The following is a 72,089-nucleotide window of genomic DNA, read 5'->3' as shown; positions in this document are numbered from 1 at the left end:
GCTTGATCCAAATCTTTTATGGCTGCACAAATGTTTCAATAATGGGCATACAATCTCCACTATTTTCTGTTGTGTGGCCCACTTGAGCTTTGGATCTACAACATTTTTGGGGTCATGTTATGAAATGAGTGGGCAAAACATATGGACCAGGTAGATTTCTTACAAACACCATGGTGGGCCCCATCTAGCTTCGGAACACCAGACACAAAAGCCATTCTCTTGTTAAGTTTGAAATGATGGGTATTTTTCCTTTTAAAAAATAATGTTGTAAAATCATATATAATCTGTATGGCATACGACAACAAATGGTTATACAATAATGATACACAAAAGGTAGGTGGCTCCCTTAAAATACACCAAAAGCGGGCGGGTTTTCGTAAATAACTCTTTAAAGAATGGTGTCAGGTAGGAATGTATACGCCGTAGAAAGCTTTAGATAATCAATCGTGTATTTGTAGCCATTAGAATTGAGCTTTAATGATTTAAAATACTCATTAGTATATTAGGGCCATGGATGATCGGATGTAAACGACTTGGATAGAAGCTTTATCTATTTCATGATGATGTAATGGTGTAAATTAAAAGTAGATGATTAGATATCTTATTCTGGTGATGAGTAGTTATTTGTACAGTTGGTTAGATGAATGGTCTAACATTTGAAGATATTTAAGGGTTGAAAGACGATCATGATGTATATGCGTTTATATGTGTGTTCATCTATACATCTTTACTAAAAAAATCTCATTGTTGAAATACACACGTAAAATGGCACTCGTGTCTCCGCTCATGCACAAAAAATTCAAGGCTATTATAACTCATTCTATCTTGATAATATTACAGGATGCAGAGTTTAGTTAGGGAGTGAAGTGGAACAGAGATCTAGTCGTTGTCTAACTATAGTTTTTTATCTTGTATCCGAGAAAAAAATATTATAATGGAAGCGTAGAGGAGAGTCTAAGTTATTATAATTAAACATTATTTTATGAACGTTTGTTTAGGTGTTATGTGATTTTTATGAAATCGTGATTGTGAATGATTAAGTTACAAGTCATGATGTAAGATATGGAGTTAGATTTAATTAAATTGGGTACTAGATTTGTCACACTGCGGCTCTGGAAAATTGAGTTCACTTGACTCAGTCGCCAAGTCGAGGGAGTGACTCAATGGGGAGGGGGTTATATTATACACATAACTATAATAATCATTATTAATAGTAAACTTAATTAATCATCATGCATCCAGTCAAGAGTATCAAGTATTTACTAGTCGATATCCCAATCGAGTTCATACATAATTATTTAAAAAGATAAATATAAAATGAAAAATTCTTTATTCTTGCATCAAATTTTCAAGAGCACGTCGCTCAAAGTCATCACTCCACACACGAAGACTTCAGTTCATTTTCTTGTCCTAGATGGTTTTCTAATCAATAGAATAAGCTAAAAGCCCAGCAAGTAGTTGTACGCATGATTCACAATATAAGTATAATATATGTACTTATACAGAAATATTAATATGACATATTACCATATAAACAGTTTTTTTAGTGAACAACCAGGGTCATAACTACGTACAATGTCTGGCCTACCAACACCTATCTGACTAAGATCCATATAAGCCCAACATGTGTATAAATTTACTCATATATTGTGTGAATGTTGGCTCGAGATATCTCATTTATCATGTGTAATTGTATAATCTGATAATTAATAGCCCACTCTAGAGATGACCAAACTCCTTTCCCAGCCTCAACCGTAATATAAGGATAAGGCCCTATTGGTACCAACTCAGGTTTCATTAAAAACTCTGCTCGAGAATTTAAGTGATAACTCGTTCCCCGAGTTGTTTGGTATTCTCATAATGACACATCAAATACAAAGACAATTGCGTACTTAATCATATATTAACAAATTATAAAAATTAAGCAGAAGTAAGCATGTAATGTTATGCAACGCATGTGAGAAAATCTATTCATGATAGTGACTACTTACCCTTAACGTCCATTCTTTATTCGACCATTTTTACCTCTTGATTATATATAATAGTAAATCAAATGTATTAATTAATATTTGTTAAGTCTGACTTAGGATCAAGATCTACCTTAAAAGATAATTGGATGTTTAGATAAATTTGATCTAATCATTTATTTCTTTATTTTTCATAATTTGGTCCAATGGTCCTGATTGATCTTTGATTAAATGATCCGATCTAACATTATATCAAGTAATTTTTTCATTTTCTTAAATCTAATCCCTCAATTGGTTTATTAAACTTTTGATCAACGGTTGGATTGGACCCCAGTCATCAATTTAACAGTCCAAATTATTATTATAATATTGTCTCTAATTTCTATAGTCTAAATTTAGATTCACAAGGTATTCAATCCATATTTACACTTAATGAATAAGATCTCTAAAGGTACGATTAATATTATGTGGGGCTCACCTTCGCACTAAGTGCCTAAGATGGATTTACCACTTATATGATTATAACATAATATAAGATATGAGAAATATAAATGATTAGATTTAATATACCTGATCTTGTGGTGGGGTTAATTTTTTTTTTGTTATTAATATTTTGGGTCTACCAATTAAATTATGATGTTTGGGGTTAAATTATATATCTAACTATTTTAAACAATCTAATCGACTACACAAATATCAAAGTAGATATTAATTTACCATAATAGTGTGGCAGGGTCCATTTCCTAAGCATTCTTAACATATGTGACCCAACACATGATCAGATGATGATCTTATCACGATTAGCTAATACTATATTAAAATTTACCATAAAACGATTCACCATATATATCAAGGTTGGTAGAGGGGCCCATCTATATAATGTGTTCAATCTACGTGAGGTCCATCGCCACATCTTAAGGTAAATATTTTACATCACAATAATATTCTAAAATTATACTTTATATTTAAGCTTAGTTACACATAAGTTTGCTACTAATCATTATGATCTTATGGCGAGGTTATTTTAGAGAGGTGTCAATTTTCTTTTATGTTGACCCACCATAATTCTAATGATGAGATCTCGCAACTAACTATTTTATTTATAATTTCAAAAATGACAAAAATAAATAAATGACTAAAAACCACGTGTACAAATTTTTTTAGAGGCCCACTCTTACCATTCATTATGTCCACACATGGGGCCCATGCATTTGCCCACGTGAGGCAATGTGAGGGGTACCACGCTGTTGCTTACATGACAACGTGTGGGTCCCACACATGCCGGCATTATTGTTAGTCAATGGTTCATTCAGTTTTACACTCCGTGGAGTCCACTTGGATTTGATTTAAAACATCTAAGACATATAGTATTAGAGCACTTACTTGATAAATGATTTGGATTGAAAGGTAAGCTTATAAAACTTCTCTTTTCATCTATTTTTTTTCCTCTATCTCTGTTTAATGTATGAGTGCTTAAGATGACTGATTTGACATGCTTTATATAAAGGAGTTAAAGCCCTCTTACATTAATATACATACACGGTAAACACATGGTAAACACGTGATAAACACATGGTAAACACATGTAACTCTCGTCTTAAGGGTGTAAAGTAATGAGGAGAGGTTTTAGGGTAGATGATGGTACAAACAATAAGTGCATACGTGCCATGAAGATGTGGATCCTACAAGTACAATCTTATTGATCTAAGCATATGATTAGATTATTTATACCTTTTGCCCTCTTGTAAAAATGATTTCATGATCAAAATGACCATGGTTAATTGTAAGGAAATCACAAGTGTTCGTAAAGGTGGTAGTACACTAATTATTGTACACATGCGTTTATGAAGTTTTTATATCCAATTGTTATATTAGATTGAAATTTTTATTATAAAGATTATGGGAAAAATAATTTCAAAGTTTTTTAAAAAAAAACATATAATGCGATGGGGCATGCTCAAATGTATGGTTATAATATATATGAATAATTTATATAATTTTACATAGGCTAAAATAATTTAAAATTATAGTATTGAAATCTACTAGAATCATGAAATAAGATGCTAGTATAATCTGCTATTGTCCACAAAACATGTTAAAATTGACGTTCCAAGAATTTATAGCCTTAGATTTCAACTCTTTTTTTAAATTTTTTTTATTTATATCATTGTTGGAATCAAGATTTTTATATGGCGTTATTGACATTGTGTCAAAGAACATATTAAATGGTGGTTTATGAAAAGATCGAGTGATCCAATAGACAATTCTTAAGATCTTGATGATACATCCGTCATATGATAATTTTAACGGTAGATTTGAAAATCAATTAGTTACTAATTAATTTAGATGTTTGAATTGATGATTCATGGTTTGAATTGGTGACTCAACAGATGGATTGTCACAGATCTTGGTTTAAATAATTAAAATAACTCACCTAATAATTAGTTATGATAAAATAATCGAAAAAAACGCCCCTCGAAATTGTTAGTATATTACAAGATTTCAGGGCATGACATAAAGTCACGCCGACTTGAATAACGGGAAAGCATAATTATCAGCTATAAACACCCTACCTCGAGGCTAATAAGCTTGATTGAACAGAAATCCTGATCCATACCCTTAACTATGATCCAAACCCTGATTTATACCCTTAACTCTAATCCAAACCATGATCTAAATCTAAAATCTCAATCCAAACCCCTAAAACCTAGTTAACTTAGTCCCAGTAAAAACAACCTTAAACCTAGCCCATAACACATACCCTAGGAAGAACTTAGCTTATAAAATTAACCATTGAGTCAACTTACTGAGTTAACTCACTGAGTCAACTCACCTAATTAGTCCACATAGCTTACCCAGTCAACTCACCTTATCAAACCAAGCCCATAATCCATTTTGACCCAAGCCTATTCCAAAGCTCAATTTGAAAAAGAGGGGAGACAATAAGACAACTTCGGAGAGCCAGAGTTGTTCGCGTGTACAAGAGAAACCAACCTCCGAAGCTGAAGTAAAGGAAAAAGACGAGCATGATGCATTGTATTATTCATCACGTGGCACTGGCCGTACTTCGGCTAACTGCTCACTCGTGTGTTGCTGTTTTCCCTGCCTATTTCATGCATATGCAAAATCCGGTTATTACTCTAATACCCTTCCCTTGAACCAAAATTACACCTTATGTTATCAAAGGCAACACATGAGATCTTGCTACATGACAATCTCAAATCCCGGCCATTTAAACCCTTTTTAACCTCAAGCTTTGCAAGAATTACCAGAAAACTGGGCTAGAGAGCTATAAATAACCCCATTCCCTTCACATTTCAAGCATACACTCTTATTCAAATCATTCATTACCAATCCAAAAGTATCCTAACCCTTTAGCAATCCCCCACCAAGAAGAGTGAGAGTGAGAGTGAGGAAGAGAGCCTAGACTAGGTCCAACCCTAGTACTTACCACTTGAGCCAATCCAAGTTCAATGCAAGCCACTCAATACGATCCTTGGGACACTATCATCCACCAAACTATTTTCAATCAAGCTACATCTAGCCATAACATCTATATAATGCAACATTCAACTCATCCTACAACACACTTTATACCAAATTGGTTTGGAAGTATGCTCTGAGGCTTGCCGATCTAATCGAATCTTACCTAATAGAAAACTTGCCAATTACTTCATATTTTGTTACCAACGTTGCATATATTTGCATACAAGAACTGAATCCTAACTATCAAGAACAGTCAGATCTTGTGAAGTAGATATCGTATATTCATACAAACATAGTGGGTGCTTAACACCTTCCCTCTCTGTAACCATGGTCCCTTACTTAGAAAATATGATTGTAAAACCAAAGAGTCATCGTAGTGCATCAAATCTTCAAATCCCTACCCTAACATTTCTATAGGGTCTATATGATTATAGAAGCAAAGAAATTGACTAGTAACGGGTCTAGTCAAATATAATCAATTAATCACTAATCACAAAAAGCTTTGGAAAGAAACAACTAGTGGAGCAAAACATCCCTTGAGTCGAATCCGGTCCAGGATTCCAACGTCCATATCAGCTTAATCAAAACTGTTGTGGCTCCTAATAATTTTTTTATTATGAGTATTTAATCCTTACTATGTGGTCCACTTGAGCCTTGGATTTGCCTAATTTTGGGCTCATATCCAAAACTAGTTTGGAAAACTACATGGATAGTGTGGATAAAACACATACATCATAGTGGTCCCTATAAAGTCCTTCTTAGACTAACTTTATCCTAGCTATGCAGTAGAACACAATCTGCTTCTACGGGGCACACCATGTGTCCTACCCCGAAATTCGGGTATCCGAGTAGAGTAATCAGAACCCGAATCTCAAGCTCGTGAAGTACACGATTCACTTTTATTTAATTATATATAATTATTTTCATTCTCAATAAACCAAGATTCCTCATAACATAATTTACATCAACTAAATACAAATAAAAATCACATATCACCATGCTAAAATAACTAAATAAAGTCAACTCGACTTTAATACATCATTTTTTCACTAAAATAAAACAGAATAAAAGGAAATACATAATCTATTAAGTCTAAAGTAAAACTAAAACAAAAATAATTCCTAAGACTAAGTATGACTTTAGCTCATCAATAATAATATGCCTCATTGAAGTATTCATACCATATATCCGCCATATATTCAAAATAGTTTAAACACCTTAAGTACGACAACTCAATAGAATAATTTCCATCCCAACCGAAATTTGTACGTTAGTACCATAACACATATTCATAATAATAAATAATTTTAAAAAACACCATTTAAGGACACAATAATTATTCACAAAAAGATTTTAAAATTAAAGAAAATGATTGCATAAATGATTGAATTAAAAATGCACTCATCTACAATTAACTTGAAAGTATATATACCCTGATGATCTTTTAGGGAATGACCCTGGGTAGAGTACCACGTGATATCTTTTAAGAAATGACCCTAGGCAGAGTACCACATGATTTCTTTTAGGAGTTAATATAGGGCAGCGCACCCATGTATGTATCTTTTGCGAAATTACCTTGGGCAGAGCACCCGTACCAATCTTTCGAGAGTGACCCAAGGCATACACTCTACAATTTCACAATTTATATATACCAAATATAACTACTTACAGATACATTATATCAACAATGTATTCTCCCAAAAATTGACACACCACATATATAACAATTCAGATTTTTATGGAGAAATAACTACAACAACAATATCATGAAAATTTAAATAAAATAATAACCTATTGATAGTAATTCAAATAAGGCATACACTATAAGGGAAAAACAGACATAATATATTTGCGTCAATCATCAATCAAATATGTACTTTATTTAATAACATAAAAAGAATTCATGAATTTATAAATAAAATTAATAGTTATTTGATGGTAATTCAATAAGGCATATACTAGGAGTGAAGAACAAATATAATATATTCAAAATTTTTATGCACAAGTAGTCATCAATCTAATGTGTACATTATTCAACAACACATCAACACACAATGATTCAATGACTATGATATTTACGTATAAATTTCGGTGTAGGGTGTGCGTTAGATCACATACCTGATGCGTGACCTATTAACACAACTCAAGGGTTGATGATCTTTTTGAGAAAGATGGTACCTTCTCTAATGGTGACTTGTTAATCAATGATGTTTCAGTGATTTTTCTTATTCAGGATGATTGAGTTTGATGTCGGAAGCTTGGGAGGTGAGGGATTAAAGATTTAATAGAGATTCGTCAGTGGTTTCGGAGGTTCGTGGCTGAGGCAGCTTACGTGCACAACGCATGCCGCTGATTATTATTATTATTATTATTATTATTATTAAAAATATGTTTTTTTTTTCTTCTTCTTTTTTTGGTAAGATGAATGGTTCAAATGGCTTTGGGTGCAGATTCGTTCCGTTGTAAAGTGAAAAAATGGGATAAGTGGGAGAGAGGTCCGGTATATTGTTTGGGTAGCGACACATGTTTCACATTATGTGTGTGTGTTTCATCCTTTTTTTTTTAAAAAGATATATTAAAATGACAAGATTTACTGAATGAACGGTTCAAATCATGACCCTAAGCCCAATTTCTCAGTGATTTGGAGATAATAGATGGGTCATGGAACCTTTTGTTGTGAGTGGAGAAAACGGAAATGAAAAGAAAAACTCGAGAAGATTAGTAACATAAATCACTTGAAATATATTTTATTTATTTACCCAATGGGCCCTAAAGTGGCGTTACAGGGAATCCATTCCGTTCATCTATTTTTCCTAGTCATGATAGGTTATGGCTATAAAAATAAAGGCGATTTAAAGTTATGGTGGGCCACACCAAAGGGATCAATGAGGTTCAGATTACCTATTGTTTTAAAAAAATGGGATGTTACACCATGATGTATATATGTCTTATCCACTTCATCTATTTATTTAGTCAAGTTACTTTTTTTGGTGTCAACTTTTTTTCTTTTATATTATTTTATCTAGGCATATTTAAGCTTAATCATAGAAAACAATGTGAATTGAATGCCTACTATTAAAAATTGACACGGAGCCATGTAAATCTAAATGCACGTAATTGAGTTTTCTTTTCATTTATGCTTGTGTGACTTTATTAACTAGTTGGATGTCAAATAAACATGGGTCTGATAATGTTGATACGGTTACAGCTCTACCATGAGTCCCACGAGCTGAATCATTGACATGAGTAAAACCCTGGTAAACTTTTATTATAGTTCCTACGCCTCTACGGACGGTCATAGCAGAGGCTCTATGGCCCCACCATGACTTACATGTTTTATCTGCACTGTTCAAAATGGATGGATCGCATGGATAAAACACATACATCACCTTGGCCCTACAGCGGCCCTGGTGGAGGAAACGGATTTGCTACTCCCCCTGCCACCATAGCCAATGGCTGGTGGTTGGTGCTCCGTGAGCCTCACCAGGATGTATGTATTTCATCGATGCCGTCCATCTATTTTTATAGACCATTTTATATTATGAGAGAAAAAGAGATATGTTGAAATCTAAAGGGAACCACATTACAGGAAACAGTGTTGAATGAACGTTGACCATTAAAAACGTTTTGGGGGCATAAAAGCTTTGGATCAAGCTGATATTTATTTTTTCCCTTCACCTGGGTCTTTATGACCCAATCAACAGATTGGATGTCAAATAAACAGTACGGTGAGCCTTAGGAGAATTTTAATGGTGGATATCCAATCATTATTTTTTTTTCCTGTGGTGTGGTCCATCAGAGATTTATATCCCTATCATTTTTTAACTTATATGTAAAATTATCCGTAAAAATGTATGAACGGAATGGATGAAACAATTACATCATAGTGGGGCCCACAGAGCACCGACCATCAGCCACGGGGCTGGTGTCAGGGGGAGTGGCCAATCCGTCTCCCCTGATGGAACCGTCCGTCTCTACCTAGTTCCTGGTGCGGGTAGTCTCCAATCCCCGTTCGTTCTGGTAGGTGCTCTGTGGTGCCCACTTTTGATGTATGTGTTTTATCAAAGCTGTCCATCCATTAAGGATATCATTTTAGTTCATAATCTCAAAAAGAGGCAGATCAATGGCACAAGTGGACCACACCATAAGAAACGGTGGATATTGAATGCTTACCATTGCAAATCTGTTGAGGGCCACAGAAGTTTTGGATCAATACGATATTTACGTTGTCCCTTCATCCATGTATTTTTGACCTTATGTACCGGTTGGATGAAAAATAAATATCACGGTGGGCCGAGGAAGGTTTCAACGGTGGAATTCATCGTCACCACTTTTTCCTATGGTGTGGTCCATTCGAGACTTCAAACTTCCTTATCGTTTTGGATAATGCCTAAAATAATCTTTAAAAATAGATAGACGGCATGGATAAAACATATACATCAAGGGGTGCACCATAGAGCCCCTGCCAGGACCGTCCGTCTCCATTCCGGTCCTGGTAGGGTTAGTACCCCATCTTTCCCAATCCGGGGTCCTTTAAACAGGGCTTGAGAAATGAGAAGGACAGAGATGAATAAGGGAAGAAATTCAAAAACTTAAAAAAGAAAAAAAAGAAAAAGAAAAAAAGAAAAAGAAAGGAAAGGAAATGAATGTGGTAGTTTGCATTGTACTGTTACTTCCCTTCCCTTTCTACTACTGTCTGTGGAATTACCCACAATCATGGGTAGATTTGTGTGGAAAGGACACAGACCCATGTCATAGAATGGCCCAGATTTCTCATATAATCAAAATCTTGCAGATTCTGGCCCTCTTCTCTGTGGCCCACCTCTCCTGGCCCCCTTGGTACTTTTGGGTTCTTTTCACTTTTGGCCAATACCTCAATTTCAAGTGAGTTTTTCTTTTTTCTTTATTTTATTTTATTTTTAAATTCAAGGTAGTTTTGGGTTTTCTTCATTTTATTTGTTATTGTATTTCAACATAGGAGTTGATATTTGCACTCATTGTTTCATGACTCGGAAGGGTCTGATGCTACTTGTCTGAGTCGACCCGAATGATTCGTCTGGCCTTGAATTTGCATAATGTAGTTGGGTTTTTAATTCCAGCAAGTGGGGTCTATGGTTCGGCAATCCCAGCCATTTGTTTTCTATGTCCAGCCATGGATGGATTACTACTATTGTTTGGAGTATCCTCCATATTATCTGTATCTCCAGCTTGGTGATACGCTGATACCTATAACACTGGTAGCAATACTGATAACACTGGTATTATCAGAAATTCTAGGTATCGATAATATAATCGCTTGGTATTGCCAATGTTTTACCAATATTTTTTATTGTGTAACTTTTAGGTGTCTCTTGTATCGCTAATGTACTGATATTGCCAATGTATCACCAATATTTTCGACTGTGTGATTTCCAGGTGTCGCTTGTATTGCCAATGTATTGGCAATATTTTGATAATATCGCTAATGTATCGGAATAATGGAATGGTCAATATTCATTCGTTCGTTCATCATCTTCTTCTTTTTCGTCCCATCTCCTTCCTTTCCGAATGAAACCAGAGGAATGTCTCATTATGATCTGAATTGCATCCTTATCTTATCCTTCCCTTAGGACTGTAAAGTTATCTTTCTTCAAGAATGGGGTAAAAATCTTAACCAAGTAAGGGTTTTATCAAACCTATAAAATTGTTATAAATATTTTTAACCTTTGGGACTATCAAGAATCATGATCCAAAGCCCAAATTATTCAAAACCCTCATGAAAAACATTCGTGGTTCATAATGTTAAGCAAATAATTTAGTCTCGAAGTTCCTAATTTCTCTAAGCAATGGTGGCTGATTTCAGAGCGAACATTGATACTTTGTCTGCGGATGTTAGATCTCAAGTCACAAATTATATGGATAAGATTCCAAGGGCTCCAATAGCCTTCCAACTCTTATCTTTCATAATCCATTATCATATTCTATGGATTATGATGTGGAAATACCACATTGATATCAATAAATTCAATTATTCAACCCCATTTGTCAAGTCTATTATAAATGGTGGGATAAATTCTATATTAAATCTAACAAAAATGATTGCCCTTCCTCTTTTAAAAATCTAAACTCCAAAAATAAAATTAATCAAAACTCTTACGATCATATTGACAGTGTTAAAGAAAAGCTCAGAGTGGCTAAAAACCTTTTGAATAAGCCTGAACGATTGCAAAAAATCCAGCAGATCATGTGGTTCGAATCCAGATTATAATTTTAACATTTCAGATAATGAATCAGTCAATGATCCTGAAAACGAAAATCTTGAAGAAGATTTTGAAAACCTCAAAGAAAACAACTGTTTCGATTTCCGCCTTTGATTTATCCAGCTTTAAAATCAAAGCCAAGATATCTCTGAATTATTTAAGTTAAAGGACTTCCCTGTTAAATGACAAACCTGTCATATCACATGACATGATGTCATGGAGGACACGCTACACTTCTTGAAGACTCATCAAAGATAAGTTCGAATTTTATCTCTTGCCAGCTTGGCTCCAGTTCTAAAGCACATGTGGCAATCAAGATAAGGTGGTGGTCTCATCAAATCTTTAATGATCAATTTGCATGTATTATTGTTGGAAGTTTTGTCTATAAATAGACGCCTTATTGACGTAGAGGCATCAGAAGTTCAGAAGCTAGTAATAGTGTTCATTTGTAAGAAGGAATGCTTCATGCTTGTTAGTGTTCAAGTTTGAAGTTTTGTATCTCTTTTCTCTCTGTATGTATCTGTCCTTCCATCTTATTCTAATCTATTACTATGATTGTAAGCAGTGTTCAAAGTATCGGTATTGCTACAAGTTTCGTTGGCCGGGGATACAAAAACAATATCAATATCATTGATAATATCGTTGATAACAGGAAATGCGAGCAAACATGGGGAAAATGGTGGATTTTTTTCAGTGAGATTTCGGGAGATGCTAAAATTTACATATTTACATATTTAGGAATTAAAAAATTGCAAAAACGAATGCATACACAATAAGTTTCCATTTAATGGGAGCCTAAAAGCACGTGATGTCGTGAGAAACCAGTCCAACCATCCCATCCATCCCATCTATCGAACCAACCTTCCATTCAGTATCTATCGATATTTCAGAATATTAACAACAGATGCTATTTCGTTGAGAAATCGTCAATAACTAGAAAAGAAACGAAAGACTGTGGTCTCAATATCGTCCATGTTGAGATAACAATAATATTGCGATATAATTGATATTATTGTTGACAATTTAAACATTGCATATAACCATGCACCCATAAAAAATTTTGAAATGGAAAGTTTTTTTTAATAAACATAATTTTGGCGATATTGATACATTGGCTATATTATCGAAATATCGCCGTTACAACGACGATACAAGCGACACCTGGAATATACTTTGTCGAAAATATTGGTGATATCGATACATTGGCAATACAAACGACACCTGGAACTTACACTAATGCAAGGGCATTTTCACATCGGGCTCGAGTGGGGTCGCCTGTGGGATGCAGGGGCACACTCGGGGTGGGCGGGGCCCATGGGGGAGGTCTCGTGTTCAACACTTCTCACCGGGGATGATTAATGTGCATTTCATGCCGGGCTCGAGTGGGGTAGCCTATGGGATGCGGGGACACACTTGGGTTGGGCGGTTCGCGTGAGGCGGTACCCATGTGATTTGGGGCCCATGAGGGGGGTTCGGCCGAGGTCCTAACCCATGAGATGTGAGGTCTAGTCTATGAGATAAAAAGGGATTAATTCGCCATGCTCTAACATTTCAAGCTTTTAGAGCAAGTAGTTAATTGTCCTGCATCATACACAGTCAAAAATATTGGCGACACTTAGCAATAAATTGCCAATACTTGGAAAATTTGAGATTACCGGTGTGATCGGTATCGCTACCGGTGTTATCGGTATCGCTGAGTTAGAGATAGGGATAATATTGGGGTACTTTGAACAATGATTATAAGTATCTATCTCTAATAATATCAAGTTTTGTTTATTAAAATATCCATATATGTTTTTGTGTTTTTTCTGATCCGCGTAGCTATGTTTATATGCTTTTTCTGATCCAGGTAGCTTAAGTGATATGAAAGCTATTTATAGGGTGGGCAAGCTGTTAAATAGAAAAGATAACTCTTTTTTAGGCCCAAGCCAATGTTTCTAGACTTCCTAACATTGCCGTTAGCCCCCACATCCCAATTCATGAATTTCATGAATTTTAACCTGATTCCCAACCCTTAGATCCAATCCTCTTTCGTAGGCTACAGATCCATTTTGCTGATTTACCTTGCCCATGTAATTTTTAAAGGTTCCTTTATAGTTTTTCGGGGTCCTTTATAGTTTTTTAGGATTTCTTTGTAATTTTTTAGGTACTTCGTAAATTTTTGATACTTAGTAATTTGTTGGGGACCCTAATTTTTCAGGGTCTTTTGTAATTTTTATGTTCAGAATTTTTCAGGGTCCATAATTTTCTATGTTCCTTTGTAATTTTTTATGATTTGTAATTTTTTGGGACCTTTTCAATTTCTTTTCCTTACGCTTGTTTGTAATTTTTCACGGTCCTTCATAATTTTTCAATGTTCTTTTTTTTTTTTTTTTTTTGGGGTTCCTTTAGAATTTTTTGGAGTCCTTTGTAATTTTTCTAGGTTCGTTTAATTTTCGTTGTTTTTTTTGAGGACATTCATAGTTTTTCACGGTCCTTTGTTATTTTTGAGGTTCCTTTGTAGTTTTTCGATGGCTTTTGTAATTTTTCGGGTTCCTTTGTAGCATTTGTTATTTTTTGGGACGATATTTCTGAATTTGACTTTGTGGAGACCACATTGCATTTTTTAGTTTAGAACTTTAGATACACTTGCTTTGGATGCACTGGTTTTTCTTCTTTTAGATTTAGATTTAACAATCTTAATACTAATTGATGGACCAAATCATTTGAAACAGTCACTGGGTCTTTTAAGAGCTTTTTCCTTCACGGAGTTCTTTAGGATTAAAGAACGGTTTGTTAACTTTTGCAGTAATTTTTGTAGGGGTTGGTTGTGGTATTAAGTGATTAAGCATAGCCTCTATTCGAGTAGTTTGATTTCCTATAGTTTGAAGATAAACGTTTGCATAGTTGTTTAACTCGATAGTTTGAGTGATATGTGCGGAGGTTGCCATAGCTTCTTTTTCCTTTAATAGTTTTGAATATTTTTTTTTTTTTAAATTGGACTTAATCATATATCATTTGATTCTATTGGCTCAAAGGGCGGATGTATTGACTCATAAAAGTTTTATTGGATCCAATCTTTCTGGTTCTTATGATTTTTTATAGTTACATTAAAATGTTTTGTTGGTTTAGAATCTCTTAGCCAATTGAAGACCAAAATGTTCTTTTTTTTTTCTTTGTTCATTCGATTGTACCAAATTTTCATTAATAATTCTTCTTTGTTAAAAGTTCTAAAAAACCATTGCTTTCTTTAGAATTAAAATCTTTTCTCAAGAGTTCCTTATGAAAATAGATGGGATGACATATGATTATGATGCAAGGTATTCTGTAACGGTAAAGGTGGCCGTAATGGCCACCACCTAGAGTTGGGCATCAAGTCGAGTCGGACCGAGTTAGGGCTAACCTGACTCGATACCGAGTCCAGCATGCCTAACTCGATCTGAGTTTAGGTCCGGCTTGGACTAAACCTAAACCGAGTCTGACCCGGTCACAGGTATCGAGTCGGGTCGGGTGTGGCTGGTATCCGCGGGCTGAAATCACAGCTCAAAACCTAGGTGCACCTGCTAGAATTGCAACCTCTCTACATGGCATCTTAGATCTGAAACGTCAAATTTGGGGGTTTTTTTTTTTTTTTTTTTTAAATAATATGTATGGGTCGAGTTTCGGATCGAGTCGAGTCAGTACTGAGTTGGATTTTGGGTTGAGTTGAGTTACTGGGTGACCCGAGCTCGACTTGGTTTGAGTTCGGATTGGACAAAGTCTACTCGGTTCGGATCGACTCACCCACTCGGTTTGGGTCTGAACGAGTCTGCCGAGTCGAGTCGTCCCGTGCTCAACTCTACCACCACCGTTACCTTTACAATACGGGGTGTAACGGCCATTATAGGGGCCGTAATGGCCGTTACAGTCTTTTAAAAAATAATAATAATAAATTGAAAAAAGAACCTGAAAACTTGTATCGTCCCCGTAATTGATCATTACAGGGCTGTTATGACTTTTACAAGGGGTGTAATAGGCTATTATGGGGGTTGTAACAGGCCGTTACGGGTCATTTTTTCTGTAACGGCCGTTACAGCCTTTATGACCCTGTAACGTGGAACGGTTGCCATAGTTACCTTTACGTAACGGCCTTTATGCAACACCATATTATGATGATGTTGATGAATAGATATCGATGACATTTCAACTAGATCAATTTTCAATACCAAGTTTTTGGGAGTAGCATATCTTAATGATCTTTCAAAGTTCTCTTCAAAGGCATTGTTGTACCACAACCCACTAATGCATTGTCATACCACAACCCTATTTTGCTTGAATGAGCATGGACAGTTGGCAATCTCCCTCCAATTAGATTCACATAATGTTGTAGGAAATGTTCACTTTTAAGAATCCAATAGAGGAATTGTGGAACTCAAGTAAAATTGGAAGGTTGTGAAGGATTTAAATTCATGAAGAAGCTTGTTGATCTTGGGGAAAAGATAAGGATTGGAAGCAATTAAGGGATCTTAACGTGATTAGGGGTTGACATAAAATGATGGGGAAGTAGAATTACCATAAAGAAGTACTTGGATTTCATGGTTGGTTATTGGTTAGCCCCTTAAACAATACGAACTTCACTTTGCTACAAAAACAAAACAAAATATCCTAAAAGGGGGGTCAGCTTGTGTCTAACACTTATATTATTATGAAACATAGATATGGTACTCTTAAAGGAATACATAAAAAGATAACACACACATTTACCTACTCGCACCCTCAAGTTGGAGCATGGATATCGATCATTCCACCTTGGAACATATACGAAGCAGGTGAGGGTCAACTTGTGTCTAACACTTATATTATTATGAAACATAGAATTACCATGAGCATAAAGAAGTACTTGGATTTCATGGTTGGTTATTGGTTAGCCCCTTAAACAATATGAACTTCACTTCGCTACAAAGACAAAACAAAATACCCTAAAAAGGGGGTCAACTTGTGTCTAACACTTATATTATTATGAAACATAGATATGGTACTCTTAAAGGAATACATAAAAAGATAACACACACATTTACCTACGTGCCCCCTCAAATTGGAGCATGGATATTGATCATACCCACCTTGGAACATAGATGAAGCAGGTGATAACGATCATTTCCCTTGGTTAAGAAATCAGCCAGCTGATCATCACACTTTTGACATGACATTTGAACATCCCTCGAGGTCACCTTTTCATGGATAAAATGACAATAAGCTTCAATATGCTTGGCACGCTTACGGTAAATTGGGTCAGAGGAGATATGAATGGCAACAAGATCATCATAGTGGAAAGTCATGTGTGAAGAAATTGGAAGGCTCAATTTAATTAATAAGATCTTTAACCACAAAAATTCATAGATGCCATGAGCCATAGCCCGATATTAAGCTTTTGAACTAGAGCATGCCATAACAGATTGTTTTTTAACTTTTCCATGGCACTAGATTGCCACCAACCAAGGTACATAACCCGATAGTCGAGCAGCTATTGGAAGGAGAGCGAGACCAATTCGTATCCATTTAGGCCTGATGATGCTTGGAATAAAGTAATACCCTGGCTTGGTGAGCCTTTGAGAAGCGTCAAGATTTGGTACATGACAATTAAGTGACCCATACATTGAGCATACATAAATTGGCTGACTATGCTCATGACACCCTGATGGGTAATTGTCATATAGATGAGTTTGCCAACCAAACGTTGATACATGCTAGCATCAAGTAAAAGATCGCTACAATCAAGCTGAAGTTGGTGATTCTGCTCAATTGGAGTGTCAATAAGCCGAGCACCAAAAAGTTCATTGTGTCGACGAAGATCAAGTTTGTACTTCCATTGAGAGGTGACAATACCATGGCTGAAACGAGCCACTTCAATGCTCAAAAAAATAGTAGAGAGAGCCAAGATCTTTAAGATCAAATTCCGTACTAGGTATGGTGTGCCATAATGACCGTTTTGTAATGGTGACGGTGGCAACTGTTACGCAATATATGGTTGTAACAGCCAGTGTTCGAAATATTGGTATCGCACCATGATCGCACTCTTGGGATACAGATACATATCGGTTATCGCACGGGATATATCGGTTGTATCACGTGATTTATCGCACTTTTTGGGAAACATGGGGAAAATTGTTGGATTTTTCAATGAAACTTCGGGGATTATTAAAAAAGACCTTAATACACACTTTTAAATCATAAAATTTCAAAAAAGAAGTGTACATAATAGGTTTCCTTTGTAAAGAGTCCTAAGCTATGCGCTGGTTGATTGAACTAATGTAACTATATTCAAATTGAATGCATAACATTAATAAATGTATTAAAATATGTATGAAAATACAATTAATTCATTCAAAAATAGAAATTGCAAACATACCCATCAGTGATGTGACTAGCTGATTTTTAAGGCACGATGGACGTTTAATGCTCATTGTTTCATGTCGTGCGGCCCATTTGATCTTAGGATCTGCCTGATTTTTGGTCTCATGCTTTAATATGCTCTAGAAAAATGGATGGATAGAGTGGATTTCTCACAAACATCATTGTGTGCCCCACCATGAGCCCCATAGGACCATCCATCTCTACCTAGGTCCTAGCGGGATGTGGATTGCCTACTGATCTGAGGGCCTCACCATAATATATACATTTTATTCACTTTGTTCATCTATTGTTCCAAATAGTTTTATACCATAATCCAAAATATGAGGCAGATTCAAATCTCATGTGGCCACATCATTGGAAACATGGGCCATATGAAGTTTTTAATGATGCGTCAGTGGAATTTGGATCCACTTAAATTTTAGGATTTTTTTTTTTTTTTTTTTTTTTTAAATGGTGAGGCACTCAATCACCATTGTTTCTTATGGTGTGGTCCACCTAAGATTGGATCTGCTTAATTTTTGGGACCGCATCCTAATATAGGCCGGAGAAAAGGATGGACGACATAGATATTATACACATTGGAAAGGTGATGTATATGTTTTATCAGGGGTTTGTGGGGCCCAATGTGATGTATATGTTTTATCCACGCCGTCCATTCATTTTAATAGATACTTTCAGAGTATGAGCTAAAAAATTAGGGAGATGTAAGGCTCAAGTGGACCACACCATAGGAAGCAGTGAGGATTGAACAACTATAGTTGAAAATATCTTGGGGGCCACATAATTTTTGGATTAAGCTAATATTTATGTTTTCTCTTCATCTAGGTCTGTTAGACCTTATGAACAGATTGGGTGACAAATAAACATCATGATGGGCCCTAGGAAAGTTTCAACGGTGGGCATCATTGTCACCACGGCTTCCCATGGCGTGGTCCACTTGAGCCTTAGATCTGCCTCCTTTTTAGGTTCATGCTCTAAAATAACCTATCAAAATGGATGGACGGTGTGGATAAAACACATACATCATGGTGGGCCCTACATAGCCCTCGACAAGACCGTCTATATCCGGCTACTGAATCTACTTGCGCCCGTAAAAAAAAGGACACGGATTAGGCCTACAGGTTGGAAATCGTATTGCGTACTGAGTTACTTAGTACGCTCTTATCGTACTGAGAAAACTCAGTTGGGCCCACCTTGAATGTATGTGGTCTATCCACGCCGTCCATCCGTTTTTCCATCTAATTTAAGGGGTTGAGCCCGAATTTGAAGCATATCCAAAGATCAAGTGGATCATACCACTGGAAACAGTGGGGATAATGATTTCCACCGTTGAAACCTTTCTAGGCCCCTCGGTGATGTTTATTTGTCATCTAACCTGTTCATAAGATCATACAGACATGGATTAAGGGGGAAAACAAATATAATCTTGATCCAAAACTTCTGTAGCCCCCAAGAATTTGTCAACGGTAGACGTTCAATTCAACTCTTTCCTATGGTGTGGTCCATTTGAACATTGGATATGCCTCATTTTGGGCTCAAGGCCTAAAATTATTTGGTAAAATGGATGGACGGAGCGGATAAAGTACATAAATCATGGTGGACCTCACAGAGTTTACTTAGTACGCTAAGTGTAGTGAGTTGCTACTACGCAATCCGCTTCCTATAGGTTGAGTAGCGAGACTCGCTACTAAAGTGACATCACCAAGTTCCGTGGGCCACACCATGATTTGTGTGTTGTATCTACACCGTCCATCCATTTGGAGAGATCATTTCAGGGCATTAGACAAAGAATGAGGTAGATCCAGAGCAATAGTGGACCCCACCACAGAAAATAGTGGGGAGAGTGACGCCCACCATTGAATCTTTCCTAAGGTCCACCATGATGTTTATTTGAGATCTAACCTTTCCATAAGTTAGCACAAACATAAAATAAGGGAAAAAAACAAATTTCAGCTTGATTGAAAACTTTCATAGCCCTTAGAAGTCTTTAATGGTGGGCATCACTCTCCGCGTTGTTTTCTATGGTGGGGTCCACTAGAGCTTTGCATATGAATCATTCTTTGTATCATGCCTTAAAATGATCTCTCCAAATGTATGGACGGTGTGGATACAATGCATACATCATGGTGGGGCCCACATAACTTGGTGACGTCACTTCAATAGCGAGTCTTGCTACTCAAACCTGTCAGCAGCTAATGCCCATCCCTAAAAGGCATCCGAGGCCTTTTTTTCAAAACAGAGGAACCCTAAAATCCAAAAATCTCTCTTTTTCCCTCAAATACACTCTAGTCCAAATCTCCAATTTTTCAGATTATTTGCCAAAAACGAAGGGAATCGAAGATTTTTTCGCAGTTACCTACGAACGGTGCACGGCTTTGATCGATTGGCCCACCCAATGCAACTTCCGATTAGGCAATCTCTTTTACAGGTACCAAAATACACTATTTTGAAAGTTTTTTCCTTTTAAAAAATTATATATATATTTTGATTTTTGGGGCTATTTCAGGTTTTTTTTAAAAAAATTTTCGACATTCCCGGCCCTTTAATTGTGAAGGAAATGTTAAAATTCCCGATAAAAAACAGTAGAAATGATAATATCTATTGATATCGCTTGATATTTTGTGATATCTCACGATATTTTGCAATATATCGCACGATACATAAGATTCTTCCTTTGTATTTCAAGGGCCTTTTGATGGGTTTCGTATCGCTCGCCATCGATACCAATAATTTCGGCCGATAGTATCGATATTACGAACACTGGTAACAGCCACAATGGTTGTTATAGAAAAAATTACTTACAACAGTCCATTATGGGGCCGATACAATTTTTTCTTTAAAAAAAGGCTGTAATAGTCGGTATCGTAACGGTAATATCATTACCATTATGGAATACCTTTATACCAAGGAATAATTTTAGTGTTTACATGGCACTATGATCATCTCCTGTCACAATGATATTGCCCACTAGACAATGACAATGGAGATACCCACAACCCACTTTGAAGAAAATGGTATGATTTTTTGCAACTCTGAGAATAGCTAAACTTCAAAAGGCCTTGATGAAAACGCTCTAACCATGCATGTGGAGATTGTTTGAGATCATAAATAGCTTTGCGGATCTTACACATATACCACTTTCTTGTTACTAGAAGAAAACTAGGAGTCATATACGCTTCTCGATCTAGGTACCCATTGAGGGAGGCATTCTTTACATCAAATTGATGGAGGGGCCATGAGAAATTTCCTGCCAAGGAGAGATGCATCCCAAAATTCAACTTGGTGACTGGACAAAAGTCTCACGAAAATCAACATTATGTGTCCAAGTAAACCCTTTAGCCACAAGACGGGCTTTGTAATGTTCAATAATGCCATTGGTTTTATGCTTGATAGTGAACACCCGCTTAGAACCAACTGCCTTTTTCCTAGCAGGAAATGGAACAATATCCCAAGTCTATATTTTTAGGGCCCGCATTTCCTACAACGTAGCTTGTTTCCACTCAAGACAAGTGAGGGTCTTAGTGAACACTACAAGAAATTGTGAGATAACAAAGATTGGAAAGAAAGGTACAGTAGGAAGTTGAAAGAGAATTATAGGAGATAAAGTTAGCAATAGGATGAGTTGTATGTGACTGTTGTCCTCTACACAATGCAATAGGAAGGTCTAAAGAATCTGATTGAGGACATCATATCATGCACGTCTTTACATGTGTATCGGAGGAGGCGGGCCTCGGTCTCTCTGTGGCTAGGGGAGTATCCGTGTTAAAGACCCCATATTGCATGTATGAGCATTTGAAAGACCCCACACTGGGGAGATGCATATGGGTTGCTCGAGGGAGTGACTCAGACTGTTAGATTTGATGGATGCGACGATCGGACCTTCAGATCGCATGGAGTACATGATTAGGCCGTTGATCGTGAGCCATCTTTCATCAGAGGACATCATATATATTCAGGATTGTTTTTGGAGTTATTTCAGCGTGAGTTGTTTTTTTGGACTATTTATGAGGGGTTTTATATGCTTTTCTTAGAGTAGGGTTATTCTGGTCAAAATACATGAAACAAGCACCATAGTGTGATTTTGAAAAGTTTCTGAGACTTTGTGACTTGGTCCATACGATTTGGAACGAAGATCGGTGCAGTGCCCTTCTTCAAACACTGGAGCGTGAGGCTTCCAACTATCAACCATTGAATTTTCCTTCTCCATTTGAGGTATTTTGTTGAGATTTCATCGTCTTCTTATTCCAAGCCTCCATTAGCCTTCCAAAATCCATTCTTTGTCTTCCCCTTAACCTTCCCCATCAACCCCTTCCAGACCAAACCCTAGCTGCCCATGCCTCACACGCGTGACTGTATGGCCACACGTGCGGACCTCATGGGCTGGTCCGTACAGCCACCCTCTTCCCCCTTTGTTTTCCTTTTGATTCCTCATCAAAACCCTCTTAATCCTAGACCTAAACCCTAACCCTAACCCTAAGTTCCCAAATCCCCAAAATTCCCCAAACCCCAAAGCCCTAATTCACTTCAATTCGCTAACACCCAATCATCAAAACCCTAATTCCTTTTAATTACAACCCAAACCCCAAAATTTTTCTCATCCAATTGGAACAATTAAGCCCTAATTTCATTCTTCCCCAAATTTCTCTAACCCTAGACTTGCCCCTATCTTGATTTAGCAAACCCTAGGTAGTATTAGGTTTTCCTCCTTGACTTAGCCTAACCCTATGCTATTTGGATGTCCCTACATCCATTAGATCCTAGTTTTCCGTATTTAATGATCAAGTAGGACGATGCTTGACAACTTAGCCTTGAATTATGTATAAATTCATGAGATTTGTGGTGATGTTAGCATGATTTGTGATTTTTTTAAATTAATTTAATTTTACTTATTGATCTCACTTATTATTTGGCTTCATACATTGGTCCTGAATCAATTCATACTTGGTTATGAAGCTGAGGAATGAGGGGAGTCAGTGAGAAAAAGGACCATTATCTCTTCGCTTTCGTTGAGCACAAGTTTTGGGACCACTAGCTTGTTGAGAAAGTGGGACACTAGGAGAGAAGTCAACATGAGATGATGCAGAACTAGTGTCAAGAAAAGAGAGGTAAGCAAGAAGACTTTGAAGATTCCCTATGAGAAGAGACGAGATTTTCCGTGGGAGAAATAACAGGGAATGTCTTTAAAGAATGTGACGTCCATTGAGATGGCATTTGCTTGGAGCACTAGGACAAAAACATAACTTTTTTTCATGAATAACTTAAGAAAATACATTTGATGGCCTTAATGTCTAGTTTATCTTGATGGATGCCGAGAACATGAACAAATCACACATATCCAAACATACTAGGGGATGGATATAGGGAACGGAGATTTATTTGGTTGTGGAACTTGGATGGGTGCTTTCCTCTTGAGAACCCTAGTGGGCATCTGATTAAGTAGGCATCCTTCAAAACGGCATCAGCCCACATGGTCTTGGGAACATTCATTTCATGGAGAAGGGTACGAGCCACTTCAAGGAGATGCCTATTCTTCTGTTCAACCACCCACATTTTATTCAGGAGTATAAGGACAAGTGGCTTGAGACTTAAATCTATGTTCAAGCAAATAATTTTGTAAGGCCAATGAGTTGTATTCGCCATCATTATTAGAGCACAACTTTTATGTTAACCTCAAATTGGTTGGCAACCATCCATGGGATACCAAAAAAATGGAGAATATTTCATCTTTGAATTTCATAAGATAAACCCAAGTAGTTCGAGTACAATTATCAATGAAGGTAACAAGTATCCACAATAAAAAAACAGATGTCATTGGAGAGGGACCCTGAAAGTCAAAATATGCAAGGGATAAAGGAACCACAAATTTTCAGTTAAGACTACTTGGATATGAAGATCACAGTGTTTCGCTCGTTGACATGTTTCATAAAATAAACCCATCATACTATCACACTTAATAACTTAAGACTATCGATTGGGATATGGCCAAGACAACGATGCTGGTACAAAATCCGATGCATAGTAGATAGCTTGGCTTGAAGTGTGAAGGGCCAATTCCTGATCATTTGTAGGTTGGAGGAGACATGCAATTCTCTGTCCAATTGTCAAGTTGTGAAAAGACATAATAAGATGGAAAAGTGTCGGCCTGTGTGAGGTGGAACCTATGTGAAGTGGGGCCTGGGCTATGAGATAAAGGGATTGATTTGCTACGCTCTATCAGTTCGAGCTTTTAGAGCTAGTGGTTAGTTGTCTTGCATCAAAGTGGTATTAGAGCGGGATGGCTTGTGTTCGAGACTCCTCATCGGGGGTGATTAATCCAGGGGCATTTTCACATTGGGCTTGAGTGGGGCGGCCTATGTGAGGCAGGGGCACATTCGGGGTAGGCGGCCTGTGTGAGGTGGAACTCATGTGAAGTGGGGCCCACGAGGGGGGTTCGGCCGAGGGCCTAACCTATGTGAAGTGGGTCCTGGGCTATGAGATAAAGGGATTGATTCGCCATGCTCTTTTAGTTCGAGCTTTTAGAGCAAGTGGTTAGTTGTCATGCATCAACTATGGTTGAGCAACCGAGTAAGACAACTAATAGATAATAAATTAGAGGACAACTGCAGGACATGGAGCACATAAGATAGGGGTAGGGATGAGGAGACATTAAAGTATCTACACCATCAACACGAGTATAGGAACCATTAGCAATTTTGACATGACATTTGTATACAAGTAATAATGAGTAAGAGTGAATTGTACCAGTGATATGATTTGATGTGCTAGAATCAATGGTCCAAGATAGATTGACAACAGGATAGACACAGTGTGCGGATGCTGATATACTTGACGGGGTAGAGTTACGTTGATGAGGAGTGGTGGAGGTCAATGATGCAAAGTAGCAAGTTCTTCATCTTGAGACTTGTGTCGTGAGTGCTACTCAAAGACAAACCCTAGGCCTCATTATGGGCAATGTTTGAGGAGTCTATTGCAGTTGCGTAAGCCTTCCATGATGGTTGACCAACAAGTATCTCGTCTCGCGTATGCCTAGGGTGACCACAATCTGTATAGACTAACTTGTAACGCTCATCATTAGTTAAATTGCTTCAGCCCTACACAAGCTCATTATGACTATGATGTACATCTCCATAATTGCGGCTAGAATCACCATGGCCAGAAGTATTGTGGCCCATGCTATAGTTACTTGATCCAAGCCTTTAACCTCATTCAGACATTCATTTACTATTGTCACCACCCATCATAGAACTAAAAAAAAATAAAAATGCCAATTGATCATGAGAACTAGAAGATGTATCCAACATCATTTGTCGGCAACTTCTTGTTAAAGTAAAGCATAGACCGTCTTAATAAGGGGGAGAGGCTCTCAATTGAGAATCTGTGTGCGAGTGTTCACATACTCTGAAGTGAGCCTAGCAAGAAGATTGGACATCTGTTGCTTTTCAATCTCAACGATCTTAAGCACAACATGAATGTACTAGTCTATGGTGTCCCAACTCAAGCCACATCCCTCAAAGAGCTGTGTAATAGTTTCCTAAAGACCTCTCCCCTTGATGAAAATTGGAATCTTGTGGGTCAACTGGAAGATACGAGCAACATTCTTTTTTTAAGAATATGCGGCCGCCACAGATTCCCAAATCTTTTTAGCAGTCTTGCAGTACATGAACATGTACTAATGTCAACCTCCATAGAATGGAGCAACCATCCCATTATCATTATGTTATCCGCTTCCCAATCTACATAAGTGGGATTGGATTCTTTAGGTTTGGAATCGACCCATCAATACTCCCGAACTTCTTACAGCCTCCGGCTCCAATGAACATACAAATAGACTTAAACTACACCTTCTGGATATACTTAACTGATCAGAACAAGACTGAAGAGATGAAAAAGCACCTTCTGGATCAACCAAAGCTAGGACTAATATCAGAAATATCATCAACTGATTTGTTGTGAGACCTACCTGAAGGAGACTGTCATGAGGTTCATCTTGGATGGGCCTTTCAATTTCAGCAGATGCAAACTAGGTGTTCCTTGGAGTCAAGCTGTAGCATGTCGCTTTTGCGATGGGTATGTCCATGGTTTGTACAATACGGATTGTCTTTATCATCATTTAAGAGATGATTGAAATTGCGGTAATGACCGCTCTAGTAGAAGTAGGAATACGTTAAAGTGTCCTAAAGGGGGGTGAATAGGACTTTATAAAATTTTATGACAATTTAAAATCCCATTGACCTAATCTTGATATAATATGGAACTTATCAAGATATCTTCAACTTAACTCTAATGGCTTCCAAGCCAAATAGAGGATCCAATCACAAGACTATTCAATATTTAACCAATATATATGCTTAGTCTATAATGGATGAACAATGTGACTGTGTGTGGGATGTGATTCGTATCAGTTCTAAATAATCATGTTAATATGCTTCATGAGAACATTCAAACTAAACACAATAGAGCAATATGTAAATAACAATCCCAAACACAGTCATTTATAGTGGTTCAGCTATGTGCCTACTCCATTCCCGGCGAACGCACTCAACCCTTGAGTGTACCGGATTTCACTAACAGAGGTTTTACATCAGGTTCACCTCTAACCTTTACAACCTACACAAGGTACCTAAACGTGCCTACACAAAGGCATACTTTTATGCCCTACACAAGAGCAAATGATCCACACAAGGAACCTAGGGTTTTATGCCACACAGGCCAATGATCTACACAAGGAACCTAAGTTTTAGGCCACATAGGCCAAGGATCCACACAAGGAACTTAAGTTTATGCCGTACACAAGAGCAAGGGTCAACACACAACACCCACATGTACTCTCCCGTCGGAGGCCTTCTATGAGGACTTGAAAGGGGTGAGAAGCACCTGTGACCCAAACCTACACAAGGAATGATCAACAGGGTCTCTTGACTATAATGACTTACAGATATGTAGGTGAGCCCCGTTAAGCACGTTGATGAAGATCTCTTTCTTGATGATGAAGATTCTTCAGCTCCCTTGATCCGCAACACTCGATATTGTTCCAATAAAGGCGACGGGTTGGGTCAAGGTTATCTTGGAATCTACTCTAATAAATATTAACTATTAAAGCGATGAAAAGATTCTAAGTTGGTTAAGCATTCAAGGGATCCCAGCTCAATGATTTGCCATTAAAGGTGGTAGCTGGAAGATCCTTGAATGAGGAAGTTCATTCACCTATCCACTCTATTGAATATCAATGATGAGGGTGGATTGAGGAATGAACTCCCTATGAGAAAAAGGGCTTAGGGTATGAGATATGTAGTTGCTCTCTCTCCTTTTCTCACAACAGCAACCAAGAGCAAGCTTCCTATATATAGGCAAAAAGTCCCAACGGTAATAAATATGTCAAGTCTGACTGAGTTCGATTTCATCGGTCCTGACTCGATGTCATCGAACGTAAACTTTCGATGCCATCGAATTAGGGTTCGATGATGCGAACTCAGCTGAAGCACATACCCGGAACTTTTTGGCTGAGGATCGATGTCATCGAACATGCGTCGATGTTATCGAATTTTGAATCTCGATATCATCGACAGTGGTTTCGATATATTGATTTTTTCAATGAATATTTTAAGAAAGCTTGCTGGACATGAACAGGTTGGATTCGATGTCATCGAGCCTACTTCGATATTATCGGATTTCAAATGTCGATGATATCGAACCCTAGTTCGAACCCTAGTTCGATATATCGATCTTTTCAGAAGATTTTCCTTGAGAGATTGCTGGACATTCCTTTATCCGAAATCGATGTCATCAACATGGTTTCGATATGATCGATATTTGAATTTCGATATTATCGAGGGTAGCTCAATTCTTCGATCATATCCAAATGATTTGCCTATCAAACTTGCTGGTCATGTTTTGTCCGAATTCGATGATATCGAATCTCCCTCGATGTCATCGGGATTTGAATTCCGATGTCATCGAGGCTCGTTTCGAGTTATCGACGAAATTCCCGATTTGCCTTTGAAGCTTGCTGGACACAGACTAGCCAATATTCGATGATATCGACCCTTGCTTGATGAAAAATCATCGGAATTGAATTCCGATGTCATCGAAGCTCAGTCGATTCATCGGGAATATTGTCCAATGTTATCTAAAACACTGGTTCGATATCATCGATGTAATCCCAATACATCGAAGAAAGTTGAAAACGAAGAGAATTTTACTGTTTGCAAAATCAGTTTTCATACTTAAACTCTTATGTTGTTCTAAGCTTTTTAAGGATTCATATACCTGGGTGTTTTGGGACATGGGATGTGAGGCTAAGTTTATTTGTGATGAGCTCTGAACACACACCCGGTTGAGGCAATGTCGTGAACGATCTTCATATGGGGCCCACTCGACTCATTGACTCAACACTCAAGCTAATTGATAAACCAGGGCACTTTCAACAATCACATTGACGATCAATATAATCATGACCACTATATCACTTAGATTTTCCACCACGATCACGACGACCTTGACAACTACCAGTATCACGACCATGATGATAAGAACTTGCTAAGGCCGATGTTCTGGAACAATAATATCTACAACAAGCATTACTTTCTGACGACTCTCTTCTGGCTGTATGAGGAAACTGTACCAGGTGACAAAAGAGAATCCCTACTAAGAATCTGAGTACAAGTAGTCTTAGACTTGTATAAGGCCAGCCATTAAATCAAATATATGTTCTTCAATTTCAGTTCTGCGTTCTTTATCACAACATGCCCTTATAGGTTGCTGATTTCTTAACTCAAGCCACATTCTCCTTACAGTAATGCCATGGTCACCCATGGATTTTTCACCCTGAGGAATGTGATGACTTAGCCATGTTTTTCTTTTGAGAGTACAACGCTGCAATAGAATCCCATATTTCTTTTGCAGTTTCACAGTACATCATGTCAAGTTTCTTTCAAAAAAAAAAAGTATATCATGTCAAGTAACCATGATATAACAATCATATTGTCAGCCTCCTAGTCTCCAAATGCTGAGTCATCTACTGATGTCTTCACAGCTTTACCATCTAGATAACCCAGTTTCCATTTACCACCAACGAACATCCTTGCAAAATTTGAACATTCTAAATAGTTTTTCTCTGTCAAACTTTACAGTAGTAGCAATCTGAGTTGGGTGCCACCTTTATTTGCCCGTATCCCAAAGGATGTGATGGACTTTCTCCAGGATTTTTTTTCTCAAGAAGGGTGCTTTTTGCTCGAGTTGGGCTCCACCTTTATTGCCCTCATCCCAAAGATTGAAGGTGCGGAAGGGTTGAAAGACTTCAGACCAATCATCTTAATAGGAAGCCCGTACAAAATTCTCCCTAAGGTGCTTGCAACGATACTCAAGAAAGTGATGGATAGCATTATTTCCCCTAATCAAGGAGCCTTTGTGGGGGGTAGAGAAATTCTGGATACAACCCTGATTGCCCAGGAGGGCATTGGCTCTCATTACAAACAAAAGAAGCCAAGGATAGTTTGTTAGTTAGATGTGGAGAAAGCCTACAATCACTTAGAATGGGAATTTCTGGATTACTTGCTAACCAGAATGGGTTTTGGAGCCAAATGGAGACATTGGACACAGATTTGTGTCAGATCCAGTTCCTTCTTGGTGCTAGTTAACAGATCCCCCAAAGGATTTTTCAAATCCTCTAGGGGTCTTAGACAAGGAGATCACTTGTCTCCTTATCTCTTCAATGTGGTGGCAGATGCTAGCCAAAGGGCAAGAGACGGGTCTCTTTAGAGGCTTTCAGTCGACCAGGGTGGCGGCGCCGGTTTTGCACCTTCAGTTTGCAGATGATACAATTATATTTTCAGAAGCGGATCCAGTTATGGTGGACAACCTGCAGAAAGTGATTGTGTTTTGAGGCGGTTTCCAGGCTGAAGATTAATGTGGGAAAAAGCGAAATCCTTGGAGTGCATGTTTCTAATGATGAGTTGTCTAGCCTAGCTTCCTTCTTCGGTTGTAAGGTTGGGTCTTTCTCTTCATATTATTTGGGGCTTCCATTATGCATCAGCAAACCTGCAATTCACCTATGGGATAAGGTGATAGAAAGGATTGATAGCAAACCGTCCAAATGGAAGAGTCGATATCTCTCTTTAGGAGGTCGACTAACCTTGATTAAGGCAGCTTTTTCTAACATGCCCATATACTTCTAACATGGGACCCGCATGCCTGCCCGGCCAAAGGGTGCTAGTGAGACTTGAAAAGTTAAGACAGGATTTTCTTTGGAAGGGAGTCGTAGGAAGTTTCAAGTTCCACCTATTGAAGTGGGAGGAGGTTTGTAAACATGTTGCTGAAGGCCGGGCAGGTATGCGGGTCCTTGAAAGCATGAATTCAGCTCTTCTTGGAAAATGGTTATGGCAGTTCGCCCCGGAAATTGGTGGTTCCTGGTGCAAAATCATTGCTGCCAAGTATGGGCTTTAGGACGGGGGATGGCATACGAAGAGATTGCTCTGTATAGGGCTTCCTTTGTTTGGAGATCAGTGATGTCTCTTACGGATGTATTCTGGAAAGGTGTCCTTTTCAGTAGGGGACAGATCTAAAACCAGATTTTGGGAGGATACATGGTGGGGCAATGGGCCGTTGAGCACAAATTTCCCTTACCTGGCATCTCTTGCGCCATTGCCGATTTGAGGGTGATTGACTGCTACTCCTTTGGTGGTTTGGCGATAGTTTGGATGCCTACGTGCAGAAGGAACCTTGCAGAAGATAAGACTGACTTTGATTTCTCTCCTTCAGTGCTTGCAGCTTGCAGCCCCAGCTGGGGAATCTGATTCTATGGTATGGCTCATGCTTAGCTTAGGGAGGTTTTTGGTCAAATCTTTCTATTCGATGCTTCAGGCCAATAGTACCGACTCTTCTGAAACACATGCCTCTCACTTCTGGTTTTACAGAGCTACTGCTAAAGTAACAGCATTCATGTGGTTGGTAGGACGCAAGAGGATATTAACGATTGATAATCCCCAAAAAAGATCTTTGATTATTCTGAACATGCGTTGTATGTGTGAGCAAGATGCATAAACAGTTGACCACCTGTTCATGTGTTGTGCGTTCGTTCAAAAGTTATGGGACTGGTTCCTAGCAGCCCACGGGGTGGCTTGGGCAATGCCATACACCATGAGGGACCTCTAATGGGAATGGCATTGGGGTAGGAGGGGGAAAGTAGCTTTCCTTGAGATGGGGATTGACTTTGCCTGCGATTTGGTGGTCCATCTAGGGCGAGAGAAATTGAAGGCTTTCATAACCAGTCTCGATCCCTTTATGCTGTGCTGATGGGAACAACTGTCATGTTGTCGGAATGGTCCGCTTTGTAATGGTTCTTATAGTTCGAGCTTTGGCTCCATTTTTCTTGGGAGAGTTGGGTCTTCTTCTTCTTCTTCTTCTTTTTTTTTTTGCCTGCTTCTTTTGCCGGCGTGCTTCTTAATAAAAATTCTCACTCTTCAAAATAAAAAGAAAAGAAAAGTAGTAGCAATCCTGGGCAATCCGTTATCCTAGATATTAATGTTCCCTTTGGGCCTGTTTGGTACGTGGGCTTAGATGGGATTAAGTGGGATGGAGTTGCATTTGGTCCCATGCAAATTCCATCCGGCGTTTGGGGAGTATGGATGCATTCGTGTCACTCATTCTAGACCGTCCAGATCATGAGCCCACTGTGGACGGTGCACAATGCAAATTTCAGTTTGACTGGAGTCTTAGTTGCAAGGATCCTTCTAACCAGGTACCCTTCCCACTTCAAATCACACTTCGGACTCCCGCTTCCTCTTCCTACCTGTTTATACTTGCAACATTTTGAAATAGACACTTCCTCGCCCCCACCCCGCCACGTTGCTTCACTCTTTGTTCAACTTTAGATGATTCTAACTATACCCAAAATCTAGTTTGATTGGGTGATTCTAACCATCTGATTAATCATTATTTGACTATGTTATTCTAACCATACATTTGATGACCATCAGACTGTTAGGGTCACCCATTCAGTATGTGTGATTTCTTTGAGCCATATCCATGGGGGATACCCTACAATTTGGTGGTTTGGACTGAGGTGCTTGTGTTGTCCACGATGGTTGTTTTCTTTCACATAACATGTCATACTTGGCAGATTATTGTATAGTTTCTCTTAAAACATGGATTCCATTGATGTCCATTCATAGTTGGCGAAATGTCATACAGCAAAAAAAAAGGGTATAAAAACATGCAGATTTTATTCGATTTTAATATGGTTTGGATTTAAAAACTGAGAGTGAGAAAAAAAGGCTATCTATTTACATGTGTGTAACATACTGTATAAAATAAGATGAAAATACAGAACTAAAATTAAAATAATTAGAATTTCTGTGTATGAGTAATAATGCACATAGGTAACAATTGGGAGTGAAGTCATTCTGTCAATCTCAAATTCTTCGTTTCCAAGTAATCCTTACACCGACCACTCTCCACTAAAATTTCCCATTTCCATCCAATTCTGTCAAGCTTCAATGGATGACGATGACAACAATGACCAATCTCCACCTTTATATCACCATTGATAGCTTCTTTATAATAATAATAATAATATTAGTAAAAAGGTTTTTCTTCTTTTTGAAAAAGAAAACATGTTTAATTCAGCTTGCTGAAAAAAGATACTTTTTTTTTTGTCACTCTTCTGAATTCTGAGATACATGGAGTTTTAAATGTTAAAGCATGGATTTAACTATGGTCTGACATGTCTATTTTTCAAGTTATTTTGAGTTGTTATGTTTCATGTATCAGCTTTTCACATGCCCTGATACTAATGTAATTGAAATTCCAGGGTGTATCAGTTACTCGGGGAGTTGGGCACTTACTACGGCATACGCTTTGGAAAGAATATTCCTTGGGTATACGAATTTCCTTTTGGATACATTAAGGACCCACAATATGTAGGAAGCATTCTGAGTCTTGTTGCATGCTTGTGTTGGGTCCCATTTCAATACATACTTCTATGGGTACTCGGCTATGTGTTCATGATGGTGATCGAGTCCAAGGAAAATCCAGACACTCGTGCTAAGCCACAATGTTGAACAACCTCTTCAATGATATTGGTGGAGGCTTTTTGAGAACTAACACTTCCTTTAACAGGCGGTAGAGTTACATGTTCGGAGATGACTGTTTCTTTTGTGTTGTGTAATAGGTTATTACAATTGTTGCGATGATGGTAAATCTGAATTTTGATTCTGACTTGGCATTTCTGCCTCCTTTGATGGCTTAGGGTGCTTTTGCTAATGGCTATTTCAGTAGCAGAGAATAATGTTTTTTTTGGTATTTCTACTCTTACTCGGATTAAAAAAAGAAAAAAGAAAAAAGGTTTATTGGGTCTCTCACTTTTATTGTATTGGAAAGATAAGTTATTTAGTATTTTGGAATTTCTACTCAAATTTCCAAAAAGATCACGAATCGGGTCTCTTTGGGTTGTATTGGAAAGAAAGAGGTATCTGGTATTTCTACTCGGATTAAAAAAAGAAAAAAGAAAAAAGGTTTATTGGGTCTCTCACTTGTATTGTATCGGAAAGATAGAGTTACTTAGTATTTTGGAATTTCTACTCAAATTTCCAAAAAGATCACGAATCGGGTCTCTTTGGGTTGTATTGGAAAGAAAGTGGTATCTGTTATTTTGGAATTTCACTCAAATTTCCAAAGAGATCACGAATCTGGCCTCTCTTGTGTTGTATTGGAAAGAAAGAGGTGTTTAACAGAATATCCACACTGGTATTGTTTCATGATTTTAGGAAATTCTACAAAGAGTAGAAATCCCAAAAAATGCCAAATTATTTTTGTTGCACTGGAAATAAATGCTGCTCTAACAATTGCTTGAATTGTTTTTGTTGTTGTTGTTGATGATAGATGATGTGCAGGAGAAATCTAAAGGGTCGTTGGATGCCTGTAAATAGTTTTAAGTGGTAAATGATACAGCCTGTCCTGTTTGGATGTTAAACCGTAAATGATTTACTGGTAAATGATTTTCTATGTTTAGATAGCCTGTAAATTGTTCTAGTCCTGTAAATGGAGAGCTAATCTTTCTATTAATGGCTGTTAGGCTGTAAATGGAGAGGCCACTGCAAGTGAATCACAGCTTTTTGACTGTAAATCAAATAGGGGCCTGCAAGCTGTAAATAATTTACTGCCTGTAAATCATTTACAAGCATTTTTCAGCATCTAAACAGACTGTAAACCATTTACCTATAAATCATTTACCGTTAGCCCCATTTACAGGCATCCAAATGATGCCTAATTGGTGTGAAGTGCACCAGATGGTTCATCAGGCGGGTCCGACAGGTCCGACCATGATCAGTCGACTTCCACAAGTTTATGGATTGAACAATCCTAACCCTCCAATTACCTGAGCTTTACCTGTCTGAAACTGACCAGTTGCTGATGATTGTCTTTTACTAGTTATAGTCACATATTGGCTGGTTAAGATTGTCTGATCAGTGAGATATTCCTATTGTGGGCAATCTGTGGTGTGACCCACCTGATTAATTGTTGGATCATTGAATATTGTGACGTATCCAATTCAGGAGGTTAGATTACCTCATGTGAATTCATCATTGATTGATTAAAATCCAATTTGTTCTCGTTGTTGATGTTTTGGAGCTTCTTGTGAAGAGGACTGGCATGATCCTCAAACCAAGGATTCACACACTGTTCTCTGGTTTTCAGGCAGTCTACTTTGGTCTCTTGGGCCCCATCATGGATGGACCATTCCCTAAAAATTAGAGCTGTACACGAGTTGAACCAAGTTGAGCTTGGCACAGCTCGGCTAGTAGCTACCCCATCCCGAACTCGGCTTGGTCCTCGAGCCTGTCTGGATAGCTCGGCTCGGTTCAATCAGCAGCTCGTGCCTATTCGAGATGATTCCAAGTTTGTGCGACATTTTCTCAAACACATAAAATGCATCTTCAATTTTTCACAAAATGCAAAACAGTAACAACACTTTACAGGTATTTCATCAAACACTACGTGAGCAACATCAAAATCAAAATACAAGGGTGGTCACACTTTGTTGAGTCATTTCATCAAATACTTAGCGAGCAGCATCAATATCAAAATAACCGAGTCACTGAGTTGATTTGATTCGAATTGAGGTTCAATCCGAATTGAGTTGAGCAGCATCAATATCAAAATAACCGAGTCACTGAGGTGATTTGATTCGAATTGAGGTTCAATCCGAGTTGAGTAGAGCTCGGGCAAGCTTGAACTTGTCAAGCTCTAAAAACCAGCTCGATTCGATCTGAATCCAATTTCAAGCCAAGGCGAGTCGAGTTGAGCAAGCTGACCAAGCTAACTCAACTCTTGTACAGCTCTACTAGAAATCTTGTGAAGGTCGAGAAGAGGAATATAGTAAAGGTTCATGTTCAACTGAAAAGGCCCAAGGTTGGTGCCTGGGATCTTCCATCAGGCACAATGTTTTGGGACATGGTTCCTCATTGGTCTGATGGGCTGATTGAGTAAAAAAATTTCTAAGGCCTGTAGAACCCATCCGGCCATGGAACAGGAAGTCTACCAATATCAACTTGAATATAGAACTTACTGAAAAGAGAATGGAAAACCCAAGTGAGTATGCACAATCAGCCGTGGAAAATGCTATATGGAATCTCAGCTCATTTGCCAACTCCACAACCTTGTAAAACTGAGGGAGAATTTAGAAGATTAGCATTTCCGAAGTGGGGAAACCATCCAATAAGTTTTGTGGAACAACTAGAGCAAAAGTCATGGGAGGCATCTTCTCAGGTGGAGCTATATCTGCCCCCTAGAGCTATGGGTAGCCTTGGAATATGATCCAATGGCCAAGAACTCATTACACAGTTGCACATACTGTAGATAGTCATATAGATGAATTCTTGTTTATCTATTTTGCTATATATATATATGCATGCTCACCTGCGCATCTTTGCATATCTGTGTAACGCCCTGAAAATCAGGGGTCAAGTAAAAGTCCAACCCACGAGTTCTAACGCATCACTTATCCAACATATTTAATGATGATTAAATGTTGTCTGTGTTAGTGCATTAATCATGAGTGAGATTATACCAAAACAATAATTCATACTCCAGATCAATTCATATAACGCAAGCGGAAGACTGAAAAATGTATGTAGACGTGTATGAGTCAAAAGGATCACGATTGGCCTCCAGAGTATGAATATATCACTGAGTCACCATATACATGTAATAGTTCAAAATAGTTCAACTACAATAATAAACCTTGTAGCCCCGTCGATCCGGATGGCCTAAGCGAAACCACCGGAGAACTGCATATATGAGAACTCATCCTGATCGTCATAGTAATCGGGCTCCATGTCCTGAGTCGCATCATCATCTGCAACTAAGACAGTCTGGTGGGTGTTCGGAACACCGTCCCAGAACGTAAGAGTGAGTGATTAAATCAGTGGAACAATAAAGCAAAGGTTAACATATTCTCAATTCAGTCAAGCAGTAATGATAAAGCAGACACATCAGACATTCATAGATACTCTTATTAATGCAAGGATGAAATGTAAGCATGATGCATGCCCTCACCTATACTCTCTCGTGCGACACCATCTTACGGTCGTGACATACTTTCTTCCCTCTGTGTTTTTCAACCCGGGGCACATGCAGTACGATGAAATGAGCATGATTACCGAGTTTATTATTAGTCCCTTTCATACAGCAGGATTGGGAAGCTAAGGTACCTCCCTTATATTAATTCCCAAACAATGATCCATTCTAGGGTCGTTAAATCTCATACGATGATACGGTTCTAGGTCGCTGCAAAGGGCTCATCACCTTATCAATGCAGGCCTAATGTACTCTTGTTGCTACGTAAGGGCTCGTCACCTCTACGCAGTCTTAGTGTACGCTCGAGGTCACTACAAAGGGCTTGTCACCTTATTAGTGTAGGCCGACAGCTCGAATACAGTGTCCCATACCACCGTATTCAGCTCACGAGTCTGGGTTGCTCACTGGTCACTATGGGGAGGCTCGTCACCCCAGCGTAGGCCGACAGCTCGACCACGGTGTCCCATACCACCATGCCCGGCTCATGAGTCTTAGCGGATCGAGGTACCAAGGTATAAAGGGATTTTCACTGGTGAGTTTGGTACCTTAGATTCAAGCAGTAGCATCCATATATGTGAACATACATCGGGTCAATCGGGTTACTTGAAGAGCTCGATTAGTACGAGCGCACGTTGAGTTGATCGACATGAAGTGCGTAAGCACTCCGTGTGGCCTAACCACTGCCGACATCCCAAGTACGGCTCGGATTCATCGATCACGTCATATGTGGCGAAACAACATCAGCCACTAAATCAGAACCTATTACCAATTGCCTGGACTATTCCATAGTCCCAAACACATTCAATGATAATAGATAATCATATCAGCTAATCAGAACAGTAATGGATCAACAATTCCAATTATACAAGCATGTGAGTATTTGATGGATTTCAACTTAAACATGAATTCACACATAAGCAGTGTCTAAGTAAAACAGACAAAGGATGTAAGTTACATGGAGGAAATCATACACATCGTTAAAATAGTTGAGAATCTCTTCTCAACGCCCATATAAAGTACAACTTATTACACACTTGTTCATTTAGACATTTCTACAAACACTTAGACTAAATTCCAACATACATGACGTATGTTGGTGATAGCACGACTTAAGGCAAATCCTTTCGCCAAGGAGTTGTTACACATACAACTAGCACAAACACATGACAATTAATCATGACAAACACACGTTCAAATTTCACACGTATACGATACTTTCTACATATACGTGGAATACACTAAACTCAATATAGTTCATATAAATCAGAAACATGATACAAATATCGCATTTAGCATGTGAAATTGCACCCACATCAGTAATAAACCATTAACTGACATTGAAAGCCTTGAAAACCATAACCTTTCGTTTATAGTCCACACCTTTCGCCGGTAGACTTGTAACGAACTCAGTTTTAAAGCTAAGTCTTTGTCTACAGCAGATTGACAACTTATAACATAAATTAGGTTAGCTATTTCATAACTTACACTATCTGAAACCTTAAAACAGATTAGGGTTAGGTTTTCTTACCTAAGAACGGGATTGGTATCGCCCGTATAGCGACACAGGAGTGGTGGTTAAGTGCGTGGAGTAGCGGAATCGAATCACAGAAAGAATCTCCAACTCTCACTCTCACTTTCTCTCTTTTCCCTTCTCTTTTCTCTTCTCTCTCTCCTAAGGTTTTATCAAATTCGTATGGGGTGAGAGGGAGAGGGTTTAAGGTCCTTATATAGGCCCAGGTTTGACGGGAATGACCCCAGGGCCAAGGTATACTTAGGTTATATCCAAATACGAACCGTTCCGGTCCAACGGAGCACTTCTGGTGGCCCCTTTTCCACGTGCGGTCGGACTTAAGCTCTCTGACCATGGATCTAGGTTAGGCTGAGTTTTCATTCCGATCGGATTTACAGATCAGCCGTGGCGGACTAGTTTCAGTTCAACGGTCATGGTCACTCGATCAGGGCCACAAGTACATCGACATGTGTGGGACATTTCTCCTGATCCGAGAGTGTATTTGGGTCAAATTCTGACGGTCCGAATCCTTATATTTAGCCCGCAAGCGACATGACTCAGATTACTTAAATTCGGATTTTTATTTCTAAATATTTTCACGTTTCTCACACTCTTCGCTCCGAGTTCAAGTTGTGTAGTTCTAAACACAATTAAGACTTGATTTCCGAGGGGGTTGTCAAGTCCAGTAATGCGATCATATCCGTATAGTTTTGGGGTAATCGGACCTTCGACATGCGGTCCAGGTCCGATACGGAGTTTCGGTGTGCTCCCGAGAGTAACTGAGTTTTGAGATGGGTTTTAGATTTCAGGGTAATATAGCGTCAATGATTCTGCACGTTTTTGGTCTTGCAGATCATATTTAAAGCGATTGGTGCTAATTTCATAAGCACTCAAGTTTAACACTTGCTATCATTAACCTAATTTCTAAAAGGTTTTGGTCGTGGGTAATTTCTGCCTAAGGTGGTACTCGGGTCTTTGTACGGATTTTTCCCGAGATGTTACAATCTATCATGACCCTCTCATCCGAAGAGTCAGTTTTTGTCCTGATCTAAAACTCTGGTGGGCCATAGCAAAGAGAGATGCAAATCAAGGAAGGAAACTATTTTCTCTTGCCATGGCCCACCAAAGTTTTGGATAAAAGTAAAAGTTATGTGGGTTTCATGCTGTTTACACACACACACACACACACACACACACAAACCTCACACACTCACGCTAGTGGAATTTCACCACTTATGGATACTTGAACCCTTGACTGGGTGTTGGAACTCCTGAGAATATAAAAACAAAAAAGATCCAATATATATATATATATATATATATATATATATATATATATATATATATATATATATATATATATATATATATATATATATATATATAGCCATGCTCACTTGCGCACTCACACACGTGTGCACCTTTGCACATGTGTCATGGGTGTCTAATCTGAACGGTCCATGTGATGCGGAATCCCATGAAACCCCAGAGGGCAAATTTTCAACCTAATCTAAAATTCTGGTGGGCCATAGAAAAGAGAAAAGCAAATCAAGGGAGGAAATTGTTTTCATTTTTCATGGCCCACCAAAGCTTTGGATCAAAGTAAAACTTAGGCCTGGGGGTTTGGCATCCCATTAAACCTAAGAGTCAATTTTCATCATGATCTAAAACTTTGGTGGGCCATAGCAAAGAGATGCAAATCAAGGAAGGAAACTATTTTCTCTTGCCATGGCCCACCAAAGTTTTGGATAAAAGTAAAAGTTTGTGGGTTTCATGCTTTATATATATATATATATATATATATATATATATAGAGAGAGAGAGAGAGAGAGAGAGAGAGAGAGAGAGAGAGAGAGAGAGAGAGAGTCACGCTCACCTGTGCACCTACGCACCTACGCACCTTTGCACACGTGTCATGGGTGTTTAACCTAACCGTCCATGTGATGCAGAATCCCATGAAACCCTAGAGGACAAATTTTCACCCTAATCTAAAATTTTGGTGGGCCATAGAAAAGAGAAATGCAAATCAAGGGAGGAAATTGTTTTCATTTTCATGGCCCACCAAAGCTTTGGATCAAAGTAAAACTTGGGCCCGGGGGTTTCATGAGGTGCTGCTTTACATGGACCATTCAGATTTTGCATCCCCATCACGTATGATGGGTTCTCAAAAATGTTTGCACCAATTCCGTGCGAACTGGTGCGTAGGTGAGCATTTCCCTATATGTAACACCCTGAAAATCGGGGGTCGTGTATACACTCAACTCTCGAGTTCCCAGGTATCACTTATAACCGATTTTTTTTATTAAAATACAATTAATTAGGTTTAAATACGCAGCCTGGAATTTTCTGGAACATGAAGCACAAGTACACATGTCTACTGAAATGAAAGAGATCAAGTATATATATAGGTCCAAAAATATACATGGGTCGCACCAGGCGTGCCCAAAAAAATCATAAAAGAATAGTATGTCCAAAAGAATAAAGCTGAGTCTACTATTCAGCAATCCAACGTCCTATCTACTGAGCCGATGAAGACTCGCTCATCAACTGGAAGTAGGAGAACTCGTCCTCTTCCTCGAGGCTCGCGTCGCCGGGCTCCTCATACTCTACATCACTTGCATCTACGGGCAAGTCTGGTTAGTGTTTTAAAACACCATCCCAGAGTGAGAGTGAGTGATCAGCTCAGTGGGTGCTATTAATCTTAAGTTGTAACATGCATCAATTACATTATGAACTTAATGAAAAATAATCATTCACAAATACTTAACTAATCTTATTAATGCACATGCATGATAGATGATACGATGCATGCTCTCGCCACAACACTCCCTCGAACGACTCTATCTAACGATCGCGTATGACCAACACTCCCTCAGAGCGACCTCGACTGCCGAGTCGCCAACCTAGCTAGTGCGATGCAATGATAATGTTAGCCAAATTCTTAGTTAATTCAATTCATCCAGCAGGTTGGGAAAACTGATACACCTCACGTATCAATGCCCTCAACTAGTTGCGACGTCAAGACCCCTCAACGCGCGAGGCCAGGGCACCACGATTCTTGATCCCGTTGGGTTCCCCATCCCCAACTTCAAGCACATGGGGAGTGCTACGAACTGGGAACGCTCGCGGTCACTACGGGGAGGCTCGTCACCCCAGAGTAGGCCGACAGCTCAGACACTGTCCCATTCCACCATGCCTGGCTCACGAGTCGGTGGATCGGCTTTAATTTGGTTATTGGTGGGCTACAACGGTTGTAGGGTGTTCCAGGTTCCATACATAAGTGAGTAGACAGGGTTAACAAACAAGGTGGGTCAGTAAGTGGGCTAGACTGCACGGGTTCAGGCAAGCACGTGACAGACGACATTGGGTACGAGCGACCCATGTAGTCTAACTACTGTCACCCACACGCACCCGTCCAAATCCTTGGGTTTAGCCTCAGGATAGCCCTACCAACGGGGCCACCTTCGCTCTCCTCATTTTCCTGACCAACCCAAGGGTTGAGGGTAATTTCATAATATGCCACAATCGGGGTTATCATCTGATACAAGTAGAAGCATACGCTCATATCCTCCAACATAGAATCTCAAATTTCTCTACCAAGCAAAGCTAATCATGATGTGAATTAAGGGTGCAAGTGTGTGGTGTGGGTTAGTGAGGAAGCAAGCACTTCCCACACTTCATGGAATCAATTAGCACACGAATTAAGGAATTGTACATGTTATAAAACAATACCTTATGAGAAAAGCAACAAGACATGAACATGTAATCAACTATTGTAGAAATTCATGTGAGAGGTAAGAACAACATCATGTGAGTACTAAACCAAAGATACCATTCTGTGCAATTCCAAGCAAAACATACAATTCTTAGGTTTTCTATAGAATTTCCAAATACGTTATTCAAGCAATCAAAAATCATTAGGCTCATAGTATTGTTGGTGCTAGGCCACCTAAAGATAATAGTCTGCACCTATGAATCGTTGAAGACTTGAAAAACGACCTAGGAGTGTGAATTTGGGGTTGATTGGCCGGAACCACTAAAGCAAGCACTTGCATGTGAGAACTCCATGCCAATCCCTTCTCAACACAATAGTTTTCAAGAAATGGATGAGGAATTTACTTACCTAATCGGCGGAGAGGGTTCTTCTCGGTTATGGATGATGGATTGGTTGAGGAAGAGGTGATAAGTTGTAAGAATCGGTCTCCTTTGGGCCCCACTAGAGTTCTGGCTCACATTTCCTCTTCTTCACTCTCCCTTCCTCTCTTCTTCCTTTCTTCTTTCTCCTTCTTTCTCCTCTTTCTCTTCTCTCCTTTTCCCCTTTCCTCTTAGGGCAAATTCGTATGGGGAGAGGGGTGCCCCAAAGTAGCCCCTTTTATAATGCCAGATTCGGTGCAAATGGCTCCAAGTGTTGGATTTTTACTATACTAACCCTATGGGAGGATTTTTTCTATCCTCTAGGGCCCACTATGGGGTGTATAAGTTGATATACACCGTAAAATAGTTAGCCCTAATGATGATTTACGTATGTATATGATCGGCCCGCCATTTGGATGCGTCTATCAACAGATATGATTAGAAATCTGTTCAACGGTCACCGATAGTCGATCGGGGCCGCGGCTATACGAATATGAGTAAAGAAATATCCTTACTCCATGGGTAAAAGTTTGTTCGTAAACCGATGATCCGAAATCCTTAACTTTGCATAAGAGTGGACGACCCAATTCACTTAAGTTATAGCTTCTTTCTTTAGGATATATGCACTTCTCATACACTCGTCCTTTGGCTCAAGTTGAGCGGTTTTGGGCAGTACCTAGGTCCGACTCCCTCGATGGACGTCAAGCCCAGTAAGACGGACATTATTTTATAGTTTTGGAACCAGTGGCCCACCAACGAGCAGTCTAAAGCTCATTCAGACAATCAGGGCATTTCTGGAATGAATTTGGTAGTGAGATTTCTCATGGGCAATGATTAGGGTTTGGATTAACTATGTTCGTAGTGTGACCTATTTATAACTTGTGAAAGTGGATATTAGGTCATGATTACTCTGAACCGTTGGTTTTGGGCTAAAGGAGTAACGGGGTTGATTTGGTTTATTAGTCAAGATTCGGGCGGATTCATTAGCTTCCTACGGTTGATTAATCGGACTTGTGTGGTTCTTTACCAGTACCACCCATGTATAAACTAACATTGAGTGCTAATGGTCATTAAGTGATATTATAAGTTAATTAATAGAAAAATTTTCAAGAATTTTTGAAAATCCAAAACAGTGAAAATCCAGAACGTTACACTATATATATATATATATATAGAAAAGGTTCTGTGTGGTCGAGCTCATGGGAACTTCCCATAGGGTTGAGCTATGTGGGCCCCACCGTGATGCGTGTCGAACATCTACCCCATCAGTCAAATGCACCATTCCATGGTGGGCTTGGGGCTTAAAAATCAAATCAATCTGTAACTTGTGTGTGCCACACCACATACAAAAGCTAAGAGGGGTTACCCTCTATTAAAACATTCATAATCATTTGTTGGGCCCACCGAGATGTAGTTCACAAATCTAGCCCATCCATTATGTGTGTCCCACTTCGATGAGGGGTCAGACCAAGTTTCAGATGCATACAAATTTAAGGTGAATCTGTGGTAAAGTTTCCCGTTCCTCACGCATGGGTCATGTGTTCAATCAATCGCGGTCGCCTGTTTCAGTCTCAAGCGGTGCTTGCGCTAATCTCCAGAATCGATCTTCTACAACGGTTCAAGATTCGGACGTGTTGAAATTCCAGATCTAGACTCCCCATCTTACTTCCTCAGTCGCCAAATGCAAACGCATCATGAATGCAAAATGGTACATATGGTGAAGGATCTGATGCGTTCGTATGGTGGTCCCCAACAGTAAATGTTTTTCAACCAAAGAAACGCCTCCTGATCGTTCAAAAAATTGTCCATGTACACACACGAAGAAACGAACGGTCGTAAATAAAAAAATAACAACCGACAAACATCCGCCAATCGACATCATGATTTTTAGGATCCTGAAAATATGTACGGTGGGCACCAATCTATGAACGGCCAGGATGCCGTACATGCTTGGTTCACGAACACGTGTGCTGCGTTTATTATTTGCGCTTCGTTTTTCGCGATGTATACTACATGCTAGTTGATGTCAACCCCATTGGTCACAGACGACTTTTCTGGTAATACGATGCGCTAAGGAAGAGGAACCGTAATATGGTAGGGCCATCTCTCCCTACTACACGTGGAAGAGTTATAAGTCAATCATGACCGTCTGATCAGTGGGGCCCATGTTGGATAGACCATAGAAAAGCCACACGTATCAGAAATCTCATCCCCATTTTCCTTCATTTACCAAAATGTAATGTTGACCATTAATCAGTCTCGTTTCTTGCCGTTGCTTTGGTCATCTTATCTATTAGTACTTTGTTTCAATCTATAGTAGGGCCCATTAAGTGGACGGCCATGATTGATACACTAACCCTCCATGTACTTTGTTTTATCTTCTTTAGTGGTTTTTTTCAAATGCTCTCCTAACTAATTTTACTCCTTCGTTCATTCTCCTTCTACGAGGAAAGGAAAAAAGCCGCCCCATGTGTTCTAGCAATGTAAATGGGTACCATTTTCCAAAGCTTTTGACGTGGGTCATTCCTGACCCTTGAATAGTTACAATGAAATTAACAAGAGCGTCCAAATGGCCACAACCTTTCGTATGTTGGAGTGTGGTTCATCAGATCAATGGTCAAGATCACTGACCCATACTCCCCGATCAGACCCACACGTCCTTAAAACCTACTTGAATTTGAAAATTCTACATTTAAATCCCTGGCCACAAAGGGAAGATAGAAAATGATCAAGATGGGTGGCTCCCATCTCTCAGTATTTGAGATTTTTTGGACATGGTCGATTCCATATTAAGGCCCCCCATCAACAATGATTTATATCACTAAACTATCATGTGTGGAATCTTATCTATATGCGGAATAGGCCCACGGATCTGTCTGTGCATGGGACATGGCGATCAGGGGTCGGATAGCTTACCTAGCTGAGACGCCGCCATGGAAGCCGGATAAGAATACCAGAATACCTGTAGAACTTAGGATCTTCCTCTCCTTCACACCCTTTCTGCAAATCAGTAGATGAGACTTGAATTTCTGCGATATGGTGTAGGATTGGGGACCTAGCTCTCTTTTATAGAATCTGTAGAGAGAGAGTTTGAAACCCATCACAACTCTCTCTCCCACGCTCCACATTGTAGCATCCTAGTACAACTCAAATTGCTGTCTGCGTAAGACAGTTATAGCATTACAGCCCTAGTACGCAAGGCTGCGCAGATAGACCGCGCAGCGCATCACCTGAAGTGGGGCCCACTGTTCTACTCAATCATCCAGTCCAACTGAATGACAATCCAAACCGTTGATCAGTAAGGCCCACTAAACAGAGTTCTTACATTCTCCCACTTGAGCCTCATTGAGCAACGTCAATGATGGTCATATAGAATAATTTTGAAAACAAGTTTTGATCATTTAAGAAAATATCTAAATGGTTAACCAATGAAACAGTTGGACAGTATGAGTAATGCTATTCAATCTGGTCCATTAAGACAGTCAGTATCGAAACGCGGTAGTCATCACAACATTTAATTTAGGCGAAGTGAGTCTAAGCGCGATCACAAATACTTTCAATCTTAACGACATAGATCACGAACTAGGAAATGTGGTATAAGGATTACACACTTTAGTGTGATAATATGTGCCTATCCTTAAGAGGTCCTGAAGCCTTTTCATGTCTCCAACGAGACACAACTGTAGTTCCACTTATTCAAAATTTGCGCATATATATAAATAAGCAGAAATAAATCTTTATAACAAAATCATCCAAACAAACTGTATAAAACGAGATCTCTTGTCTGTGAAAATCAAAGTACGCTCAACTCCCACTAACTGAAAACATCTGTGGGATCAATGACTCCCATGGATGTTACATGCTCCTGAAATGGCGTGATAGGGAGCCCTTTAGTGAGCGGATCTGCAATCATCTGCTTAGTGCCGATGAATTCCACGGACACTTGATGATTCTGAACCCTTTCCTTTATAACAAGGTACTTGATGTCGATATGCCTCGACCTTGACGAATGCTTGTTGTTACTAGAGAAGGAAATAGCAGCCGAATTATCGCAAAATATTCTCAATGGTTTCGGGATATGCTCTAGTACCCGCAAACCTGAAAAGAAACTCTGTAACCATAGTGCCTGATTAGATGCCTCATGACAAGCAATAAATTCAGCTTCCATAGTAGATGAGACTGTGGTAGATTATTTCACGCTTTTCCATGATATAGCTCCTCCCACCATCATGAAGATGTATCCTAAAGTAGACTTCTTAATATCGACGCAGCCTGCGAAGTCTGCATCTGAATATCCGATCAACTCCAACTGATCAGACCTTCTGAATGTGAGTCCGAAGTCTTTTGTTCTCTGAAGATACCGTAATACTTTCTTTGCAGCTATCCAATGTTGCATTCCTGGATTAGATAGATATCTTCCCAACATTCCAGTGACAAAGGCAATGTCCGCTCGCGTACAGACTTGAGCATACATGATGCTCCCTACTACTGATGCGTACGGAAATTCTTTCATTCGATTCTTTTCTAAATCATTCTTTGAACACTGAAATAAATCAAATTTGTCGTCCTTCACAATGGGCGATTTTCCTGAAGTACAATTTTGCATGCCATACTTTTCGAGTACCCTAGTAATATAGGCCCTCTGTGACAAGCTGAGCAGTCTAAGTGTTCTGTCACGGCGAATCTCAATACCGATGATGTAAGAAGCTTCACCAAGATCTTTCATTTCAAACCTTTGAGATAAAAATTTCTTAGTGTCGCTCAACATCCTGGTATCACTGCTAGCTAACAGAATGTCATCAACATACAAAATCATCATAATGAACTTATTCCCACTGGTTTTAATGTAGATGCATTCATCTGCAGTGTTTTCTACAAAGCCATATGAAAAAATTACTTCATGAAACTTAAGGTACCACTGTCGCGATGCCTGTTTCAACCCATAGATGGACTTCTTAAGTTTGCAAATCAAATGTTCTGAGCCAGTAGCTACAAAACCTTCGGGCTGCAACATGTACACATTCTCATTCAGATCCCCATTGAGAAATGCAGTCTTTACATCCATCTGATGTAACTCTAAATCCATATGAGCTACAAGAGTCATTATGATCCTAAATGAGTCTTTCTTGGATACTGGTGAGAAAGTCTCCTTAAAGTCAATGCCCTCACGTTGGTTAAAACCCTTGGCAACAAGTCTGGCTTTATATCGTTCGACATTACTTTTGGAGTCCCGTTTGGTTTTAAATATCCATTTACAACCAATCGGCCTTATTCCAATGGGTAACTCTACAAGATCTCATACTTTATTGTCCTGCATGGATTTTAACTCATCTTTCATGGCATTAAACCAACGAGAAGGATCAACACTTTGTTTGACTTGTGTAAAGGATTCAGGATCCTTTTCCACCCCTATGTCAAAGTCGTGTTCCTGTAAGTATACGATGTAATCGTCTCGATTTACAGGCCTTCTCTCTCTTTCAGATCTTCTTAATGGTTCAGTTTGTTGGGTTTGATCTTGATTTTTCTCATCAGTGGTTTGTATATAAGGTTCTACGTGGTGCTCTGCAGTGACTGCAGAATCGACTGCATCATTAATGTCCACGTGATCTGGATTGACTATGACAGGAGTCACAGTCCTTTGTTCCTCAAATACAAAATTTCTTATGTTCGTGCTCCCACTGTTTTCGGTGTCCTCAATGAATCTGGCATTCTCAGTCTCAACAATCCTGATGGAGTGGGAAGGACAGTAGAATCGATAGCCTTTTGATCTTTCTGGGTATCCAATGAAGAAACAACTTATGGTTCTAGGATCAAGCTTCTTTTCATGCGGGTTATAAATTTTGGCCTCAGCAGAACAACCCCAAACATGTAGATATCGGAGACTTGGTTTTCTCCCATTCCACAACTCAAAAGGAGTTTTGCTTACTGCTTTGCTGGGAACCCTGTTTAATATATGAACTGCGGTTTTGATCGCATCACCCCACAAAGATTCTGGTAATGTTGAATTGCTGACCATACTTCGCACCATATCCATAAGGGTGCGATTACGTCTCTCAGCAACTCCATTCTGCTCTGGAGTACCAGGCATAGTGTACTGAGCAACAATGCCACAATCCTGCAGGTATTTAGCGAATGGCCTTGGATTGCGTCCTGATTCATCATATCTGCCATAGTATTCACCACCACGGTCAGATCTGACAACTTTAATTCTCTTATCGAGTTGATTTTCAACATCGGCTTTAAAGATTTTAAAAGCATCCAGGGCATCTGATTTCTCACTGATAAGGTATAGGTACCCAAAGCGAGAGTAGTCATCTATAAAGGTAATGAAATATTTGTGGCCACTCCATGAGGCTGTAGGGAATGGTCCACAGATATCTGTATGTATAACCTCTAATAGATCTACACTCCTGGTTGCATATTTCTTTCTCGTTCTAGTCTGTTTCCCTTTTATGCAATCAATGTATACTTTATAGTCAGAGAAGTCTAGAGAATGCAAAATTCATTCTTGCACAAGCCTGTCTAATCTCTCACGAGATATATGGCATAGCCGCCTGTGCCACAACATGGAGGAATTCTCATAGTCTAGTCTTCGCTTGGATCCCACTACATTTCCATGCAAGGTATTAATATTATAGACGTGAGAGGCAATCAAGTCTAACTGGTATAAGTTGTTTACTAAAGAGTCGGTTCCAACTTTAATCGAATTAAAGTAAATACTAAAACTTTTATTTCCAAAGTGGAACGAATATCCCAACTTATCCAAACAGGAAATTGAAACTAAATTGCGCCTTATAAACGGCACACAGAATGTATTAACTAAATTCAAAAAATGACCAGACTTCAACTTAAGCTTATAGACTCATATTGCCTCCACGTCAACTTTGACACCATTGCCTACGTATACTGAGCGCTCTGCATCAGTTGGTGGCCTGACCTGTAGTAATTCCTGCATATAAGTGCATATGTGAATAGTAGTTCCCAAATCTATCCACCAGGAATCCACTGATACATCGGTCAGATTAGATTCAAAACAGACAAGAACAGAATGATTACCTTTCTTTATGAGCCAATCCTTAAAACCTTCGCAGTCTTTCTTTAGATGACCCGTCTTTTTACAAAAGTAGCACGGTTTGTCTTTAACCCGTTTGCGTTTAGATCCATTTCCAGATTGATTCCCATGGTTTCCAGATGGAGGACCAGAGAATCCATTATTAGAACCTTGTTTCCTCTTCCTTCTACCTTTATTCCCTTGCCCATGCCCTTGTCCTGAAGTCACCATATTAACATTTTGAACCTTTATCATCTGTCTGATCCTGTCTTCTTCTTGGACGCACTGAGTGATGAGTTCATCCAATGTCCACATGTCCTTCAGAGTGTTATAGTTTACCAGGAACGTGCGGAATTGGGGAGGTGGGTTGTTCATGATCAAATGAACCAGTTGATCATCAGTGAGTACAAGCCCTAGAGCACGGATCTTAGAAACAACTTCGATCTGCTCTACAATGTATTCACGGATGTTGCCTTTTTCATCGTAGGACGAGCGAGTCAATTTATTCAGAAGAATGCCTACTTCAAATTTATCAGATTTCTTGAATCGTTTTCCCATTTCAGTTAGGAAAACTTTAGCCTTATCTGTTTCGGACATGACACCCTTCATCGATTCAGAAATTGAATATTTAATGACTTTCAGGCATGTATCATTTGATCTAAACCATGCAACCCATCTATTATATTCAGCTTCAGTGGCATTATCAGATGGCTTTGGCGGTTCTGGTGTTATCAGGGCAAGATCTAATTGAAGACAGCCCAGTACAACTTCAATGACGTTCTTCCATTGAGTATAATTAGACTCATTTAAGGCAGGGACTTGATGCGTATTAGTTGGAATTGAGACTGAAATATAAGAGATACACATATACTTACATTAGTTCATTATTTCACAAAATAATTTAGTAAACAAAATATCAGGCAAAGATAACTGATTCAGTTGCTAAGGGAGGCATTGACTGAATCATCCAAGATGAAGATGAGCCCAACCATCACATCTTAGTGAGAATCTGTTACATCATCATCATTCCTCCTGTGGGAGGTAATAACAACATGTTAGTGATTCTCCTGAACATGAAGTTGAGTGATGTAAGTCATGTAAATTTGAGACACTCAACACCTATGGGTGAGATGAGTCTTTCAGTTTTATATTACCAGCACCATTTACTTCACCCGTTCACTTGACTGCCAAACGGTAATCATCTGTGTTTTCGTTACCGTACGCATGAAAACGTGAACGCAACTGTATACAATATTTCTGATCCCAATGTTACAAGTCTGTACTTGTAAAGTTTTCATCGATTGAGGTCACTATGGTGGCTAACACAATCAAATCCAAAACTACAAATATAGACTTTAAGATTGCTATTATAATCCTGCCTCTCTATGGATTATATCTTAATTATTCTGATGTGGCCCACTAGATAGTTTTGATCAATGGAAAATAGATGATCTAAAGAGAGAAACTGTCAGATATGTTTCGCTTTCTATGATCCAATGGTCTGTAATAATATTAAGGATGAGTAATGGGCCTAAATAGGGGCTTCATCAAAATTTAATCTGTATACATCATCCTTAAGGCACTCATAATTAGAATAGAATTATCACAAGGTGGGTGGTAATAATCAATAATATGTTTAGTTCAATTATAGTGCATACACACCCTTGATTCCCACTTAGTGAATATTCTACATGAGATGCCTACGGGATACATAATGGATGATTTAGATTTATTAATCAATGTTCACAATGTAAACACAATGTTTACAATGTCAATCATATACGACCTTGGCCCATCAATAGTTATGAAAAATCAGGCCCATGGATGTCATTCATATATGACCGGGCTTACAAATCATGTCAGGCCCGGTTCAAAGATCCATATAGTGGATCCGATTTAACTGAAATCGGGTCTAGAGAACGGATCCGATTAAACAAAATCGGGTCGGAGGACCCGTCCTCTTATATGGTCGGTTTTATGACCTAATTCCAGTCGCAGAAGGAAAAACGCAGGTCGTTTTCGACCGGACGTCTGCGGCGAGGAAGGAGTTGGTAGTTCTCGATCCGCTGTATGCAGTCTCGGAAAAAGAAGAAGAAAGAGAGATGAATCTTATCTGTTCTTCTCTGTCCGCTCGATCAGATGCAGAGAAGATCGACAACGGCATCTCCTCAGTTTCGAAAACATCGTCTGAAGAAGCGGCAGCGGCTGTGGCATTGGCTGCCATTGATGGACGCTGAAGCACGAGACACTGGCAATGGCTCCAGATGGAGGAAGAAAGGACGTTGAGAGCCATCACCATCGTCTACACGAGTGGAAGAACCAATCGTTTATGGCGGTCTTCACCAATTCATAGGTATGGGTATACAAATCCCTAATTAACGGGATTTAGGGTTTCGAATCTGAAATCCCCAATATCTGGATTTGGGATTAAAATCCCTAATTCCGAATTTGGGATTCGAAATCCCTAATTGGATGACTGGATTCCAAAATCCCGATTTGGGGTTTTGAATCCAAAATCCCTAATTCTCAGAATTTGGGAATCTGGATTCCGAAATCCCTAATCAGATATCTGTATTTAGGGGTTCGAATCCAAAATCCCTAATTTAACTGGATTTGGGGATTTCGAAATTGAAAACCCTAATTATCTGCTGAATACAGGGATTCTAAATCCCTAATCTTAGCTGGATTTTTGGGGTTTATGAGACTGAAATCCCAATATTGGATTTGGGATTAAAATCCCTAAACATTAACACAGCTTCGAATTTGGGAAAAATTAAACCCTGATTATCTATATGGGTTTTGAATCTGAAATCCCTAATACGAACCTGAATTTGAAAATTAGATGAATCTGATCATCATGCCTTTGCACAGATGGCTCTGATACCAAATGTGGAATCTTATCTATATGCGGAATAGGCCCACGGATCTGTCTGTGCATGGGACATGGCGATCAGGGGTCGGATAGCTTACCTAGCTGAGACGCCGCCATGGAAGCCAGATAAGAATACCAGAATACCTGTAGAACTTAGGATCTTCCTCTCCTTCACACCCTTTCTGCAAATCAGTAGATGGGACTCGAGTTTCTGCTATATGGTGTAGGATTGGGGACCCAGCTCTCTTTTATAGAATCTGTAGAGAGAGAGTTTGAAACCCATCACAACTCTCTCTCCCACGCTCCACATTGTAGCATCCTAGTACAACTCAAATTGCTGTCTGCGTAAGACAGTTATAGCATTCCAGCCCTAGTACGCAAGGTTGCGCAGATAGACCGCGCAGCGCATCACCTGAAGTGGAGCCCACTGTTCTACTCAATCATCCAGTCCAACTGAATGACAATCCAAACCGTTGATCAGTAAGGCCCACTAAACAGAGTTCTTACATCATGGCCTAAATATAACTAAAAAACAAAGTATAATATGCATAAATTATATATATATATATATATATATATATATAATATGCTTAAATTATATATATATATATATATATATATATTTGTTAGCTTGTCAGTATACCTACCCCACTTTCCCACCCCACTGTTAGCCACCCCCACCAGACCTCAGTGTTGAAACGAGGAAATTTTCACACATCTCCAGTATTCAAAGCTAGCCAACAACCTCCAGTCTCATTTCAGTTAATAAAAATCACAAGTCAGGAGAATTTTTGGATACGGCATATCAATATATCATGATTCAATCCAATTTAAATGTGGCATCTGCTTAAGTAGAGGTTATCCTCAATACCACACCACCATCCATTTAGTGGGGTCCTTTATATATATATATATATATATATATATATATATATATATATATATATATATATATATATATATATATATATATATATATATATATATAAAACCAATGATTTAAATAACAAAAGATAACTAAAGTGTCATACATCCACAATGGTCCATCTGGATATACTATTTAGATTACCAAACAATGAGCTCCACACATCTCTAGTAGGCCATCCTAAGTTGTTTGGGTCATCAAATTATAAGCAGGACTCTATCATGCTCTACCAGAGGTTGCTTATCGACTCATGAAAAAATTTAAAATCTAACCATTTTAAGAGATATGTCATTGTCTGAAGTACACGTGGAACAAGGGAGGACCTAGTTTGGCCACGGAACGACACTAGCTTGCTAGTGGTTGTTAAAGCTCCGTGGGTCTCACCATGATGTATTTATTCTATCTATGGTGTTCATTCATTTTACCTGCTCCTTTTAGGGCATGATTTCAAAAATGAGCCAAATCCAAATCTCAAGTAGACCACATTAAGAGAAAGTGTTGACTTAATGTTTTCCTGAGATTTGAGTGTCTCATTTTCAGGCTCATGCACTAAAATGAGCTGGCAAATTGAATGTAGAGCTCGAATAAACTACATGCATCATGGTAGGGGAGCTTTGGCAGCAGCTAGTAGGCTGATGTTCAGGTCACTAGCTAAACTATGTTCCGATGGGAGCATCCATCTATGTATCCTACCATGGATCAAATGAAGAGGGTTAACTCTTTTTTTAAAAGAATTTTTTTTATTTTATTTTTAACGCACGCACACACACCCCTACACACTCACACTAGTGAAATTTCACCACCCATGGATACCCGAACCCTTGACTGGGTGTTGAAACTCCTAAGAGTCTACCAGCCGAGTTAGAATAAGGATCCAATGAAGAGAGTTAACTGGCTTTGGACTATCCATCTACCAGGTACTTCCAAGCCGGTTATCTGTTAAATCCAAATGGTGTGGCCCACCTTATCAACGACTGGCCTGATTCTTTTGCTGAATGATGTTCATGATAGAGTTTAACATTTACCTGCACGAATTAGATACTGACAAGGTCAGTAGCCAAATCGCTTCTGAAGTCATGTCACCAAGCTCCATGGACCCCACCATGATGCATGTGTTGTATTCGTGCCGTCCAACCATTTTTAGAGATCGTTTTATGGTACGGAAAAAAGAATGAGATATATCTAGAGTTCAAGTGAACCCATCACAGAAAACCGCGGGATCTGTCACACCCACCTTTGAAGCATTTATAGGGCCCACCATGATGTGCTTTTTTAAAAAGATCCAACCCATCCATAAGTTAACACAAATACAGATGAAATGAAAACAAAATTATAAGCATGATTGGAAACTTCTGTGGCCCCTAATAAGTTTTGAACGGTGGATGTCACTCTCTCCATTATTTTCTATGGTGGGGTCCACTTAAACTTTAGATCTATCTCATTATTTTTCTCATGCCATAAAACAATCTCTCCAAATGGATGTACGGCATGCATACAACCATGCATCATGGTGGGGTCTACATAGTTTGGTCACGTCACTTCAGTAGCTATCAAATCCGCGCCCAACATTTACATGGTACAACACGTGGCTTTTTTTATTTTTTTTATAAAGATAACCGAAGACAGGAGCGTCTTAGGGGCATATACCGACGACGGAACATGTACTCTGGCGCACATTGCTGCAGGTATCCCGTTACATTTTAAGCGGGAGCGGATTAGGTGTTACCCGGGTACACCACAGTGGTACCCATACCTAAGGTGTCACCCATACTGTGTGGTCCACATTGATTATTTTCTATATCCACTCCGTCCGTCCGTTTTTTCCAACCATTTTAGGATTTTTAACAAAAAATTAAGGAAATCCAAAACTCGTATGGACCACACTAAATGAAAAGGTGGTGATTGAATGGCCACCATTAAAAGATTATTACGCCCCTACTGTAATATTATTTTGCCATCCTACCTGTTGATAAGGTCAAGATTAGCTGAATTCAGGGAAAAAAAAATAAAAATACAAATATCAGCTTGATCCAAAAATAGTGGTCCAAAAAACATATTTAGTGATGTGGTCCATCTGATATTTGGATCTATTTAATTTTTGGGATAAAGACCTAAATTGATCTGGAAAAACGGATGGACGGCATGGATATATGAAATATTCATAAAGATAGACGCCACATGGTAGGCGTAACACACACTAAGGTCTTATCCGGGTAACACCTAATCCGCTCCCATTCAACGTATGGGGCCAAATTGATCTTTTCAACGCATGACCGTACAGTCACCGGAATGATTAAGTAAACAGCCGGTGTGAAAGCATTTTTAGGAAAAATCATTAATCATTAGAAATTTCCGGGTGAAAACCACAGTGGCTTGTGAAATCAAAACTCCATACTTTCTGATGCATTTAGGAATGACTTAAAAATCGCATACGTTGCATATAAAAATATAAAATTAAACTGTCCAAATTATGGTTCCCAGTTTAGATGTCTCACTAACCAAAGATTAGGCCTATTTCATCATATGACTATCTGATTTGTGGACCTTTATTGGACGGCTAAAAATGAAAAATATCCCACTGTCCCGTTTTTCAACAAATAAGTGTCTACAAATCAGATTTTATGATTTTTCTACCAATCGGATTTGCAGACTGCGACTCAAGGACATCGGTTCCCGCAATTTGGTCAGTTTAACTTGAATTAATAGTTAATACATCCCACGTGCGTATCAAGCGTCACACGTTGCCGGAGTATCATATCGCTCATATAATACGTGTAGCTGGGAAAGGGTAGCGAGTCGGGAAAGAAGAGTCGAAGCAGCATGGCTCGCGAAGAGCGAACCATCTTCTTCTTTCTCTTCTGCTGCTTCTTCTTCCTGCATCTCTCCGTGGCTCGCTCTTCGTCGTCTCGCTGCAAGGCATGGCTCGTCCAATCCATCCCCACCGACATGGCCCACCTCCCACGTGTCTCCGGCGTCTTCTCCACCGGTAATCCTCCCTCCATTCTAAAACACGGCGAGAATTTCCTAACCCGTACAGCAGAAATCTGTTTGGGGCACACCTTGATGCGTGTGTGACATCTAATCCGTCCATCACTTGCGCCAGCTCATGGTAGGGCGTGAGCCCAAAAATCAGGCCGATCCAAAACCAAAGCGGGCCACACCACAGGGAACAGTGGGGATGCGGGGAAGCCTAGTTGAAACCTTCTTGGGGCCCACCGAAGTTTTGGATCCGGATGGCATTTTGTTTTCCCTTATGAACGGGTTGGATGGCATATAAACATCATGGTGGGCCCCAGGGAAGTTTGATTGTGAGCATCCCCATCCCCATTTTTCCCTCTGGTGTGGTCCACTTTAGTTTTGGGTCAGCCTGATTTTTGGGCTCATGTCCTAAAGTGAGATGATGTGATTGATGAACGGAGTGGATGTCACACACAACCCCCACGGTGGGCCCCAGAGAAGTTTTTGTTGCACGGGTTTCTTACAACTGTTGGAGCTTTTTTAAAAGAAAGACCAATTATTGAAGGGATTTGATATTTACACCCTTCCCTAATTGATAGATATGCTCCTCCCTTTTTGCTTTCAGGAGTAGAATAGTGCAAGTTTGTATTGCTGTATTGGTATAAGTAGGATGAAATGGTATATAATTCAATCAGGGGTGGGTGTAGATGTTAACTTACTAATAAAAGGGATGGTTTTTGTAGTCTTACTACTACTGGAAATTGTAGTACTAAGGAGGATGACCACTCTGGGACCCGCCTTTGACATCATAACCGTTCATCTAGTGGGGTCCAGCATTGATAGCCCCATCACAACCGTCCTGTTTGTAGACTTTCTCTAGTCTAACGTGAAATTTGACCTCTTCATCTTTAACTATCACAGAGTGAGCCTGGTGGGACCCACTAGATCATCTAACCGTTGAGTCTCTTATACACCTAGCCATCAAAGCCGGGGCCCACTGGATTGTCCAACCAGTGGGTCTTTGCATCAAAGTTGGGCCCACTTTGATGAACAGCTCGACCGATGAGGGTGGGCTCCACTGGCAGTGGTGGTCCTGTGGATCATTATATGGTGGTACTCCTTCAAATTACCTGCATTTTTCATTCTTTTCTGCTACTGAAGCTTCTGTGCCCGAATCTGACAAGCAGCTGACGTTTTCCGGTGGTTGGCCGGAAACTCCACCCGCAACCTTGACATGATTGTACAATACTGGCAGTTGGTAGCTCAACCTGATAACTCCAAATCGGGCGATTATGGTTATTCCAAATCTGAAATGGAGAGGTTTGGAGCTAATGAGGGGTTGGAAGTCTATAATTCAATCACAAATGCTGCCGATCGGAAGGTCAACATCAGGTGGGCCTTGTTCATCTTTGTTAAGATTGATTACTTGGTAGGATCACTTTACAATTTGAATTTCATTTAGAGGAATGCTAATATTAATATCAGACCCACAAGGTCATCCCACTATGGAATATGTGGGCCATGTGGACTTATCATCTGGTGGGCCATATCATGGTTGGGAGTGGGACACAACCCAAATAGCACACAAGTTGGAGGACTTCCAGCCAATGAGTGCAAGACGTTGGTCATCTTTCTTTCAATCCATCGGCACTCCAATCATCCTAGTGTGATTTTTGGCCTGTGGGGCCCGGCAGATGAAGGATCTGGGTCATGCATGAATGTGGTACTGGCTCTTTCATTAAATGTAACAATAATGTTGTGTTGATGAATGCAATTTATGCTATATGTTTTTGAATATGCTCATGATTGTAGATAAATATTTCATTGTTTTTTAATTTTTATTATAGTTCTAAAACTCAGTGATTGGGAATGAAACTTGTCCGGGTCAACTCGGCTTGGCTAGATTTCAAGCCAGGTAACTAAGGAAATCGCTCGTCTGTGTGACTTGGGCCCAAATCGGCAAAACTCATCAAGTTAAGATTCTGACTTGGTCGACTTTACTCAACTCACTGTGACTCCAAAGACCATGCATCTGATTAGTTTTGCTATTTTATACTCTTAATCTATAACTATTTTGAATATTCATAAATATTTAAGATATATTCAGTGATTTAAATACCAAGTCGAGTCAAATGAAGACTTGAGCAAGTCTTCGAGTCAACTCGACCTGACCAAAGATGCATTCAAAATTATTGTTCTCATGCTAGTACAAGGACAAGGCACATTGATGCTTGCTATTAAAAATTGCTATTTTAATACCAATTTTCCTTTTTATTTTCTTATTTGGATTTTATCCAGGCATCACAATTAGAGGGAGTGTTTTAACTTGGATCATATTAATTTAGACATTAAACTCTTTATTTAATATAAGAGAAATGGATGATCCAGTGTCAAATTGCCCATAGCAAAGTTCTCTATGTTATAGATGGTGGTCGGAAGTGGGCCTCACTCAATCCCACCGCCTCCTAAAAGCCAAAGAAAGTAGGACCCACTTCCCAATTATCATGTGGTCTTGATCAGTGTTACCTAAATTGCCAACCCCCCACATTTTCCGATCCCATGATCCAGGTTATGTGTCCTTTGCAATCCGGATCACTATACGGAATTATTGTCCTATACTCCTTGTGTATATTAACTTATAATTTAAATCTATATTTGGAAAGTAGAGATTTATGCAACAGCATGCATCTATATTGTATTATGCATGCAGCACCTGTAATAATAATATTCTACCATTCCATATTTAAGTTACAATATCAATTTGCATCTAAAGAAATACCGTATGCGTCTGGTGTATGTTGTGGACCCACATGATCCTATGGCTAGCATGCACACATTCGAGGTATCCTACACCACGTACCGGAGCAACCTGCGATCCAGGTAACCTTGGTTTTGATCAGGTGATGATGGTCATGGTTGTTTTGTGCATGAACAATGTTGAATCAATTCCAAACCTCACAATTTGCTCTTTGTATTTCTGCTTATGATACCTTCAATTCTCATGAATCCTCCTTTGTTCATCTTATTACAAATCTAAATTCTTACCCTTTTCACATTCTTGTACGATACAAACCATTTCTGCAGTCAGAATCTGCCGCTTCTTTTAAATTTATAAGAGGAGTTTGATACAAATCCAAGATGCTCAAGGCATTTGTCTTGATCTTTTCTATGAGGATGATGGATTCAAACAGACATGTTTTGATGTTTTACAAGCCAATTCATCCATCTAACTTCAACACAGTGTTGGATGTGTTATAGGATCATGCAACACTCCGGAGTCTATCCTGATTATGGTAAAGAGTCGGCTGATCTTGCTGCAGGAAGGCTGAATGTGAAGAACGTGACCTTACTGCTAAGTGAGTGGTGGGGATCTGGCATCGTCCATGCAAAAGTTTGGATATCGGACAGCAGAGATGTTTATATAGGGTCCGCTAACAATGACTGGAAATCTCTTACTCAGGTACCCCATTAATATGTGAAGTAGATATCTGATGAGCCCCACTATGAATATGATTGGTATCCTTGCTGATGGCAACATTCTCTAGTTTCAAAGACTGAACAAGCAAACCCTTTGATAAATAGATGGTTATAAAAGAATGCACAGAACTCATTTTGGGAGTCCCCGGTTCCTCTTTTTAAGTCCCAAGTATGGGTTTGAGCCTGTGGATCAATGTAGACATCTAGTGCTTCAACATTGAGTTCTCAAGTTCAAGCCCAGATCACCTACCCAAGAAAAATCCATATACCATGTTCACAGTTCTTAATGATTCTTTGGCCAGCATGTATATGGTGTGGCCTACATGAGGGATGGTTGGGATCTCACACATGTGTGACATCAGCACATTTAGCGGTGTATCATGTGGAATTAGCAAACCACTGTTACTTATATCCTCTAGATGTCATTTTCTAACTCCAAAGAATTATGATCAAGGTGTACCAAATCAGTTACGTATCGGCTATAACGGCCGATATGTAATGGTAACGGCCAAGTCTGTTACGCAACGGTGACCCCCTAGTTTTTGGCTCGGATCAGCCGTTATGGAGGCCACAATGGCTGTTACGCCCCATAACGGCTGTTACTACCCCGTAACTATCAAGGTGTCTTGGTCATAAACGGCTAGTTTGTTTCTTTTTATTTTATTTTATTTTATTTTTTTTAAATATTTCGAAGTTGCAATTTTTCTCATTTTTGTCACTTTTCTCTTTCAAATTCTTTCCCAAACTATTCTACTGCAAATTCCAACCACTCTTAGCTTGAATATGCGGATCAAAATAAGTTATTTCAAGGATTTTGCTAAATCGAAGCTCCGTGGGCTATTTTTAAGAAAATCTTCAAAAATAGGTATTTATACTTCTTTTTTATTTTTTAAATCTCTATTGTTATGGTTGAATATGATGCATTATTCAAATTTGAACATATGAATGTGTATTTTACAAATTATGCAACTAATTTTTTTTTTTTTTTTCTGACTATTTTCGGTCAATTTTTAGATGAGCAAACACCAACACATGTGAGATATTTTCAGTGTTTTAAATATCGATGATATCGGCCGATATATCCCACGATATATCTCGTATCCCACCTGTGCGATACGAAACTCACAAGTAGTGCGATATATCTCACATGTTCGATCTGGTGAGCATTTTTGATTTTTTATCCTTTTTTTTTTCTATAAATCATGTTAAATCAATGTCAAATTGTTGCAAATCCATGGTTTTTCATGTTTTGCATGAAAAATCATGGATTGGGAGCTTCGATTTTGAGATTTGGAGGATATGGGACGAGTTGTGGAAAATTTATAAAATAAAAAAATAAAATCAAAATTTCCCACTTTCTTACAAATCGATTGCAATCCTTTTGTCCAAACATAAAATCAAACATGTATATAACCCGATCTAGTGATTCTTCTTTTGCTTCTGAATGTATTGTTTGTGTTTCCACACGTCTTCTTACATTTATAAACTATATGAATAGACTTTGAATATACTTGCATCAATTCAGTTAGACAATACATGGATTAGGACCCCATGCAAAGAAAACTTATTATGTACACTTATTTTTTGTAATGTTTTGATTTATAAATGTGTGTTAATGTCTCTTTTAACAATCACTAAAGTTTCATTGAAAAATTCAACCAATTTCCCCATGTTTCCAACAATAGCGATACATTACGTGATACAACTGATATATTCCATGCGATAACCGATACGTATTTGTATCCCAAGGGTACGATACGTAACATGATACTGATATTTCAAACACTGGATATTTTGATATTAAATTCATTCTAATATATCTATCATTAGTATTAGATAGTTAGAAAATTAAATATATGAGTTTTGTAGTTAGTTCTAGGCTATCAGGTTCATAAATTCATCAAACCATTTGATACAACTTTCTCACCAAAGAGTGGACCGTTACACCAACATAAACACGTTCAAAATTATAAATAAATGTATATTTGGAATATTAAAAAATTTCTGAATTTAATAGAAAAAAACTTGGATTTTTTTTTTTTTAGAACAATTTTTTTTTTGACCATTACATGGGGCATATTGGCCATTACGGCCGATACAGCCCGTAACCGTATTGGCAACGGTGGGCACCGTTACACCCACCATTACCACAACGGTACACCTTGATTATGATAGCTTTGGCAGAGGGAATGTAGGTTGTAGGATTCCTTAAACTAGGTGCACTCCCACTTCCGATCCCGCATTGGAATTGGCCTCCACTCCCACTTACTAGCCATTTATACATGATAACATTTTGCAAGAGACGCTTCACCGCTCCCACATCCGAATATTTTTCGGCCTCACTTCACAACTACAGAATGTACAAGTTGCATATTAAAGTTGTAATGCATCTTTGCTAGGATGTTTAATACGCAGCATTGTGTTTAAAATACTGCTTGTAAGACATCCCCTCATTTCAAAATTGGTTTGTAGGTGAAAGAGGTAGGCATTTATCTTGTTGGTTGTTCAAGTATAGCGAAGAAGGTGGAGGTCTACTTCAACAACCTATGGAAACTCGCATCTCTTAACTCATCGGCATATACGAAAACAGTTCAGGATGGAGAATGGCAAGCTCGTAGGAAGGTGCCTTGTTGGTCACATTTTGTCCCACGGCAAGAGAGGTGCAGGTAATGTAAGACATGGGTAATTATTAACGTATGTTGGATTCCGAGTTCAATTTGATTTCTTGTTTCTTATTGATGCTCCCGAAATTTTGTAAATTTATTCAGCACTGTGAAACGTTTAAGAACTGCATAATACCACTACCTTTATATATAGATATGTATGTGCATATTCTAATTCATAGGTACGATGATTCAGCAATTCACTAACATGGTCTTTCGTCCTCACACTCTCCCCTGTTGTCTATAGATACAAATGTTAGTTGGGGAATCAAATCTCTGCCAAAACGTAGTTGACCAACCTCATCGACTCAGTTTCGGAGGTCATTGTTGTAAGTCAAAACCCTGAAATATGTAAATAGTCTGACCGAGTTGGAATTGGGAAACAGTTTCAATGCCTTTTGTGTACTAAGAGAGGATACGGTTAAGCGTTCAATTTAATGTTTTGTACTAATTTGAGAATAAATGGATTAAATATAAAAAAAATACTTCAGTGGAGTTTTCTTTTGGTTCAACCCCACATGACATCTCTAATTTGAAAGCGTGATTGCTAAATTTTGCCTGGTAACAATTGCACCAGTCGTTCTTGAGCCTGGGGTAAAGGAGGAGGGTTGATGCCAGGTGGACCACCGGCGTCAAACTTTTGTCAAGCTACCATGAGAATTAGCCTACCCCAAATTGCTGGGACAAAGCTATGATGGGATGATATTGATGGGGATGAATTTAAAAGTTATTTATGAATAAGATATATCAGATTAAAGCACCAAAAGACTGAATGTAAACCATATTGATACTGATTTTCGTTACTGCTTGATATCATCTCCCTCTCTCCAAAAATAAACGGGCAAAGCATTTTTGTGGACAGATCGCCTCTCCCAAGATATGTTGATGTTCCCCAAGTGGCAGGCTATCCAATGCTATTAGACCCTTATATGTTTCGAGTTCCTATTGAGACTCCTGGCTGCAACAAATCTGCTTCTGAAGATCACTCAAGCTATCTTTCGTTTGCTCCTCCTGAGGTAATCTTATCAACTCCTAAGGGTCTGTCTGGGTGCCACCAAAAAATGAGTTCATCTCATAAATTTGTAATTATGTATTAGAGATAACCAACAATCATAATCTCTAGTACATTTCATTAACTAAAATGAGATGAAGTCATTTTTAAGTGACCCCCAAACAGTCCCTTGTCTTTTGTTTGGTTAAATGCTGCCTTCGGTTCTGAATCTCCAGTTTGTGGAATAAACTAACTGAAAAATGGTTGTTTATAGTAGACTCCCGCTATTCAAGTAAAACTATCAGCCTATCCAATGTATTTGTTTCCAAGGATACCGTGTTTGTTTTTCATTTCCCTGAAGTTTGGGATTCATATTAGCCATGACAGAACTTTGTCTGCTCCATGGCCCTTCAGATAAGTTTGTTTACATTCTAAGATCTGCATCAGAAGTCAGTGCCTTTTCTGAGAACTCCACACATGGACACATGTACCAACCTGCCCTTTGCATAGACCATCCTAGGATTTTCCTCAGGTTGGACCCACTGTTTAGATGACCTGGCACGAATATCAGGCAAGTCAAATCATCAGGTAGGCCGCACATACAAAAACGATAAACAGTTGAAAAAAGTGCCCGCGTGCCACATGCACCATGCAGGTGTTGCATGCCTGATGAGTGCACAGAACGAATTTTTGGGCCAGGTCATCTACACATCCAAGTTAATGCACGGGTCTGATGTCCCACATATTCCAGGTTGTTACATGTGGCTGCATGGGGACTTGGCAGAACTCCAGAAGTCACCTTCTTAGTTTCACCAGGCATTATATTATATACTTTGTTTATTCCAAAAAGTAATATCAGTATAATCACCACTCTCAGCCTTGGCTCAAAAACGTCGTTGTAACATCTTGGTCCACCGCAGCCAATAGATGTATTTTTTTCAATTTTAGTTACACCATCAACTTTTCACAATTTGATTGCAATATCTTATTAATTTCTGGGAAACCAAACATGCATATGGAGTAATAGTGATGCAACCTAATAAAAAAAAAAAGAGGAGAATCTCGATTGAGATACATACCTTCTTCCTTGAAGATCGAACCATAAAATTTCAATTCAGATGTGTACATTCTTCCTTCAAGATCATCATCATCATTATCATGTAAGCCATACCTCAACTAAATTGGCATCTGCTACATGCATCCTTTTCCACTATTCCACTCTATCAAGGGCCATAACTCAGACCACTGGTCATCAAATCTTCTCTTACTACCTCAACCCACGTCCTTTGGACCTTCCCCTCACCCTTTTAAAGCCTTCAACTTGTACCAACTCACTCCTAACTGGTGCAGTTCTTAGTCTCTATTGCACATGACCAAGCCATTTACTTTCCCTCATCTTGTTACCTATTGGTGCTACCTTCTTCCTTGAAGATTAATTAAACCATAAATTTCAATTGGATATGCACCTTCTTCCTTGAAGATCAAATCATAAAATTTCTCCACAGACACAAATGAAAATAAAACATATCCAACAGTCTACTAGCTGCTATGCTAGTGATCACAACATCTCCCTGGTCTTCTTCTACGATAGGGAACACATGCTAAAACGGAAGCAACTCATGCTATAAACCAAAGGAAAATAATTGTTATTCAAATAACCATCATAACTCTTCACAAAAGCATATTTAAATGTTATTTTCATGTTCTCAAAGCAAAGGAGCACTAATATAATACTAACCACCCATAGTTTCTAATCCTAACCATCTATTTCACAAAAATGTTGGAAATGACCAACATATCCATTAATTCTGTCACACGATACATGCTTTCTGAAAATGAGTCGTAACTCAAATGATATTGGAATTACATAATCTTGGGCTTGCTTGAAAGATAACTTAGTATGTTTTCAAATGAGATCAATTTCATGCTGTTGGGACGTCATTTGATACTAAAAAATGGCATCCAAGGGAGGAAAATATTAAGGGAAACTTGTTCAAGAAACTCTAACAACTTAGTAAATTACTAATGTGGTCCATAATATGCACCTCTGATCATCCTCCAGGTCAATCTAAATCTTTAGAGTGGTTCAAATCTTCAATCTTGATGGTTTGATGATCCATATCCTTAATCACAGTTCTTAGATGGGCCCAATATTTGATCAGCCAGCTTGCGTAGCTCGAATGCATCAGATAGCCTTTACAACATGGCTGGTGACATGCCTACTGTTTTGACAAATGTTTTCTTCAAATCATTGCCAAATGTCTGTTGGGCTACCTCTTTGTTACTGAATAATGTGATTGAAGGATCGTCCCTGATTAGAGGCTAGTTCATTCTCTGTTTGATTATGATATTTCTCCATGATGAATGCTCTTATTAAATTTTTATCCCTACACAAATAAAAACAAAGATGTACTAAGGGGAATGGAACTTACAAAAGGTGAAGGAACCAGATATTCAAGCCAAGAAAGCGAAACATTGGTTTTTATATCTTTTTGTGTCACACTACCTCACAGAGCTTCTCGTATCAGTGGTTTGGTTTAAGTTTCGACGTGCTACTTCTTTTCTATGCTTTGTATCTTGTGCATCACAATCCCTTTTCTAAATCTCATAGCTTACAATTCAACTGATTCATCATTTTTCATCACCCATGGAAGATTAGCTCCATAATAATTTCAATATTTCAGATTATGATATCCCTGATATCTTAAGATGAGCTGAAATTCTTATGAAAACAAGTGACTGAACCATTGTAAATGATATAAGGTGAATTTGGTCGCACCAAAATATCATGAAATATCATAATTTTGCATGAAATTAGACTGATTAATCACACCCACATCTTGATTTTATCTGGTAACTTTCAAAGTCATAATTGGGAAATTCAGTAACGTATGGACCAGAGGAAGGAGATTCCACTAGTTTTTTCTGAAATAACTTGGTACCCATTTATTTTTATTTTTATTTTGAGAAAACAAAGAGCTGCTATTCTTGCAAACCAATCACTCTATACAAATCCTGAAATTTTGGTATTGTTTTTGCTGATATACTAACGTGGTTATCTATTAAAGTGTTTGATGGTACTGTATGCGGCTTTCTTTTATATCATGAAGTATTTTTTCTGGTAAATATGTCTTCTGTTCCTTTTTAGGCTGTCTCAATTTGATTTATTTAGTTATTTATTTTTGGAATAAATTTTCTGCAGCTTTCATTTGGTAAGTTCCAGGCAGATGAGCAGGGATGGGTGGACACGATTAAATCTGTGCCAGTTGGGGGAACTGTCAGAATTAGTACCATGGACTGGCTTGGTCAATCCCAATATTTGACACAAACAGTCTACTGGTCATCCCTTTCATCTGCAATATCAGAGGTAATTAGTTGTTGTTTCTCAAAGGACGCCATGCTTCTTGTTGAACTGTTTACTCTTTGTATTAAATCATGCAACAGTTTACTCTTTTTTCACCATTTTTGGAATGCACAACGCTTTACCTTTGATAGTTTGGTCCAAATCCTTCGAAATTTTCGACAGCAAACTGTCAATGGGATATGCTGAAACATGATTTCAGATACAAGTCTCACCTACAGCTCCCAATGGAATAGAGGTTCATAAACTCTAGAATTTGTAAAGATTAGCTCCTTTTCATTTATTTTTTTTTCCTCAAGGTAGTATTGACTTGATTTCCATGAGAGAAAGATGTTGATGTTTTTGCACTACGATTCAGTGATTGTTGCAACAGTCAATGGATTTTGAGCTACTGTCTTTTTGTGTGGGAGAATAACAAGATTCAATCCATTACAAAAGTCACTTAAGGGGGTGGGCAGGCGGGTGGCCGTGCATGCGTGGGGGTTTAGACTGTCCATTTGTTCTGTGTCATAGGGCCATGATGTAACAACACAGATTTCTAAACCTTTGAATGTTCGTCATTTGTTCTGCGTCCTTTGAATGTTGGTCATTTTGTTACAGACATCCTTTTTATGATCCATAGATTAGATGGTTAGCATCGTCCGACAAATTACTGCCTTAGAATCATAGGCAACCCATGGTGGGCCCAACAAATGGATTTTCCAAGATTATTATTTGACCTTCTTTTTTTTCTCTCTACCCGACTTGCACTATCCATTTTTCCATATCAGATGGTCAGGTAATCGGTTCGGTGTGATTTTCACATCGTCCCAGCCAATAGTGGTATGGAACAATTCACGAAAGCAGGAACGTTTGGGCTCTTAAAGGGCTTCTATAGAGTGGAATTCAGCTATTTCTATTTCTCATCTCCAATTTGTGGATGAAACTCTCGTTCTCTGTGATGCTACAGAAGATCGAGCAAGAAATCTTCAGGGAATGCTTGCAGGTTCTCAAACTTAAGGAGCACTTTGATTGGTCGAGTAGAGGAAAATCATCGGATTTGGTTTATGGTGCATTAGGGGTGTAATTGTGGCTCCTTCCCTTCACCATCTTGGCCTCCCCATCATCCTCATCAATGCATTTTCCCAACTATTTAAAGTGCTTTGTGAATCCTGTTTCGCGACTAAATCCTATCCAAGGCTTTACTATCAGTAAATAAACAAGTCTTCACGTGCTTCCTAACCGCGTCAATCCAAGTCCTTGGTGTTCTTCTCATCCTCTTTTTAGGTCCCTCAAACATAATCAATATTCCCCTCCTTAACGTAGCCATCTCTAGTCTTCATTGCACATGACTAAACCATCCCCAATCTGATCTTCGTCATTTTATCTTGTATTGCGACTCCTACAAGGCTGCTTTGCATGATCTCATTCATAATTATATCCTTCATAATCTTCCCAAACATATGTCACGACATCCTATCGTTGCAACACTTGATCTCTGCTCGTGCAGCTTTCCAACTACCCAATACTCTAGCCCATATGGCATGGCCGGCCGAGTAGCTATCATATAAAAAATTCCTAAGTTTAATAGGCATGCTACGATCACGCAATACTCATTTTCCATTTGCCATCTTGTTTGGTGGCAAAAAAGGAGGGGGTTGTTTAGGAATACTTGGGGGTATTTGGAATTGAGCAGAAAAGAAGAGGCTATGTGACAAATTAAAAGGGTAGGAGCGATACCATTTAATCATATTTCTTCCAGTGATGAAAATTTTCAAACTTTTTATGTATATTGTCCCAGCATGACTATTCAACATCATCCTCATCTTAGCCTCTCTTAGCAATCTGGTGTTGGCTTTTAAATGGTACATTAACAAAAGTTTTACAATCAGCTGCCCACTAGATATCAACCTTCCTTTTTGCTCGGGCTCTTGGAGCCAGCCATGGCAGAGGTTCACATTGACACCACTTGCATGCTGAAACGGTCCCGCCAGTGTTAAAACCAACCCAACTATTGCAAGCATGGTCATGGAGGGACGGTTCTCAGGCAAACCTCTAATCCGAATTCCAAAGCACCCATGGACATGAAAGGTCATGCTCGAGTAGGTTGTTCCATGAGCACAATGGAGCCCACTGGTACATGTTTACCAAATATCACTTACATGCCAACACAATCTTGCCCATTGCTGCACTTTAGGCCTGTTTGTTTTACCATTTACCATGGTAAGTGGTAGTTAATGGGTAATTATTATTTACCATGGTAAATTCATGCAAGCCACCCTCATGATGCTGACATCTCCATGAAAATTTATGAGGAGAAGAACGACATATGTAAAATCTGTGGGGCCCACTGTGATGTATGTGTCCAATCCACACTTTCCATCTGTTTTTTCAGCTCGTTTTAGGGCGTGAGCCCAAAAATAAGGCAAATTCAAAATGCATGTGGACTACACCACGGGCTACAGTGGAAATTGAACACCTACTGTTGAAAACTTCTTGGGGGCCATTAAAGTATTGGACCAAGTCGATATCTGTGTTTTTGGTTTGTCCATATCTCTGTGACCTTATGAACAGGTTGGATGACAGACACATCACAGGGCCCTACACAAATTTCCGCTTTTAACAGTGGAAGTCACTATCCCCCTGTTTCCTATGGTGTGGTCCACATGAGCTTACTATCTGCCTCATTTTAGGGCATGAGACCTAAAATGAGCTGGTAAAATGGATGGCCGGCGTGCATCAGACACATACATCACGAGGGGACCCACAAATTTTACACAAGCAATCCTGTCCAATGCAATTGTGATTCTTGAGGCATAATTACTCCGTATTTTCCCTCTCTTCCAGATGGCTATTAAAGTTAATCATTGTATATTTACCACAGTAAAACAAACAGGCCCTTAGCATACCATCATCATCATCCTCCAAAACCTCATCCCAACTAATTGGGTTCGGCTACATGAATCTTGTTCCACCATTCCACTCTAACAAGGGGCACTTCAGTTAGACCATAGGTCATCAAGTCTACACCTTGGCATGAGTTTGGAATGTCGTATTGTCCGGAAGTTTTAGCGAAAGTTTGATACTGGCTACCAACTTGACTAAATCCTCCTCTATCCAGGCTTTGGACTTGAGCAATGACAAAACTCCCACAAGCATGATCTAATAGACTATTACATATGTTGATTACAATCAAGTGCTATCTAATAGTCTATTACTTTGTTTGATTACAATCCACGAATTGATGCCCATTACTGCACTTTAGTGGACCATTGCACATTATCCTGAAAGGGAAATTTGTAAACTGTTGATGTCTCTAGGATCCAATGCTAGACAAGCTCACTAGGCATGAGTCCGACATGATTTTTCGACATGAATTATTATTTCTTGTATCAGTGATTAGCTTGCCTCTAATGGAGAATCTGAAAGCAGGTGGTCTTCTCCAAGCAAGCAACAGTCAAGATACTTGTGGCGTACTGGGCGCATTTCATTGAGAATACAGACCAATATCTCAAGTCCCTCCTCCACTCCAACATCCTCTGTTCATCTTCAAAGTACAACAACTGCGCTGGTAGAATCGAGATCAAGTACTACAAGGTGCCTGGGTTCAACATGACTGGACCGGCCATAAGCAATGGGACTAGTACGGGAAATGTCTACCCTGGTTACACCAGGGTCAACCATGGAAAGTATGCAGTTAGCAACATACGGGTCCATATTGGGACCAGCAACCTTATATGGGATTACTTCTACACAACAGCAGGTGTGAGCTTCGGGACGTACCATCCCTCCATCGTCTTGCAGCTTCAAGAAATTTTCGATGCAGATTGGAATTCTCCATATGCTGTTGCTGTTGAGCAGTTGCATGGAGCATTCTGATCAGCTGGCTTACCACAGACATAACATGTGTGCAGTCAAAAAACCCAAATTGGACGGATAATGAGCTGATTCTTTGAATAAATAGAGGCAAGAAATGCATTTACACACCTCACAAGGAGAAAGCATGGCAATCAGTTTTGTTTCGCATATGTTGTTGTTGTTGCAAGTTTCATGATAGGTGTGACTTGGTCTAGGCCGCATTTGGATGCACTGTTGAGTTGGATTGCGATTGCTAGTTTGATGGTGAAAATGACCATCAAACTAGCAATCGCAGTTGTAGCTGAGGTATTATACAATGACTGGCGGAGAGATTGTGCAGTATGTTCGGGCTTTCGGTTTGTACAAGTGGTGCCCATTGTTCAGTGATCGATTGTTGAATTGTGGGGCCCGCTAAATATGGTCCATGCAGCAGAAAACCGAACACCTTCATAGAAAAATCATAAACCTTTCAATAGGTGTGCAGAAAAGAAACAGTTAAAGAAAATACAGCGGCGGTCCCATTGCAATTGATAAAAGGCTACATGTTCAAGTCAGGATATTCAAATCTGGAGCACTTAGTGGCTTGGCCATATGATGTGAAGTCCATCATACGAACAGAATCATGTGGCACAGGTTCGAAAAGCTCATCTCTCTCTCTCTCTCTCTCTCTCTCTCTCTCTCTCTCTCTCTCTGTTTGGTTTGTTGATGTCTTTGTGCGCATGTAGTCCTGCTAGTGCATCACATGGCATAATTGAAATTCTTTGTAGGTGGAGACTGAGGACATTGAAATTGTAGGTCTCTCACTTGGCTGATTCAATACCTTTAACACTTTACCACCCCAACCATTTATAATCTTAAGCCTCACCGCAACAATGCGCCAAATTAGAGAAATTGCTTTATGGGGGCTATTGCTTTCTTTTAGAGTGGAATTCATTATTGGAGAATGGGTGGTTTTCATCCACATTACTACTGCAAGAAGTACTCTTATCAAACTCAACAGAGCAAAAACTGTGCTGTTTAGAAGTGAATTGGTAAAAGTTGAAAGCTTTAAAAAGGCAAGGAAAAGGTCCAAAAGGACATGGGTAGAGGCAATAAGAAAAGACTCCATGACCTACGGTCTAACTCAAGTTATTGCCCTTGATAGACTGGAATGCTAGAACTATTTCATAGACTGAAATGCCAGAACATGATTCATGTAGCAGACCTCAATTAGTTAGGACAAGGCTTAAATGACAAACTCCTATCATATATACATGGGTGATCTTGGAACTGATTTTACAGAGAGAGAGAGAGAGACGGTTCTCATGGAGAACTTTTAACAGGTGATATGGGCACAAAATCTGGACACTCCACTGGATGGGTCACCTCAAAAAACCTCTTGGGCTAACTTTTTGGCCTGATCCAAAAATCCAGTGGGCCAAAGCAAAGTAGAAACATCATGCCATTCATTCCATGGTTAGAGCCGTCGAATCGAAGCTTGTAAGTGGTACACAAAATTGTGACTCTGCCATTAGTTTCCAACAGAAGCTTCTAACAGTATCAAGCTCATCTATTTGCAATAGAGCAGTTGGGAAACAACCAATGTATGGGTCCCATCATTATAGGCGGACCACTTGCTTTCCACCAATGGGAAAAGAGTGCTGCTGTACAAGATTTACAAATTGATCAGTTTT

At 39.0% G+C, this 72,089-nt stretch overlaps 2 protein-coding genes across 3 annotated transcripts; both read left to right on the top strand.

Moving 5' to 3' along the window:
* Nucleotides 1-10,012: 10,012 nt before the first annotated feature.
* LOC131217006 (phosphatidyl-N-methylethanolamine N-methyltransferase) lies at nucleotides 10,013-33,420 on the top strand. Its single transcript, XM_058211683.1, has 2 exons — nucleotides 10,013-10,337; nucleotides 32,871-33,420. The coding sequence occupies exons 1-2, from the start codon at nucleotides 10,096-10,098 to the stop codon at nucleotides 33,118-33,120; spliced, it is 492 nt and encodes a 163-aa protein (XP_058067666.1). The 5' UTR covers nucleotides 10,013-10,095; the 3' UTR covers nucleotides 33,121-33,420.
* A 22,490-nt stretch (nucleotides 33,421-55,910) lies between these two features.
* LOC131217004 (uncharacterized) lies at nucleotides 55,911-70,630 on the top strand. 2 transcript variants are annotated; one of them, XM_058211681.1, is made up of 7 exons: nucleotides 55,912-56,115; nucleotides 57,275-57,479; nucleotides 59,346-59,547; nucleotides 62,037-62,230; nucleotides 63,090-63,243; nucleotides 66,421-66,585; nucleotides 69,991-70,542. In XM_058211681.1, the coding sequence occupies exons 1-7, from the start codon at nucleotides 55,950-55,952 to the stop codon at nucleotides 70,435-70,437; spliced, it is 1,533 nt and encodes a 510-aa protein (XP_058067664.1). In that variant the 5' UTR covers nucleotides 55,912-55,949; the 3' UTR covers nucleotides 70,438-70,542. The 2 variants fall into 2 exon arrangements, with proteins under 2 accessions (XP_058067665.1, XP_058067664.1); XM_058211682.1 differs by lacking the exon at nucleotides 66,421-66,585 and having other exon boundaries at nucleotides 55,911-56,115; nucleotides 69,991-70,630.
* The last annotated feature ends 1,459 nt before the right edge of the window (nucleotides 70,631-72,089 follow it).

The sequence above is a fragment of the Magnolia sinica genome, chromosome 10, assembly GCF_029962835.1.
Source record: "Magnolia sinica isolate HGM2019 chromosome 10, MsV1, whole genome shotgun sequence".
In the NCBI taxonomy this organism is placed as follows: Eukaryota; Viridiplantae; Streptophyta; class Magnoliopsida; order Magnoliales; family Magnoliaceae; genus Magnolia; species Magnolia sinica.
The sequence above is the reverse complement of the archived record's forward strand: the minus strand, read 5'-3'. Positions and strand labels throughout refer to the sequence as shown.

Coding starts and splice junctions, on each gene's coding strand:
- LOC131217006 (XM_058211683.1), top strand. CDS start 10,096: ATGAATGTGGTAGTTTGCATTGTACTGTTACTTCCCTTCCCTTTCTAC. Junction 10,338..32,870: donor GGCCAATACCTCAATTTCAA/GTGAGTTTTTCT, acceptor TTGAAATTCCAG/GGTGTATCAGTTACTCGGGG.
- LOC131217004 (XM_058211681.1), top strand. CDS start 55,950: ATGGCTCGCGAAGAGCGAACCATCTTCTTCTTTCTCTTCTGCTGCTTC. Junction 56,116..57,274: donor CTCCGGCGTCTTCTCCACCG/GTAATCCTCCCT, acceptor TCTGACAAGCAG/CTGACGTTTTCCGGTGGTTG. Junction 59,548..62,036: donor ACTGGAAATCTCTTACTCAG/GTACCCCATTAA, acceptor ATTGGTTTGTAG/GTGAAAGAGGTAGGCATTTA.